The sequence below is a fragment of the Plenodomus lingam genome (assembly GCF_022343315.1).
Source record: "Plenodomus lingam strain CAN1 chromosome Unknown contig_1, whole genome shotgun sequence".
NCBI lineage: Eukaryota > Fungi > Ascomycota > Dothideomycetes > Pleosporales > Leptosphaeriaceae > Plenodomus > Plenodomus lingam.
The window spans coordinates 1,413,978-1,483,029 of record NW_027093927.1 but is presented as its reverse complement, the minus strand read 5'-3'; the positions used below and the strand labels follow the sequence as shown (position 1 = coordinate 1,483,029).

General features: G+C 42.1%; 16 protein-coding genes across 16 annotated transcripts; 9 read left to right on the top strand and 7 right to left on the bottom strand.

Annotated features, from left to right (window-relative positions):
- Window positions 1-30,107: 30,107 nt before the first annotated feature.
- Window positions 30,108-33,043, top strand: IAQ61_000441 (uncharacterized protein; the record flags this gene model as incomplete). The annotated part of the gene is made up of 4 exons (XM_066094675.1): window positions 30,108-30,510; window positions 30,571-30,664; window positions 30,735-32,138; window positions 32,204-33,043. Exons 1-4 carry the CDS (start codon window positions 30,266-30,268, stop codon window positions 33,041-33,043), a joined length of 2,583 nt encoding a protein of 860 aa, XP_065955528.1. The 5' UTR covers window positions 30,108-30,265.
- Window positions 33,044-33,587: 544 nt separating this feature from the next.
- IAQ61_000440 (uncharacterized protein) lies at window positions 33,588-36,943 on the bottom strand (the record flags this gene model as incomplete). Its single annotated transcript, XM_066094674.1, has 2 exons — window positions 33,588-34,556; window positions 34,628-36,943. 2 exons carry the CDS (start codon window positions 36,941-36,943, stop codon window positions 33,588-33,590), a joined length of 3,285 nt encoding a protein of 1,094 aa, XP_065955527.1.
- Window positions 36,944-37,668: 725 nt separating this feature from the next.
- Window positions 37,669-37,923, top strand: IAQ61_000439 (uncharacterized protein; the record flags this gene model as incomplete). The annotated part of the gene is made up of 1 exon (XM_066094673.1): window positions 37,669-37,923. One exon carries the CDS (start codon window positions 37,669-37,671, stop codon window positions 37,921-37,923), a length of 255 nt encoding a protein of 84 aa, XP_065955526.1.
- A 98-nt stretch (window positions 37,924-38,021) lies between these two features.
- On the top strand, window positions 38,022-40,491 carry IAQ61_000438 (uncharacterized protein). Its single transcript, XM_066094672.1, has 6 exons — window positions 38,022-38,479; window positions 38,924-39,062; window positions 39,231-39,258; window positions 39,426-39,623; window positions 39,682-39,816; window positions 39,872-40,491. Exons 2-6 carry the CDS (start codon window positions 38,995-38,997, stop codon window positions 40,022-40,024), a joined length of 582 nt encoding a protein of 193 aa, XP_065955525.1. The 5' UTR covers window positions 38,022-38,479; window positions 38,924-38,994; the 3' UTR covers window positions 40,025-40,491.
- A 313-nt stretch (window positions 40,492-40,804) lies between these two features.
- IAQ61_000437 (uncharacterized protein) lies at window positions 40,805-43,181 on the bottom strand (the record flags this gene model as incomplete). Its single annotated transcript, XM_003835573.2, has 4 exons — window positions 40,805-40,994; window positions 41,166-42,088; window positions 42,139-42,980; window positions 43,037-43,181. The coding sequence occupies 4 exons, from the start codon at window positions 43,179-43,181 to the stop codon at window positions 40,805-40,807; spliced, it is 2,100 nt and encodes a 699-aa protein (XP_003835621.2).
- Window positions 43,182-43,280: 99 nt separating this feature from the next.
- IAQ61_000436 (uncharacterized protein) lies at window positions 43,281-43,612 on the top strand (the record flags this gene model as incomplete). The annotated part of the gene is made up of 2 exons (XM_066094671.1): window positions 43,281-43,311; window positions 43,386-43,612. The coding sequence occupies 2 exons, from the start codon at window positions 43,281-43,283 to the stop codon at window positions 43,610-43,612; spliced, it is 258 nt and encodes an 85-aa protein (XP_065955524.1).
- Window positions 43,613-43,746: 134 nt separating this feature from the next.
- IAQ61_000435 (uncharacterized protein) lies at window positions 43,747-44,653 on the top strand (the record flags this gene model as incomplete). Its single annotated transcript, XM_003835572.1, has 2 exons — window positions 43,747-44,043; window positions 44,132-44,653. The coding sequence occupies 2 exons, from the start codon at window positions 43,747-43,749 to the stop codon at window positions 44,651-44,653; spliced, it is 819 nt and encodes a 272-aa protein (XP_003835620.1).
- Window positions 44,654-44,985: 332 nt separating this feature from the next.
- Window positions 44,986-48,258, bottom strand: IAQ61_000434 (uncharacterized protein; the record flags this gene model as incomplete). The annotated part of the gene is made up of 5 exons (XM_003835571.1): window positions 44,986-45,069; window positions 45,124-46,744; window positions 46,802-47,512; window positions 47,563-47,883; window positions 47,933-48,258. 5 exons carry the CDS (start codon window positions 48,256-48,258, stop codon window positions 44,986-44,988), a joined length of 3,063 nt encoding a protein of 1,020 aa, XP_003835619.1.
- Window positions 48,259-48,272: 14 nt separating this feature from the next.
- Window positions 48,273-48,872, bottom strand: IAQ61_000433 (uncharacterized protein; the record flags this gene model as incomplete). Its single annotated transcript, XM_066094670.1, has 2 exons — window positions 48,273-48,290; window positions 48,606-48,872. 2 exons carry the CDS (start codon window positions 48,870-48,872, stop codon window positions 48,273-48,275), a joined length of 285 nt encoding a protein of 94 aa, XP_065955523.1.
- A 219-nt stretch (window positions 48,873-49,091) lies between these two features.
- On the top strand, window positions 49,092-51,675 carry IAQ61_000432 (uncharacterized protein; the record flags this gene model as incomplete). The annotated part of the gene is made up of 5 exons (XM_003835570.1): window positions 49,092-49,214; window positions 49,270-50,039; window positions 50,092-50,386; window positions 50,434-50,637; window positions 50,689-51,675. 5 exons carry the CDS (start codon window positions 49,092-49,094, stop codon window positions 51,673-51,675), a joined length of 2,379 nt encoding a protein of 792 aa, XP_003835618.1.
- A 201-nt stretch (window positions 51,676-51,876) lies between these two features.
- Window positions 51,877-52,549, bottom strand: IAQ61_000431 (uncharacterized protein; the record flags this gene model as incomplete). Its single annotated transcript, XM_003835569.1, has 3 exons — window positions 51,877-52,008; window positions 52,124-52,323; window positions 52,495-52,549. The coding sequence occupies 3 exons, from the start codon at window positions 52,547-52,549 to the stop codon at window positions 51,877-51,879; spliced, it is 387 nt and encodes a 128-aa protein (XP_003835617.1).
- A 531-nt stretch (window positions 52,550-53,080) lies between these two features.
- On the top strand, window positions 53,081-54,201 carry IAQ61_000430 (uncharacterized protein; the record flags this gene model as incomplete). Its single annotated transcript, XM_003835568.2, has 2 exons — window positions 53,081-53,588; window positions 53,651-54,201. 2 exons carry the CDS (start codon window positions 53,081-53,083, stop codon window positions 54,199-54,201), a joined length of 1,059 nt encoding a protein of 352 aa, XP_003835616.2.
- A 440-nt stretch (window positions 54,202-54,641) lies between these two features.
- IAQ61_000429 (uncharacterized protein) lies at window positions 54,642-55,502 on the bottom strand (the record flags this gene model as incomplete). The annotated part of the gene is made up of 1 exon (XM_003835567.2): window positions 54,642-55,502. The coding sequence occupies one exon, from the start codon at window positions 55,500-55,502 to the stop codon at window positions 54,642-54,644; it is 861 nt and encodes a 286-aa protein (XP_003835615.2).
- Window positions 55,503-55,938: 436 nt separating this feature from the next.
- Window positions 55,939-57,135, top strand: IAQ61_000428 (uncharacterized protein; the record flags this gene model as incomplete). The annotated part of the gene is made up of 1 exon (XM_066094669.1): window positions 55,939-57,135. One exon carries the CDS (start codon window positions 55,939-55,941, stop codon window positions 57,133-57,135), a length of 1,197 nt encoding a protein of 398 aa, XP_065955522.1.
- A 1,266-nt stretch (window positions 57,136-58,401) lies between these two features.
- IAQ61_000427 (uncharacterized protein) lies at window positions 58,402-59,559 on the top strand (the record flags this gene model as incomplete). Its single annotated transcript, XM_066094668.1, has 3 exons — window positions 58,402-58,542; window positions 58,590-58,880; window positions 58,939-59,559. 3 exons carry the CDS (start codon window positions 58,402-58,404, stop codon window positions 59,557-59,559), a joined length of 1,053 nt encoding a protein of 350 aa, XP_065955521.1.
- Window positions 59,560-59,677: 118 nt separating this feature from the next.
- IAQ61_000426 (uncharacterized protein) lies at window positions 59,678-60,860 on the bottom strand. The gene is made up of 2 exons (XM_003835565.2): window positions 60,576-60,860; window positions 59,678-60,476 (listed from the first exon to the last, which is right to left on the bottom strand). The coding sequence occupies exons 1-2, from the start codon at window positions 60,809-60,811 to the stop codon at window positions 60,047-60,049; spliced, it is 666 nt and encodes a 221-aa protein (XP_003835613.1). The 5' UTR covers window positions 60,812-60,860; the 3' UTR covers window positions 59,678-60,046.
- Between the last annotated feature and the right edge of the window lie 8,192 nt (window positions 60,861-69,052).

The following is a 69,052-nucleotide window of genomic DNA, read 5'->3' as shown; positions in this document are numbered from 1 at the left end:
AGAGAGGTAGGCTATAGTTAGTGTTGCAGGAGGGATATCAACTAGATCACGGAGCATCTTGATCCTAATCAATCCCGATCAATCCTGGTTAATACCCCTGTATGACCTACTATCTAATTAACTGCTAGCTCACTGCTAAGTGCCTAACAAAAAGCAGGAGCTCTAGTAAGGAAGGTTTACTAATTATTTACCTTCTAGTAAGGGTAGCTAAAGCTCTATATATATAAGTCTAATTATAGTAGATATAATCTAATAATCTATCTCCTAAATTATTCCTAACCTTAGTGATCTAAATTTCCACAGTTATAAGCCTGGTTCGCGCTTTACCTTATTAAAGATCGTCCTATCTATTTAAGCGTATTGTTTGACTTAGACACTAAGCTAGCAAAGCTTTACTCTTTCTTTATACTATTTCTTAAGCAAAAGCTTACTTATTACTCTTCTACTATAAGCGACTAAATCCTAAAGGGGGATATCCTACTTACTAGATTAACTAACTAGCCTACCTAGTACATTTAATTCAGATACTATGCCCTAACTAAAGGGATCTAGGTAGAGGTAGACCCTAAGGCTCTAGATGCTGAAAACCACTTTAAGAATAAACCTATTAAGCCTAATATGCTAACAGATATCGCGCTATCTAATATAACAAGCAAGTAGTACAAACTCTAAATAGTATAGTACTAAGCTTGCTTATTAGATTAGGTATTAAAGTTATTAGTAATCTAGAACCTCTTTATATAGGTTAACAACATAGTAGATTAAGGGATCCTTACCCTAGCCTATATAGAGCTTGTTAATTAAGGAAGAGTAACCCTCTAAGCACTAATCCAAGTGCTCCGTAATAACCTAGCGCTAACTAACTTAAGCGCTGCAACACTAGCAAGATTGCAATATAAAGCTTATCTTGCTAAGGCAAAGATAAGTAGCTAAGACGCTAATCGCTAGCAGAAGGAGTGGATAATCCTGTATGCGCAAGCTAAGGTATACAACGTTCCTAATATTAAAGGATAGCTTATAGTACAGGATTATCTTAAAGCTCTATCTGCTAGGATCTTACTAGATTAGGGTTAAACTATGTTTTAAAGGATTATTAAAAAGTTAGTGATAGGAGAGCTAACTTATAACCTCCTATAGGTTGCTAAGATCTATTTATTACTGCTCTAAGAGAACAATATAAGATTAAGCTCTAAGGGTCCTAGAGTGTTTGCAACAATAGGAGCTCTACCTTCTAATTAACCTAAGAAGGAGTCTTTATGCCTATATAGTAGATCTTACCTATAGAAACCTCCTAAATACAAAAATATTATTAAAGCTTAGACTAATACAGGTAACAAGCTTACTACTACTTAATAATTAGAGATTAAGAAAAAGATTAATAGGAATCTAAAATTTAAAGAGTTAAGAAAAGCTCTAATTAAGTCCTATCCTATTAATTAAGATTATGGTAGTAAGGAAAAAGAAAACGCGATCACCTATCTAGGCAGTATCTAGGCGGCACTAATTAACCCTATATTAATAGCGGAGAAAACGAACAGGATCTATTTAACTATAGACTTTAAAGCTTATGCTCTATTAAAGAGCACTATCTTTAACAATAGGGGTGTAGTGCACCTAGTTAATAATATAAGCTACCTAGAAGAAAGCTTGTTTAGATTAGTTAAATATAAGACGGTTAAAGCAGGAACTTAAGCTTTTCTAATCTTAGGCAGAGGGACTAGAGTAATCCCTAATGCTCTTAATGGACCAAGAGGTCCAAAAACAGAAGATTTGGTGCTTACTAACGTGGTGTTAGTAGAAGGATTTTATGTGAATATTATATTAGAAGCTTAATTGCTTAAAGCAGGAGTTTGGTTCCTTAGGCTAGATGCCACCTTGCGGTTTAGATTATTAGAAAAGAGCGTTGTATTAGCTAAGTTACTGCGCAAGTTTAACTTAACTTTTCTAGAATATAAGCCCTCTACTCCTTATCTAATAATCTAAAGCATGGTGCCTAAACAACCCTAATAATCCTAGACGACTTACCTAAGATATAATAGTGAGGAGCTTTAGCACTAATAATTAGGCTATTTAGGACCTAAGGCGCTTAAAGCTCTAGTTAAGTTATTAATAAACGTTAGGATTAAAGGAACTCCTAGGAGCAAATGCAAGTACTACGCTATTACACATGCCTAATAGGTTATATTAAGATAACTAAGGAAAAGATTACTATATCTATACTACTAGGTATTATAGGATCTATTTAATATACTAACAGGTATAGCTTATAAGCAATAGATCTTAGTATTAAAGTACGACTACTTAGGAAAGCTTTATACCTATCTACTACAAGCTAAAAACCTTAATAAGATTATACAGGTGTTTAAAAATTTTAAGAGCTTAATACTTAACTAATATAAGCTTAGTATAGTTAAGATTATGCAAGATAACAACGTTATAACACTCCCTTAGCGTGGCAAATCTTGCTTTTAGATCTAGGTAGCTAATAATAGTATTAAGATTAAGAGCTTACCTGTATATACCTATAAACCTAATAGAGGAGCAGAAAGAGTAGGGCAGGAGATTATAACAAAATTAATTAAAATAAGGATTAGTGCTAACCTACTAACAAAGCTCTAGCCTAAAATTATTAAAGTAGCGACTTAGCTCTATAATATAAGCCTGTCCTATGCTTATAATATAATATTACCTAATAAAGTGCTAGATTGTTAGTTTACTAGATACTTTAGGTGGTGGCAACTAGAGCAGATAAGGGAGGTAACTACTAATCTCCGCCCTAATTAGAGCGGAATATACGCCTATAGCTATTAAGCTTACCCCCTTAATAGAGATTGTGTAGCTAGGCGTTACAAGAGGGTTTTTAAGGTGAACCCTTAGGGTTATATTAGATATCTAGTAGGATATAGAGCATCTAACATATATAGGATATAGATCCCCTTGCTTAATTAGATTATTATAACGTGGAATATTACCTTTAATAAGGATCTTTTCTATAAAAAGAAAGATCTAAAGCAGCTTTAATAGTTAGAGGCTTAAAAAATAGTTAATATTATTAGCAAAGATAAGATCTATAATATAGGAGAAGCATATAAAGAGCTTAATATCTTTAATTAGCTTTGTATTGCAGCAGAGCAATATAAGGAGTCTAGTAAGCAGGAAGGACTAAACCTAGCGTAGGAGCTAGGGGGTAGGGTAGAGCTAGAGGAGGTAGATAATTAGGCTAGTTAGCCTAGTAATTCACAACCCCCTAAGCAGACACCTCTAGCGTAGGTACTAAGCATAGCTAGCTTAGCACAAAGGATCTATATAAAGTCCCCTAAGCTAATAGGGCTCTAAACTCCTAAACTAACACTAGAACTAAACTTTAGTATAGGAGATAAAGGATCTATATAGGATATAGATTAGGGTCTTACTACCTAAGATAGTAGTAATCTAACTTACTTTAACGCTATAATAAGTAGCTCCTAGGAAAGACCTAGAGGAGAGAGTGCTATTAGTAGGTTACTCTATAAGAGCACGGAGATAGGTAAGGGCACCCTATCTAGCTCTTATAGGGGTAGTAAGTAGAGCTCCTACCTACCTGCTTTAGGACTAGATTCTATATCTCCTGCAGATCCCTTATAAGCGGTACCTAGAGCTTCTAGAAGAAGTAGAAAACTACAAGTTAAAGGACTACCACTAACGTGTGTTAGTAAGCAAGCTTAGGGACAGGACCCTAATAAACCACTAGGAGGCTCTATAAGTACGGGGATATATATAGTAATAGATCTATTAGATATAGATCTAATTAGAAATCCCTTATACAATCTTTTAGTATATCCTAAACTTAACGCTATAATCTACGCTATAATCGCAGTAGTAATAGGGAGTAAATCTCCTAAAAACCCTAAAAGAAATACGCACTAGGACGCTCTATAAAAAGAGCTAAAATAATAGAAGGATCTCTATAACTACTAAATAGGATAGTAATTTAGAGATATAGTATATAAAGAAATTAATACTCTACTAAAAGCTAGTACCTAGGAGGAGATTAATAGGCTAAATATAGAAGAGTGTCTACTCCTACTTAAATAGGTGTTTATATACAAGCTTAATTAGGATAGTTACCTAATTAAGTGCAAAGTAAGGATAGTAGTAAGAGGAGATCTATAGCTTACTAACTTAATTTATTTAACCTACGTAGCTACCCTAGTAGCTTAAACCTTTAGGACTATAATAGCTATTAGAGCTAAGTTTAACCTTAAGATATATTAATATAACGTTATTAGAGCTTTCCTTAATGCCTTAAGGGATTAACACCCTATAGTTATCTACAAGCTACCTAAAGGATATTAAATACCTAGGAAGTGCGTTAAGCTTAAACGTGCTTTATATAGATTAAAAGACTTACTATTATTATAGTATAATAAGCTCTTAACTATACTTTAAGAAAATAAGCTTATTACTTCTAAAGAAGAGCTATGCCTATTCTTTAATAGAGATCGCAGTATCTTGTTAATATTCTATGTAGATAATATCCTATCGCTCTATCACTAAAACTACGCAAGCTAAGCTTACAAAGTAATCTAAGCTCTAAAGCAAAGATATACTATAGAAGAAAAGGGACTAGTAAGCTAGTTCCTAGGGGTAAGAGTAATCTAGGATAGAAAGAGAAGGATAATAACGCTTATTTATAATAAATACATTAATAAGATTATAAAGAAATTTAATCTAGCAGAGATAGGAAAATTCCTTACTATACTACTATTAAGTAAAGATATTAAAAAGAGCACTAGAGAAGCCACTAAAAAGGAGATTAAGGACTATTAGGAGCGCGTTGGATTAATCCTTTACACCTTAATTATAGTGCGCCCTAATATTGCCTATGCAGCCTCCTAGCTCTCCTAGTGCCTTACTAACCTATCTAAATAATACTTTAATGCAGTTAATTAAGTGATCGTCTATCTATACTGCACTTAATACTAATTAATCTAATATAAGAATAGGGATCCTAATAATCTTATAATATATAGTAATACGTTATTTGCTAATAATATTAATACTTGGCGATTATTATATAGATACCTAATCAGGCTCTTTAGAGGACCTATTATTTAGAAGGTAGCTTAATAAGTAACTGTTACTACTTTAACTACTAAGGTAGAGCTCCTTGCGCTTAAGTAAGTAAGTAAAGAAGCAATAGCGTTAAAACGCTTTTTAACTAAAATACACCTTACTTTAGATACCCCCTAGACAATTAATTGTGATAATTAATAAACTATTAGGTTAGTAGTAGGTAATAACAAAAGGATCACTACTAAACTACGCTATATAGATATTTAAAACATGTGGCTTAGGCAAGAGTATATAAAGGGATCTTTCTATATTACCTACCTACCTACTAGTAATATACTAGCTAATAGGCTTACTAAAAACCTAACTATATAATAATTTATAAGGTTTAGGGAGCACCTAAAGTTATATAATAGTAGACTATATATTATATAATATTAATTAAAGTAAGGTAGTATATAAGATCTATTAATATATAATATAAGAATAACTAACTATAGCCTACCTCTCTATTATTAACTAGGTAGCTTCCCTAAGGAGCTCTATTACGCGCGCAAAGCGTGCCTTAGAGTCTATAGGGAGCTACCTAGGTTGCCCTAGCCTAGAATCTATAGGGGGAACCTTAGAGGAGCTAGAGTCCTTATCTTCTAATAAGGAGCTCTAGGCGCCCTTAGCTATAGTATTAGGCTTGCGCGCAAGCTTAGCAGTAGTAGTAGTAGCTTTTACTAGCTCCTACTACTTAGCCTTACTCTCCTTAAGGAGCACTAAGACCCTCTACTTCTTATCCTTAAGAAGGTCTTAGCTCTTACTTACCTACTTCCTTACTAGGAAGGATAGTATAGAACGTTAGGCAAGCTTAGGGCTATTAGTTTATTAGTATAGATCTTACTAAGTATTATAAAGGAAAAATTCTTATATAGATTATATATATTAGGATATAGCTATACCTAGAGGAGTACTACTAGTACTAAGTCCCCCTACTAGAAGAGTTATAGCACTTACTATTAGACTTATTAAAGAGCGCAGAGCGTAGATAATTTAGATAAGTTTTAGTATAATAAATACTAGACTCTTCTTAATAGGAGGATCTTAGGGTCTCCTTAGGAGCTAGAGAGGGAGCGGGAGAAGGGGTCTAGGGAGGAGCGGGAACTAGAGTTAGAGCTAGAGGGGTAAGAGCTAAGGCGGGAGCACCCTTCCTTAGCTTCTTAATCTTAGCTATAGTAGTAGTAGCTGTGTGCTTAGCTACTACACGCTCTATAACAGCCTTACGCTTAGTAGTAGCACGCTCTTCTTTAGTAGTAGTAGCTTTAGTAATAGTAGATTTAGCAGCGTAGGAGGTAATAAGGGTAGCATAGGTAGAGTAAGCGTAAGTAGTAGTTTTTAACTTTAACTAAAATACAGGTTAATAGGGATATAAGTATAGTTTAGATCTTTAGAGTTATATAATCTTATAATTTAAGCTATAGTAAAGATTATAATTAGGTAGATAGAGTTATAGAGCCTAGTCTAGATAATATCTAAGTGCGTAAGTGCAGGCTAAATAAGGAAGGCGCGCTAATTAGTATCTAAAGGGTAAGCTAATTTAACCCTTTAGATATACAACGCTCTAATTAGCTACTCTACCTACTAACTATAAGCGTAACTACAATAATAAAAGATCTACCTATACCTAGGGGGTATATTATAGGAGGGATATTAACTAGATTACAGAGCATCTTAAGCTAATTAATCCTAGTTAATACCTATGTATAACCTACTATCTAATTAACTGCTAGCTTACTGCCAAGTGCCTAATAAAAAGTAGGAGCTCTAGTAAGGAAGGTTTACTAATTATTTACCTTCTAGTAAGGGTAGCTAAAGCTCTATATATATAAGTCCAATCGTAGTAGATATAATCTAATAATCCATCTCCTAAATTATTCCTAACCTTAGTAATCCAAATTCCTACACTAATAGATTGTCTAAATATGTTTAGCTTAAAGTAACAGTCTCTATAGTAGCTAATTATTGTGCAAGGATCTTCTAGGACAACTAGTAGTAGTTCTAGGGCTTCCTATCCTCTATTATTACTAACTAAGGCTTAGACTAGTTAGGATCCTTCTAGATAACGTTATACTAGATAATAAAGATAAACTAGTTACTGTCTACTACATACCACCCCTAGACAGACAGCAGGATAGAGTAGGCAAACTAAGAAGTGCAGGCAGTGCTGCGCATAATAGTATGCTTTAAGCAGACTAACTAGCCTAACTACCTACTAGCCTGCTAACTTGCACTTAATAACAGGGACTCTAGTATAACTAGTATTAGCCTAAATCTACTTTTAAATAGGTATACTATAGACACGCTACAAAAGATAATATTACTACTAGTAAAGCCTAAGAATCCTTATAGAGAGGCGGTAGCGTTCTTGTCACACCTATAGAAGGGTGTAGAGCTAGCGCAAGCTGCTATTACGTTCTAATAGCAATAACAACAGGAAGCAACAAACTAGTCCTAACGCCTAGCTAAAAAGTTCCTAAAAGGCGATATGGTTTGGTTTGTAATTGTAACAATAAGGCAGAATTGCCTGCCTATTGTTCTATGCCAAGTTAGGCCTAATAAAGGCCTGACTTACTAATATATATAGAGAACAGCTTACCTATAGTTAGGATAGGTATATTCTTCTTATCCTTTTGTATAAGACCTATAGGTATAGGAATCTTATCCTTTTCTATACTAACGCGCACTCCTATATGCCTTTAAGTTATATAGGATACCTTTTGGATGCTCTACCTACCTAAGTTATTATATTATAAGAAGAATATTATTCTAGCTAGCAACAGTATTTAAGAATATCGCACTTATTATTATTTTAAGCTACTAATTTAGTTCTAGTAGCTATCTAACCCTGTAACTCTATAGTTAGAATAGCTATTAGAACTTCTAACAACTAAAGCCTATAGGCTTAGACTTCTAGACCTATAGGTAGTGCTAGATTACCTTTAGAAAAATCGCGTTAGATTACGTTAAGGTAGAGACCTAGAGACTACTAAAAGCCTAGAGGAATTAGAGGCAAAGCTAATATCCTCCTACAACTAAACCCCCTAAAAAGAAAAGATTTATTATTCTTATTAACTACAAAATATTAGATAAAGGTAAAGGAAGGGTATCTAGTTTCGCCACTTTTAAAAGCCTATTTACTAATAAAAAGAAATTAGATAAGGAAGACTTAATTAATAACGCCCTCCTAGAAGGACCTACTTCCTATCTATCTCTTAAGGTACCTTGTGGTCCTAGGAAATCTTAAAGCAACACCTCCCTTAAAGATAAATATATATTAACCCTATCTAAAAAGGAGAGGTTAGAGGAATAAGTTAAGTAACTTACTAATTAGTTGTACAACACCTCCCTCTATAAGGAGATATAGGGTACTACCTAACTAGGCTAGTCTTTAGCTTCTATATTAAACCCTATAGTGTATACTATAAAAGCTAAGAGATAATCTAAAAAGACGCTAAATATCTCTATACTTAGTAATAGTGCTAATCCTACTTTTAGATAATAGCAAGCATCTATTTAGGATAGGCTAGAGATTAACGCTAATTACTACCCCTCTTCTAGAGCTTAGATAGCGTTAGTCTAGGGACACTACTTAGGACTAGTAAGAGAATACTTAGAGCTATATTACCTATCTAATTCCCTAAGTCTTTAATTCTAAAAAGCTAAGGAAATAATTACCCTCCTTTAAACTTACTTTATTACTAGAAATAAGATAGCTAAGAGTTAGACTATATTTAACTACCTATATATAACTAATATAGAGACGTTCCCTGCTTTTAAGTTATAATTCTAGAGTCTTGCTATTAGAGGAGAAGTACCCTAATTAGAGTAGTATTACTACCTCTAGATAAAGATTACACCTTCCCTAAGGATGCTAAACCTTGCTTTCTAATAGAATTAGCATAATAATTTTAAGACTATAGTAGATTATCTTACTACTTTTAATATAGAACGCTACCTATACCCTACCTTATCTACTCCTACGCAGACTACTCTATTATTTAGAAAAGGACTAACCCCCTTCTAATACTCTAGAAACTAGTCCTATTTAGACGCTAATTAGAAACCCTATAATAGACCTTTAATAGCTAAACCTTATATGCCCTACTTATAATAATAAGGCACTACCCCTTAAAATAATTAACCCCTATCTACTACGCTAGCCACTCCTAGCGCTACTATAATAGGAACCCTAGTAACTTGCTATAATTATAGAAAGCCTAGGCACTTCTCTAGTAACTACCCTAAACCCCCTAGGATTTAGGCTATAGATATAGAATAGGTTATTAAGAATTCTAAGGAAGAAGATACTGCTAAATTAACTAATTTAGATAGCTATTAGACGGGAAATAATAACGCCTAGGAGGATCCTCCTTCTTAGGCCTAACTTAATATAACCTATTAAACCTTTCCTTAACTAAATTATTTATTAGTTCCTATTTACTTGCACGTATAACCCTGTGCCTTAACAGATCTAGTATTTGCCTAAACGCTTTAGTAGATACTAGGGCCTAAGGTTATTTATTTCTTAATTTAAAAATTGCTTATAATATCTCTTCTACGCTTAGGGTACCTGTCTAAAAGGTACTATACAAGCTTACTATTAAAGGGTTCTAGGATTAGATTTCCTTACTAGTTGCCTACTATATTTAGCTTTACATAATAGTTAGTAGCTAAAAGGTTTATAACTGCCCCTTTATAATAGTAGACTTAGGTTCTTAGGATTGTATTATTAGACAACACTAGCTAAAATAGTTCTAAATCCTAATTAATACAGATAAATCTTAACTAATCTAGCTAGAGAAATATCCTCTAACCTACGACCCTACACCTCCTATTCTAGTATAACTCTACTAGCAAGTACTATCTACTCTAGTTACCTATAATATCTTGCAAAGAGACGCCCTTTAGGATTAAGAGGAGAACTAGAACTAAAACAGTCCTAGTTTAATTAATAGGATACGTAGTATACTTAAAATTCTAGCTACTTATAGGGCTGCTACTAAAGCTATTATACTACCTACCCTAGTCTAATTGCTAACTATTACCCTACCTGTAAAATTTTAAATTACTACTATTTCTGCTAATACTTTCTATTTTAATATAAAAAAATCTTGTAATAAATTCTTTACTACTAGCCTATATAAGATTAAGCGTAGGATATAAACCCTATCTAAATAGGATACTCTTAACTATAGCTTGTTAGATTAGAAGCTCCTATCTAACTATAACTCCTATTAGGACGTCTTTAATAAGGCTAAGGCTAACAAACTTCTAATCTACTAGCGTTATAACTATAAGATAGTCCTAGAGGAACCCCTTCTAAACTACTAGAGTCCCCTCTATTATTAAAATGCTATAGAACTCTAGGCTACTAAGGAATATGTACAAGAGCACCTATAGAAAGGTTTTATTAAGACTAGTTAGAGCCTATTTACCTCTCTTATCCTATGTGTTAAGAAGCTAAATAGAGGCCTTAGGATCTGTGTGGATTACTGCAAGCTTAATAGCTTAACGCGAAAGGACGCGTATCTAATACCCTATATAGATAATCTATTATCCTAGCTAGCTAAAGTAAAAATCTTTACTAAGCTAGATATTTATACTACCTTTAATAAGATCTAAATAGACCCTAACTTAGAGGAGTACACTACTTTCTACACTAGGTATAGTGCCTATAAATGCAAAGTCCTACTATTTAGGCTATATAACAGACCTATAACCTATTAGCGCTATATAAATAATATACTAATAGATTATTTAGACAACGTCTATATTGCCTATCTAGATAATATCCTAATCTACTCTAAAAACCTTACTATTTATAAGGACTATATTTAAAAAGTCCTTAAGCGTCTTTATTCTGCTAGATTACAGGCTAATATTAAGAAAAGTGAATTCTATATAACCTATACCTATTACCTTAGATATATCCTTACTAACAAAGGCTTAGAGGTAGATCCTAACAAAGTTAAAGTACTCTAAAACTGGTCTACTCCTAAGACAATAACTAGAGTAAAGTCCTTCCTAGGATTTACTAGATTCTACTAGCAATTTATAGAAAACTTCTCTAGGATAGCTAAGCCCTTAACTACTCTCTAGAGCCCTACTACCCTATTTATATAGACTTTAGAATGTTAATAGGCCTTTAACTAGCTTAGGAATACCCTACTAGTAATCCTAAGCTTAGCTTACTTCTACCCTAAATACCCTCTAAAACTAGAGATAGACGCCTCTAATAGAGTTATTATAGCTGTCCTCTTATAGGAGTATCCTAATAGGAAATAGTACCCTATATCCTTCTTTAGTTAGACCCTTACTAGTTCTAAACTTAACTAGGAAATCTATAGCAAAGAATTATTTGCAATAATCTGCGCCTTTAAGAAATGGCGTGCTAACCTAACTAGTACTTAGCACCTTATTAGAGTATACACAGACTACAGAGCACTAGAGTACTTTATATCTACTAAAGTCCTTAGTGCTAGGTAAGCTAGATAGCTAGAGGTTATAAGTCCCTTTAACTTCTAAATTAAGTATACTTCTAGATCTTACAACGCCTAAGCTAATATCCTAAGTAGAAGGGAACAGGATATATTTAACCTTAAGACTACCTAAAGGGATAATTGCTTATAAGTAATAATTGCCCTAGATAGGTTACACCCCTAAATTAACTCTAACTTAGCGCAAGACTACCTAGCTAAGCGTTCCTTACTAATCCTTGCTTTAATTATAGTAGTTTAGAACCCTATAACTCTTAGATCCCTAGAACTTATTAAAACTCTTCTCTAAGAAAATAGGTCCTTATTCCTAATAGAAAAATTAGAGTTGCCTAAGCACTATTAGATAGAAAATAGACTCCTTCTCTACTAGGATTAACTTTGCGTGCCTGCTAGGTCAGTCCTATATACTAGACTAATTTGTAAGGCTTATAATTAAGTGTCTACTACCTACCTATTAGCTACTAAAACCTATTAGATTCTAGCCTAATATTACTACTAGAAAGGTATAGAGACTACCTATAAACGCTATATTTAAAACTGTATCCTATATAGGAGAGGGCACCTAAGATAGCACTAACTCCTAGGCATACTCTACCCCCTTCCTATCCCTAGTCTACCAATACAACACCTGTGTATTGATTTTAAGGATTTTCCCTAGGATTAACGTAGTTACAATTAGATTATAGTTATTATTAATTACCTATTAAAGCAAGCTATTACTATCCCTTGCTACAAAACTATAGACGCCTAAGGTATAACTACCTTATTTGTTTAGTAGGTGTACTAATTTAGACACACTCTAGATACTATTATTTCTAATTAAGGCCCTTAGTTTATATCTAGTTTCTAGTCTAAGTTCTATTAGATTATAGGCACTAAAGTTAAGCTCTCTACTACCTACTATAAATATACTAATAGACAAACTAAGATTATAAATAAGTATATTAATTAGAGACTAAGGCCTTTTATATCCTATTACTAAGATAACTAGAGCGACCTACTACCTATAATAGACTGTGCCTAAAGTACTCTTCTATATTTATCTATTAGCATAGCTCTATATTAGCTCCTCTTTAGTTCCTTACTAAAGCAAAGTTAGTATTAGAAACTATAAAAGAACCTATCTACTATACTAGAGAAACTAAACTATAAGGACGCCTTATCCCTTACTACTTAGATGTATAACGCCTAGAAGATTGCTAAAGAAAATATAGAAAAAGCTTAAGACTAAATACGCTCTGCTACTAATTGCTATTGCTATCTAGTTAACTAGAAGGTTAGTAACTATATTTATCTATCTACTACTATTCTTGCTATTTTATAACCTAGCTAAAAACTATCTAAATAATAGGAAGGTCCCTTTAAGGTATTAGAATAAGTAGGAAACACGTATCGCCTGTAATTACTACCTAGTTCTAAGATCTATAATGTTTTCTCTCCTAATATACTATATAAAGATCCCTAAGACCTATTACCTAGATAAGAGGCTCTAAAACCCCTTAGTACCCCTATATAGGGTGTAGAGGAATAGGAGGTAGAAGAAATCCTAGCTAGCAAATTATATTAATCTAAGCTAAAATATAAGGTTAAGTAGGTTAGACACAATCCTAATCCTATTTAGTATCCTGCCTCTAACTTTATAGGTGCCCCCTATAAACTATAGGTATTCTACTAATAGTATCTAAATTAGCTAGGTTCCCTATATAGCTTACTAAAATAGAATTAAGCCTAGGAAAAAGGCAAAGAGGATCTAATATTACTTTATAATAATTATGCCTAATATTAGAACTAATTTATATCCTATTTAGCTACGCATTATCTATTAACTACTATCTATTACTGTTATTCTTATTGCTATTTATTATTATATCCTATTTAGAACTATCCTAGAACCTTTAAGGTTCCTAGGATACTACCCCTAGGAAACCTCTTTATTCTATATCTATCTCTTTATTAGAACCTAGTTTAGACTCTATATTAGCTAAGATAGCGCCTAGACCACCTTTCTTAGCTAGCTTCTAGATAACTAGTGCAGCAGGTGCAGGAGTATGTGCAGGAGTAGGTGTAGGAGCTAGAACTAATTTAGACGCCTTCTTGTTAAGCGCCTTTATATTAGCCTACACTATAAAGGTTACCTCCTAATTTAGTGCTATTTCCTCTTTAAGTTTATTAATAGCCCTTATTAAGCCCCTAACTACTAAGACTATCTTATAAATACTATTCTAAAGCTAATATGAATTAGATATAGTAGTATACTATATAGCTATAAGGATCTTAGTAGCTTCTATGCCCTTAGTCTAAGTATTAGTAATCGTAACGCAGTTAGTAAGGTTTTAGGCAGCTTCTTAAATAGTGGCCTTAAACTATTTAACATCCTTCTAATAAGCAACTATAGTATCCTTATCCTTATCCCCTTTAGCAGGGTTTGCTACTAGGCTATAGTACTTATCTAGAGCACCCCTAAGGGTAGAGTACTCTAAGCTAATAAAAGAAGCAATCTACTAGAATTAGTAAAGGAACCCTATTAGACTTAGATACTTACTAGATTGCAATACTTATTCTAGGAGATACAGTACTAGCACTTTTTAGAATTCTTTAACTTAAAATTAAAATTATTAAACTTGCCCCTAGCTAGAGCCCTAACTGCCCTTATATAGAGAGCGCGATAAGTAATAGGGAGAACTCCTAGAAGTACTAGTACTAGCATAGCTAAAGGTTCTAATTTAGATTAGTAACTGCTTAATTATATAGATTAAATACTTACTAGATTTTAGATAGATTAGGTTAAATAATTAAAAATTAGGGATATAGGAATAAGAAAGTTAGTAGGTAGAGGGCTAGTTATAGGCAGGCTAGGGATAGGGGTCCGTGCCCTAGGAACAAGAAGTAAAGGTAAAGGCAGAGGTGAAGGTAGATTTATTTTGCAAGAGCTTTTCTTTAATAAGGGATCTAAACCTAATCCTAAGGATAGGGAGTATCCTTTCTCTATAGGAGGGGGTAGTGTAATAATAAGGTAGAATTACCTGCCTATTATTCTATACTAAGTTAGGCCTAATAAATGCGTGACTTACTAATATATATAGAGAACAGCTCGCCTATAGATAGGATAGGCATATTCTTCTTGTCCTTTTATAGAAGACCTATAGGTGTAGGAATCTTATCCTTTTCTATATAGACGCGCACTCCCATATGCCTTTGAGTTGTATAGGATACCTTTTAGATGCCCTACCTACCTAAGTCGTTACACTTACTATTAAAGGGTTCTAGGATTAGATTACCTCCCTAGTTGCCTACTATATTTGGCTTTACATAATAGTTAGTGGCTAAAAGGTTCACAACTGCCCCTTTATAATAGTAGACTTAGGTTCTTAAGATTGTATTATTAGACAATACTAGCTAAAATAGTTCTAAATCCTAATTAATATAGATAAATCTTAACTAATCTAGCTAGAGAAATATCCTCTAACCTACAACCTGTTATGGACTGGCCCTAAGGGAGAATGCAATAAGCGTTGATAATAGTATTTAGTATCTTAAAGGAGAGATAAGCCCTCTACGCCTTTTTATAGGTGTCTAGTGTGTTCGCTTAGTAGTAGTGTTAGACTTGGTCTGTCTTGTGTTAGACCTAGGCTTAGGTATAAGCCTAAGTCCTTTACATACCCCTAACCTTCCCCCACAAACTATCGTGAAATTATCTTTCTAGGGGTCTAGGGTTATATCTTTGTCCTCTATAATCTGTATTAGGCTTTATTACTATATTTTTTAGTTTTATTATTATATCTTTATATTCCTTCCTAATTTATAACAGGCCTATATATTAAGTAGTACGCGCGTGTAGCGTCTATACGCTTATTTTAGCACCCTACTATAAAAGTTCTAATATAGCTGTCCTACCCTACTATAAATTTCCTAAACTTACTTGGTTACATAGCAGACTTTCCTAACTAATTAGTTTTATCTCTACTCTTTTTCTATTAATCTAGCCTATATAGCCTCTATTATATCTCTATCTACTACTACTAGTGCTAGTAGTAGGGATCTACTATAAGGCGGTTAGACCCCGCGCTAGGCCTACTAAGATAAGGTGCGTACTTCTAATATTCTCCCTATATCTCCTACACTAACTTTTGCTTAGCACACGTCTCCCTAAACACGGCTACTTAGTAGCTTTATTATTTCTAGTAACTTAGATAATAAGGAGTATAATAGTAGCTTTATAAAGCCGCTTCCCTATAATTAGTATATTAACTAGCTTTATCTTTTTAGCGAGTGTAACTATTTTAAGGGTAGTAGTAAGTTCCCCTTAATTTTTGTTTTCTTTGTAGTAAGTTCTAACTATGTCTAGGGCGCTTGTGCAAGTTCTATTGTTATAGCTATAAGACTTGCACTTAGTTAGAAGCTATCCTTGCTAATAACCCTAACGTTCGCTAAGCCCTCTATAACTAGCTTTAGTTTTATTATAGTTACTAGGAGGATTACCTTTATATTATAAAGAAGGGGACCCTTAGCACTTTTATAGGGAAACCTACTAAAGGCACCTATTACTAGTTTATACTATAGTTCTACTAGCTCTACTATTATTTTAAGGATCTTATATTAAGGGCTTAAACTAATAACGCTATTACTTTACTTGCCCCTACTACACACTTACGCGCCTATAATTAGTATTAGCTTAGTGCTATTATTCTATCTACTACTAGTACTCTAGCGTTTCTACTTTAGTCTGCTGTTACGCCCTTATATAGTAGTTATAGCAACAATAATATTATATAGCTTACTACTACTACTAGTATTACCTTCTAGCGTATTAACTAGCGTATAAATAAGACCTAGGCCTAAACTAACTTTTATATTAACAGGCTTAAGAGCGCTACTAAGCGCACTACCTAAGGTATTAAGACTCTTATTATTAGTATTAAATTTCCCTTATTTCCTTTATATCTATTCTAATATTTATTTTCTTTAGGCCTAGGGTGCTACGTATTAGCAAGCTATTAAAGCACTACCCTCCTCCTACTACTACTACTACTATTATTTATACTTATTAACTAAGTTGTCCCCTACCCACGCTGCGCGCAAGCGTTACTACTATTACTAAGAGATATAAAGGCGTTAGGATAACATAAATAATAGTTTAGGGGGGGCTAAGGGGGGGTTAGTTATAGATAGTAATAGTATAGATACTACTACCTAATTATTAGCTATATTATAAAACTTTAGTAGTAGGGCACTTACTTAGAGTGTTATTAGGATAAATAAAAGATATCTCTAATACCTTTCTACTTCTTAATTGTAACAAAGGTCTAAGTTATTATTCTAGTCTCCTTTTGCCCTTACTTCCTAGCTTTTATACGTATTAGGCTATTATTATACGTGGCATCCCTATACTATTCCTTAAACCTATCTAGAGCCTTAGTATCCTGCACTACCTCTAGCGGGTGCTATGTTAGATTAATATACCCCCTCTATTTTACTAGGACTTAATACTTTCCTTTTCCTCTTGTATTCTTTATATAAAGGATCTCTTCTACTTCCTATTTATTTAGCGTTGCATCTTTATTTTCTAGAGTAACTATTAGACCTAGTTATAAGTCCTGAAGCTTCTAGCTTAGCAGCGGGTTATTAGTAGCTCTCTCTAGTAGATCTACATGCACAGTCTTATACAAGCTCCCTAGTAAGTCTAATACTACTATAAGTAGAGTAAGAACTTATATTACTTTATACTTTACCTATAGCTAGTTAAACTTTTTACTTAGTTAGTTTATCTTTATATTATATATTATAAACTAAACTATATTACCTTTTAGGAACTTTTTAGCTAGGCGTTAGGACTAGTTTATTACTTCCTATTATTATTACTATTAGAACGTAATAGCAGCTTACGCTAGCTCTACACCCCTCTACAGGTGTAATAAGAACGCTATAGCCTCTCTATAAGGATTCTTAGGCTTTACTAGTAGTAATATTATCTTTTATAGCGTGTCTATAGTATACCTATTTAAAAGTAGATTTAGGCTAATACTAGTTATACTAGAGTCCCTGTTATTAAGTGCAAGTTAGTAGGCTAGAAGGTAGTTAGGCTAGTTAGTCTGCTTAAAGCATACTATTATGCGCAGTACTACCTGCACTTCTTAGTTTACATACTCTATCCTGCTATCTATCTAGGGGTAGTATATAGTAGATAGTAACTAGTTTATCTTTATTATCTAGTATAATATTGTCTAGAAGGATCCTAACTAGTCTAAGCTTTAGTTAGTAATAATAGAGGATAGGAAGCCCTAGAACTGCTACTAGTTATCCTAGAAGATCCTTGTATAATAATTAGCTATTATAGAGACTATTGCTTTAAGCTAAATATATTTAGATAATCTATTAGTAATAACTAATAGGTACTAGGGTTTGCTATTATCTTTTATAGGTAGGTTAACTATAAAATCTATAGATATTTAGGACTAGTATTGTAACACGACTAGTATAGGTTGCAATAGACCTTATTAGCGCTTCTAGGAGATATAAGCACTATAATAATAGTAGTTTTAAATATACTACGTAATATCTCCTAATATTCTATCCTAATAATAGTCGCGGCGTAGTATTTAAAATATTATATTCTTTCCTAGGTATCCTACTAAACCTAATTTATATGCTTACTATATAATAGTAGTTATAAGGGGTTCCTATATTAGCAACTAAATAATACCCCTCTAGAGCAAAGTGCTGTGTGTGCTAATTGTATAGTCCCTAATCTGTTACTTTGTATTAGCTAAAACTAGGAAAGACCTAGCGCCTTTCTAAACTATATTAAGACGTACTTAGTATATCTTATCTTCTAGTACTGCTTTGTCCTATAGTGTCTATATATACAGGTTAGTAAAGAGGCTAGCGCCCTTTAGTAACTTAGACGCCTTCTCTGCTTCTAACACTGTAACCTAAATTAATTTAGGGCGCATTACTAACTATAGTATTACTTTAGAGGAGTTTAAATCTTATAGTTATCTACTTAAGGTATTAGGTTATCCTATAAGATAGCTAGGTCTGTACTGTAGGATATACTAATATTTTAAAAGTTCCTCTGCCTAGTAGCAGTATTATTTGCTTAAGCTTTAAAGGCTAGTAAAGTACTCTAAGTTTTTATAGTCTATAAATATTATAAATAGCTTGTAAACGCTCTATAACTCTACTAACTAACTTTTAAGACACTTAATAATAGCAAGTAATTCCTTATTATATATAGTGTAGTTTTGTCTCTCTAGCGTTAGTGCTATAGAGTAGTAAGCAACTAGGCGCTAGACGCCCCTAACTTTTTATAACAAGCAACCCCTAAGAGCGTATCCTAAATAGTCTACTTCTAATAATATTTCTTTAGCTAGGTCCTATTATATTAATACTAGTCCTAATATAAACGCCTTTTTTAGCGTATTAAATATACTTTATTCTTCCTCTCCCTATTAGAATAGGGTGTCCTTCCTAGTTAGTTAGTTTAAAGGCGCTACTACTTTAGAAAACTTTGCAATAAAATTATAGTAGAAGTTAGTAAAACCTAGAAAACTCCTTACCTCTCTTACATTCCTAGGGGATTCCTATTCCTATACTGCCCTAAGCTTTTTAGGGTTAGGTCTAAGTAATTTGCCTACCTTAATAATATAGCCTAGGTAGCGTACCTCCTTAATACTAAAAGCACATTTCTCTAAGTCTAGGTGTAGTCCTGCTTTTTTTAATAGCGTAAGTACACACTTTACTTTTTCTATATAGTTAAACTAGTTTCCTCCTAAATAAATTAAAATATTATTAAGGTAGGCTATTGTATACAATCTAAGTAACTCTGCAAGCGCAGTATTAATATATTATTAGAAAGTAGATAGCGCCCTACTAAGACTAAATAGATATACTAACTATTTATATAACCTAAACTAGGTGCAGAAAGTAGTTAAGGACTTATAACCTTCTACTATTCTAACTTTATAAAAGGTAGCGTAAATATCTACTTTTATAAACTAATTTACACTAGATAGTGTGCGTAAAGTTTCCTTAATAAGTAGTAGTAGGTATTAGTCTAAGGTTATTATACTATTAAGTATCTAGTAGTCTACACACAGACGCTAACTACCTAATAGCTTCTTTACTAGCAACACTAAAGCTCTAGCTGCAGAAGAGCTTGCTTAGATCTAGCCCTTGTCTATTAATCTAGTAAGTTATATTCTTAGTTCTAGTAATTAATCACGCAATATAGGGTACAGGGGACCCTATAGGGGGTTAGGCTAGGTTCTATCTAGGAGAGTTATTAACTAAATATAGTAATCTATACTACCTTAATAAGGTAGCAAACTGCTTACTAACTCTTTGTTAAACAGGTCCTTAAACTCTTAAAGTTCTAGTAGCAACTTTATCTTTCTAGTTTTATACTTAGGTTTATAGGAAACTGTGTTACTAGCAATATAGATAGTGTGTATATTAATAGGACTTCCCTTATTAATACTTCCTAGATATTTTATTAGGCGCAAGTTATATATTACCTATAATATATCTAGTATATTTATTATAAAAATTTGTACCTGTATATCTTCCTATTAGGGTTCTTAATTTAGTAACCCTACTATAACTAAACCTAAGATAATAGAGATATAGGTAGGATACAGGCGTCTCCTGCTCTCTTATACTACTATATTTCCTGCCTTCCTAATTATTAATTCGCCTTATAGAATATCTATAACAACGCCCTCTCTGCAAAGCTATAGTCTGCCTAGTATTAGTTAATAGGAAAGACAAGGTACTACATAAGCTAAAAGCTAAGACTACTAACTATCTAAATTATAGTCTAATACTACTAACTATATAATTCTTGTACCTTTAGTAATTCCCTAGGTATGTTATAAGGGTTGCGGGGGAATATTAATAAAGGTCCTACTAATCTATCTTGCTAACTTTTCCTTAACTACACTAAAATACTAGTACCCTAAATTAACTATTACTTGCACGTTCTCTACTCTACCTAGGAGGAGGGGAATAAAGAAGGGAGGATTATTTAACCCTACCTTAATATCTAGGGGACACTTAATAGCCTCTACTATTAATAATTCCTCTATTATAGTGTCCTCCTTATACCCCTAACTTAGCCTAGGGTTAGAGGTAGCTAGTTTCCTAAATTAGGGCTGCTTACTAATACTGTAACTATCTTAACACCTACTAGTTGTAGTAATAGGGTATTAGGACATGCACGCATAAAATAACTACCCTATCTACACTAGGTATAGACCTTTGCTAGTTTCTGTGTATTAAATAGGTCCTGTAGGATCTAGTTAGGACGTGATATTAGTAGTTTAGTAGGTGCACTTAATAAGGCTACTACTTCTACTATATTTGTATTACTATCCTAATCTAAGGCAGACCTCTACTAGGGTTCCTTAGACTTACTAGCCTAAAGAAAACCTAGTTCTAGAGAGGCTATTTTAATATCTACTATAATTGTCTTATATTCCTCTATAGCTATATTATAGTTTGTCCTAGAGACTACCCTATTAAGGGAAACTAAGCGTATATAGCTATTAAGAGATTGCTAAAGTTATAAAAGCTTCTATTTATTATCTTAGTATAAACCTCCTAACTATATAAGAAGCTGCACAAAATTTATAAAGAACTCTATAAAAGGCTAATTTTAGCCCTAATATAAGTGTTCTAATATAACTTAGGCGCGCTCCTGCCTATAATAGTTACTATAATAGAATACTAGGTAGTTAAGAAACCTACTTATATCCTAACGCTTACGTATACTATCCTTAAAGTATAGTGCTATAGCGCGCTAGACTATAGGTAATAACTAGGACTAAATATATATAAACCTTGCCTCCTTATCCCTAATAAAGACCTTATCTGCACGCAGTTTAAACTCTATAGTTATTTACTAGGAGGAGAAGTTTGCCTTAGTGCTATTATATAGCAAGCTAACTAGGAAAGGTTTGCAACGTAAGGTAGGAGAGGGTAGAGGTAGTATATTATTAAACCTAGCGGGCTTAGAGGAGGGTTAGGATAGAATCTAATTGCGTATTTCCTTGTTCTATTAATATAGTATAGCTATTATAGCAGAGTCTTAAGCCTATTATTCTATTAAACTATAGACCTATTATATTAGCCTTTCTACTATATTAGGTTGCACCTAGTTATTCTAAATATCTAGCGCGTCTATCTCTTATTACTATTATAGTATGTTTAGAAGAAGATACTAAAATATTATAGACTAGCCTTAAGGGAGAATACAATAAGCGTTAATAATAGTATTTAGTATCTTAAAGGAGAGATAAGCCCTCCACGCCTTTTTATAAGTGTCTAGTGTGTTCACTTAGTAGTAGTGTTAGACTTGGTCCGTCTTGTGTTAGACCTAGGCTTAGGTATAAGCCCAAGTCCTTTATAATAGAGAAGGAGTCTGTTTTCTATCTAATAATGCTTAGGTAACTCTAATCTTTCTATTAGGAATAAGGACCTATTTTCTTAGAGAAGAGTTTTAATAAGTTCTAGGGATCTAAGAGTTATAGGGTTCTAAACTACTATAATTAAAGCAAGGATTAGTAAGGAACGCTTAGCTAGGTAGTCTTGCGCTAAGTTAGAGTTAATTTAGGGGTATAACCTATCTAGTGCGATTATTACTTATAAGCAATTATCCCTTTAGGTAGTCTTAAGGTTAATTATATCCTATTCCCTTTTACTTAGGATATTAGCTTAGGCGTTATAAGATCTAGGAGTATATTTAATTTAGAAGTAAAAGGGACTTATAACCTCTAGCTATCTAGCTTGCCTAGCACTAAGGACTTTAGTAGATATAAAGTACTCTAGTACCTAGTAGTCTGTGTAGACTCTAATAAGGTGCTAAGTACTAGTTAGGTTAGCACGCTATTTCTTAAAGGCGTAGATTATTATAAACAATTCTTTATTATAGATTTCCTAGTTAAGTTTAGAACTAGTAAGGGTCTAACTAAAGAAGGATATAGGGTACTATTTCCTATTAGGATGCTCCTGTAAGAGGATAGCTGCAATAACTCTATTAGAGGCGTCTATCTCTAGTTTTAGAGGGTATTTAGGGTAGAAGTAAGCTAAACTTAGGATTGCTAGTAGGGCATTCCTAAGCTAGTTAAAGGCTTGTTAGCATTCTAAAGTCTATACAAATAGGGTAGCAGGGCTCTAGAGAGTAGTTAAGGGCTTAGCTATCTTAGAGAGGTTTTCTACAAATTGCTAGTAGAATCTAGTAAATCCTAGGAAGGACTTTACTCTAGTTATTGTCTTAGGAGCGGACCAGTTTTAGAGTACTTTAACTTTGTTAGGATCTACCTCTAAGCCTTTGTTAGTAAGGATATATCTAAGGTAACAGGTACAGGTTATATAGAATTCGCTTTTCTTAATATTAGCCTGTAATCTAGTAGAATAAAGACGCTTAAGGACTTTTTAAATATAGTCCTTATAAGTAGCAAGGTTTTTAGAGTAGATAAGGATATTATCTAGATAGGTAATATAGAAGTTATCTAAATAATCTATTAGTATATTATTTATATAGCGCTAATAGGTTATAGGTCTGTTATATAGCCTAAATAGTAGGACTTTGCATTTATAGGCACTATACCTAGTGTAGAAAGTAGTATACTCCTCTAAGTTAGTGTCTATTTAGATCTTATTAAAGGTAGCATAAATATCTAGCTTAGTAAAGATTTTTGCTTTAGCTAGCTAGAATAATAGATTATCTATATAGGGTATTAGATACGCGTCCTTTTGCGTTAAGCTATTAAGCTTATAGTAATCCACATAGATCCTAAGGCCTCTATTTAGCTTCTTAACACATAGGATAGGAGAGGCAAATAGGCTCTAACTAGTCTTAATAAAACCTTTCTATAGGTGCTCTTGTACATATTCCTTAGTAGCCTAGAGTTCCTTAGTATTTTAATAATAGAGGGGACTCTAGTAGTTTAGAAGGGGTTCCTCTAGGATTATCTTGTGGTTATAAGGCTAGTAGATTAGAAGTTTGTTAGCCTTAGCCTTATTAAAGACATCCTAATAGGAGTTATAGTTAGATAGGAGCTTCTAATCTAACAAGCTATAGTTAAGAGTATCCTATTTAGATAGGGTTTGGATCCTACGCTTAATCTTATATAGGCTAGTAGTAAAGAATTTATTAGAAGATTTTTTTATATTAAAATAGAAAGTATTAGCAGAAATAGTAGTAATTAAAAATTTTACAGGTAGGGTAATAGTTAGCAATTAGACTAGGGTAGGTAGTGTAATAGGTTTAGTAGCAGCCCTATAAGTAGCTAGAATTTTAAGTATACTATATATCCTATTAATTAAACTAGGACTGTTTTAGTTCTAGTTCTCCTCTTAATCCTAAAGGGCGTCTCTTTGCAAGATATCGTGGGTAACTAGAGTAGACAGCACTTGCTAGTAGAGTCGTACTAGAATAGGAGGTGTAGGGTTATAGGTTAGAGGATATTTCTCTAGCTAGATTAGTTAAGATTTATCTATATTAATTAGGATTTAGAACTATTTTAGCTAGTGTTATCTAATAATACAATCCTAAGAACCTAAGTCTACTATTATAAAGGGGTAGTTATAAATCTTTTAGCTACTAACTATTATATAAAGCTAAATATAGTAGGCAACTAGTAAGGAAATCTAATTCTAGAACCCTTTAATAGTAAGCTTATAGGGTAGCTTTTAGATAGGTACCCTAAGCGTAGAAGAGATATTGTAAGCAATTTTTAAATTAAGAAATAAATAACCTTAGGCCCTAGTATCTACTAAAGCGTTTAGGCAAATACTAGATCTATTAAGGCATAGGGTTATACGTGCAAGCAAATAGGAACTAATAAATAATTTAGTTAAGGAAAGGTTTAATAGGTTATATTAAGTTAGGTCTAGGAAGGAGGATCCTCCTAGGCGTTATTATTTCCCGTCTAATAGCTATCTAAATTAGTTAATTTAGCGGTATATTCTTCCTTAGAATTCTTAATAACCTATTCTATATCTATAGCCTAAATCCTAGGGGGTTTAGGGTAGTTACTAGAGAAGTGCCTAGGCTTTCTACAATTATAGCAAGTTACTAGGGTTCCTATTATAGTAGCGCTAGGAGTGGCTAGCGTAGTAGATAGGGGTTAATTATTTTAAGGGGTAGTGCCTTATTATTATAAGTAGGGCATATAAGGTTTAGCTATAAAAGGTCTATTATAAGGTTTCTAATTAGCGTCTAAATAGGACTAGTTTCTAGAGTATTAGAAGGGGGTTAGTCCTTTTCTAAATAATAGAGTAGTCTGCGTAGGAGTAGATAAGGTAGGGTATAGGTAGCGTTCTATATTAAAAGTAGTAAGATAATCTACTATAGTCTTAAAATTATTATGCTAATTCTATTAGAAAGCAAGGTTTAGCATCCTTAGGGAAGGTGTAATCTTTATCTAGAGGTAGTAATACTACTCTAATTAGGGTACTTCTCCTCTAATAGCAAGACTCTAGAATTATAACTTAAAAGCAGGGAACGTCTCTATATTAGTTATATATAGGTAGTTAAATATAGTCTAACTCTTAGCTATCTTATTTCTAGTAATAAAGTAAGTTTAAAAGAGGGTAATTATTTCCTTAGCTTTTTAGAACTAAAGACTAAGGGAATTAGATAGGTAATATAGCTCTAAGTATTCTCTTGCTAATCCTAAGTAGTATCCCTAGACTAACGCCATCTAAGCTCTAGAAGAGGGGTAGTAATTAGTGTTAATCTCTAGCTTATCCTAAATAGATGCTTAATATTATCTAAAAGTAGGATTAGCACTATTACTAAGTATAGAGATATTTAGTATCTTTTTAGATTATCTCTTAGCTTTTATAGTATATACTATAGGGTTTAATATAGAAGCTAAAGACTAGCTAGGTTAGGTAGTACCCTATATCTCCTTATAGAGGGAGGTATTGTACAACTAATTAGTAAGTTACTTAACTTATTCCTTTAACCTCTTCTTTTTAGATAGGGTTAATATATATTTATCTTTAAGGGAGGTGTTGCTTTAAGATTTCCTAGGAGCACAAGGTACCTTAAGGGACAGATAGGAAGCAGGTCCTTCTAGGAGGGCGTTGTTAATTAAGTCTTCCTTATCTAATTTCTTTCTATTAGTAAATAGGCTTTTAAAAGTAGCTAAACTAGATACCCTTCCTTTACCTTTATCTAATATTTTGTAGTTAATAAGAATAATAAATCTTTTCTTTTTAGGGGGTTTAGTTGTAGGAGGATATTAGCTTTGCCTCTAATTCCTCTAGGCTTTTAGTAGTCTCTAGGTCTCTACCTTAACGCAATCTAACGCGATTTTTCTAAAGGTAATCTAGCACTACTTATAGGTCTAGAAGTCTAAGCCTATAGGCTTTAGTTATTAGAAGTTCTAATAGCTATTCTAACTATAGAGTTGTAGGGTTAGATAGCTACTAGAACTAAATTAGTAGCTGTGGAAGTTTGGATCACTGAGGTCAGGAATGATTTGGGAGATGGATCATTGGATTGTATCTACTACGATCGGACTCATATATATAGAGCTTCAGCTACCCTTACCAGAAGGTGAATAATCGGTAAACCTTCCTTACCAGAGCTCCTGCTTTTTGTTGGGCACTTGGCAGTGAGCTGGCAGTCAATCAGATAGTGGGTCATACAGGGGTATTGACCAGGATTGATCGGGATTGATCGGGATCAAGATGCTCCGTGATCCAGTTGATATCCCTCCTGCAACAGTAGCTTAAAATAATAACAAATGCAATATTCTTAAATACTATTACTAGCTAGAAAGATGTTCTTCTTATAATATAATAACTTAGGTAAGTAGGGCATCTAAAAGGTATCCTATATAACTTAAAGGTATATAGGAGTGCGCGTCTATATAGAAAAGGATAAGATTCCTACACCTATAGGTCTTATATAAAAGGATAAGAAGAACATGCCTATTCTAACTATAGGCGAGCTATTCTCTATATACATAAGTAAGTCAGGCCTTTATTAGGCCTGACTTGGCATAGAATAATAGGCAGGCAATTCTGCCCTATTGTTACACTAGGTTATTCCTAGTTTTAGCTAATATAAAGTAATAGATTAGGGACTGTATAATTAGCGCATATAGCACTTTGCTTTAGAGGGGTGTTATTTAGTTAATAGTATAGGAACCCCTTATAACTACTATTATATAGTACGTATATAAATTAGGTCTAGTAGGATATCTAGGAAAGAATATAATATTTTAGATACTACGCTATAACTATTATTAGGATAGAATATTAGGAGATATTGCGTAGTATATTTAGAACTACTACTATTATAATACTTATATCTCCTAGAAGCGCTAATAGGGTCTATTATAACCTATACTAGTAGCGTTATAATACTAGTCCTAAATATCTATAGATTTTATAGTTAACCTACTTGCAAAAGATTATAGCAAACCTTAGTTTCTATTAGTTATTACTAATAGATTATCTAAATATATTTAGCTTAAAGTATTAGTCTCTATAGCAGCTAATTATTATATAAGGATCTTCTAGGATAACTAGTAGTAGTTCTAGGGCTTCCTATCCTCTATTATTACTAACTAAGGCTTAGACTAGTTAGGATATTTCTAGATAATACTATACTAGATAATAAAGATAAACTAGTTACTATCTACTATATACCACCCCTAGATAGATAGCAGGATAGAGTAGGTAAACTAAGAGGTATAGGTAGTGCTGCGTATAATAGTATGCTTTAAGTAGACTAAGTAGCCTAACTACCTACTAGCCTGCTAACTTACACTTAATAATAGGGACTCTACTATAACTACTATTAGCCTAAATCTACTTTTAAATAGGTATACTATAGACACGCTATAAAAGATAATTATACTACTAGTAAAGCCTAAGAATCCTTATAGGGAGGCTATAGCGTTCTTGTTACACCTATAAAGGGGTATAGAACTAGTGTAAGCTACTATTATATTCTAGTAGTAATAATAATAGGAGGTAATAAACTAGTCCTAACACCTAGCTAAAAAGTTCCTAAAAAGTAATATAGTTTATTTTAGAATATATAATATAAAGATAAACTAACTAAGTAAAAGGTTTAACTAGCTATAGGTAAAGTATAAAGTAATAGAAGTCCCTACTCTACTTATAGTAGTGTTAGACTTACTAGGGAACTTATATAAGACTATATATATAAATCTACTAGAGAGAGCTACTAATAATCTACTACTAAGCTAGAAGCTTTAGCACTTATAACTAGGCCTAATAGATACTCTAGAAAATAAAGATATAATACTAGATAAATAGGAAGTAGAAAAGATCCTATATATAAAGAATATAAGAGGAAAAAGAAAGTAATAAGTCTTAGTAAAATAGAAGGGGTATTTTAATCTAATATAGCACCTACTAGAGGTAGTATAGGCTATTAAGGCTCTAGATAGGTTTAAGGAATAGTATAGGGATATTACGTATAAGAATAGCCTAATATGTATAAAAGCTAGGAAGCAAGGGTAGAATAAAACTAGAATAATAACTTAGAACTTTATTATAATTAAGAAGTAAAGGGTACTAAAGTTAGCTTTTATTTACTCCTAATAACACTCTAGGTAAGTGCCCTACTAATAAAACTTTATAATATAGCTAACTACTAAGCGGCAGTGTCTATACTATTATTATCTACGCCTAACCCCCTACTAGCTTCTCCTTAACTATTATCTATATTATTATAACGCTTTTATATTTCTTAGTAGTAGTAGTAGCGCTCTTATATAGTATAGGTAGGGGAAGAGTTAGTTAATAAGTATAAATAGTAGTAGTAGTAGTAGGATAAGGGTAGTGCTTTAATAGTCTACTAATATATAGCACCCTAGGCCTAGAGAAAAATAAGTGTTAGAATAAATATAAGGGAATAAGGGAAAATTAATACTAATAATAAGAGTCTTAATACTATAGGTAGTGCGCTTAGTAGCGCTCTTAAGCTTATTAATATAAAGGTTAGTTTAGGCCTAAGTCTTATTTATACACTAGTTAATACGCTAGAAGGAAATACTAGTAGTAGTAGTAAGCTATATAATATTATTATTACTATAACTATTATATAAGGGTATAATAGTAGACTAAAGTAGAAATACTAGAGTACTAGTAGTAGATAGGATAATAGCACTAAGCTAATACTAATTATAGACGCGTAAGTAGGTAGAGGGAGCAAGTAGAGTAATAGTATTATTAGTTTAGGTCCTTAATATAAGATCCTTAAACTAATTGTAGAGCTAGTAGAATTATAGTATAAACTAGTAGTAAGTGCCTTTAGTAGGTTTTCTTATAAAAGTCCTAAGGGTCCCTTTCTTTATAATATAGAGGTAATCCTCCTAGTAACTATAATAAAACTAAAGCTAGTTATAGAGAGCTTAGTAGATATTAGGATTATTAGTAAAAATAGCCTCTAACCTAGTATAGGTCTTATAACTATAATAGTAAGACTTATATAAATACCCTAGATATAGTTAGAAATTACTATAAAGAATATAAAAATTAAGAAGAACTTACTACTACCTTCTTAATAGTTATACTTACTAAAGAGATAGAGTTAGTTAATATACTAATTATAAGGAAGTAGCTTTATAAAACTACTATTATAATCCTTATTATCTAAGTTACTAGAAATAGTAAAGCTACTAAGTAACTAGGTCTAGAGAGATATATACTAGGTAAAAAGTTAGTATAGAAAGTATTAGGAGAATATTAGGAGTATATACCTTATCTTAGTAGGCCTAGTGTAGGGTCTAACTACCCTATAGTAGATCCCTACTACTAGTACTAGTAGTATTAGATAGGGATATAGTAAAGGTAATAGGGGCTAGATTAATAGAGAAAGAGTAGAAAGAAGGCTAATTAGTAGGGAAAATTAGTTATATAATAAAGTAAGTTTAGGAAATTTATAGTAGGGTAGGATAGCTATATTAGAACTTTTATAGTAGGGTGCTAAAATAAGTATATAGATACTATATATATATACTACTTAATATATAGACCTATTATAAATTAGAAAGGAATATAAAGATATAATAATAAAACTTAAAATATATAGTAATAAAGCCTAATATAGATTATAGAGAATAAAGATATAACCCTAGACCCCTAAAAAGATAATTTTATAATAGCTTATAGGGAAGGTTAGGGGTATATAAAGGGCTTAGGCTTATACCTAAGCCTAGGCCTAATAAGATAGACTAAGTCTAATACTACTACTACTAAGCAAACACGCTACACACCTATAAAAAGGCGTAGAGGGCTTACCTCTCCTTTAAGATACTAAATACTATTATTAACGCTTATTGTATTCTCCCTTAAGGCCAGTCTATAATACTTACACTATCTCCTAAATAATTCCTAAGCTTAGTAATCTAAATTTCTATAATAATATTATGTATATAAAATATGTTTACTAGGCTATAGACCCCTGTATAGTAGGGTCTGGTTAATCTATGGATTACGACTTTGCGTTAGTCTATGGACGGACCCATTTTTCCTATGGTTAGTTGACATGCTGCCTCGTACCGGTACCTACGCGTCTCACCTCCGCGGCCAACCAAGCAAGTGTGACGCCATCACCAACAGCCCAAAAGCTTCCTCGACTCGCGCCGCGACCGACTGCGAAACGCCAAAACTAGGCACGAATGTCCTCGACGGCCATACCAAGAGTCATCCCCGCCCAGCTTTCCTTCCTCGCCATCTACAATCCGTCTCTGGGCCGGTCAGACGAAACATTTGACAAGCAGATTGTCTTCTACTACTCCAAGGCTGCCAAGACGCGCTCCAAACTCCACCATGGCGACACACAGCGAAAGGAAGCGCTGCGCGAACAGGAAAACGAAAAGCTGCGTCAGGTTGGGCTGGCTCAAGGCATGGTCGGCTTTGCAAAGTATAGGGCGCACATATATGACAACCGATTGAAGCGACGGCGTGGTTGACACAGGCACAGGAGCTTCTCCAACGGCGCAGCAGTCGACTCGGTAGAGACGCAAAAGTCGCGCATAGTCCTTCATGAGCTTGAAGATGGCTGGTGGATTCTTGCCGTAGGTTGGCATTCTTAAATTCATTCACGCATTCATGCAAATACGCGGCTAACTCAAGGTGCTCATCCAGTCCATTGACCTCACTCAGCTGCCAGCCATGGATGGCGCATCTCGAACAGACCCGAATACAGGTGGAGAGCCTGCGGTCGAATACTCGCCACGCGAAGTCAGTCCGCCTGCCCTCCTCATCCAGCAACTCGTTCGCGCCCAAACCACCTTTCTCCTCCATCATGGTACAACCCTCGAGGCCATGTTCGCCAAGCACGGCCGTCCCAAGTTCTGCAGTATACTTGAAAAGTACTGGAGTCGGTTTGCGGCCACGTGGGATGTGCTGCTGCATGGAAACCCTGCCGTGGACATCTATGGCGGTATGAAGCTGGCCGCAGGTGGAGAATTGGGCATGGGCGTGGGCGAGGAAGAATGGGGCAGCAGTGAGCGCGATGTCCTCGAAGACTTTGCGCGCAGGACAGACGGCCTGATTGATGTCATGGTCTCTCGCTTTGGCGAAGCGTCGCCCTTACAGCAAGCCAAGTCATCGACAGACCCAAAGCTACTCGAGGCTATCGAGGAAGAGCCCTGGATTGGAAGTGGGAGACACGTTCAGGCTGCCGAAGGGGTCGTCTTCTCAGGTATCGGTGCCATCAGCCGTAAATCGCTACGAGACCTGTCACACTGGGTCGAAACATTATACCACTACGGCGAGTATGCGTACGGTGTACACGACACGGTTACATCGGATCGGAAGAAGCGACAGCGACGAAAGCTGAAGCCAGATGCAGGGGCACGATCATCGAACTCACCGGCATCCAGTCGACAGGAGAGAAGCACTCTCAACAGGACAGATTCCAGCTCTACATTGCCACTAGGCATTCCTCCTCCGATTGTGAAAGCTGTAGAGAACTCTCTGGACAAAGCTTCTGCGGCAGTTACGAAGACCAAAGCAGACGGGAAAAAGGCTGCCATGCCAGAATCCAAGCCAATGCTGGCGTCCCTGGGCGATACTGAGACGTGGATGAAGTACATGACCCTAGGATATGCCATAGCATGGGGTGGCGGTAGCAGTAATCAGAACCACGACAAGAAAGCTCATGAAGCCCCTCAACCCGCCGCACCCTCTCCGGTTCGAAAACGTTCCCCCTCTCCAGCCGCCATGCGGTACATCGAGCCCGAGCCAGACATGGATGTCGCCGCTGAAAAGCGCAAACGGCAGATCCGGCTTGAAAACGACGGCTACTTTCTCATCGGCTTAAAAGGGCACATGCTTGACCTAGACGTGGACGATGACAATGAAGACGGCAACTGGAACAACCGCATTCCACTCCGCACCATCCATCTCGAGCTCGAGAGCCAAAAGGATTCCACTTCGACGCCTACCCCCAACGACTCTGACGAAATACCGCAATATGAGAGGGAGATGAATTTCGAGCCCTCCCCCGAGCGCAAGCTAACACGGTTGAGACCCGTAGTATACATTGTACGCCCCCCCCCCCCTTGCCCAACCATCCACCCAGAAGCACAAAGCTAACGACCTGATGCCAGCACCGCCCCTTCATCTACACCTTCCTCTTCTCACACCAAACCTACACCCTCTCCCTCTCCTCCTTCTACCGCGACATCCACACCTTCTTCTCCCCGCTGCACCGCTCCCTCGAAAAATCAACATCCCCGCACCACATCGCCGCACGCATCGCCGCCGCCGCAAACCCACACACCACAATCCCATCTTCCCCTTCTACCCCCCAAAACACAAATCCCATCTACGACCTCGTCTACGATCCCCGCACATACAACCTCCACACCAGTCTACCCAACATTCCGGACCCAGCGCCGTTGGTCCCGCCGAGCAAGACCCAGGCTGCGTGGAGTAGACCCGATGCCCTCGCTATCCATACGCATATTCTGAATACGATTTCCTCGACCCGTCGCGATCCGTCGGAGATTGAGCGCTCGGGGAAGACGGGACGGGGATGGTGGATCGTGTGGATGAGACTTCCGCCTTCGGTGGATGAACGTCAACGTCAACATGAACATCTATCTCCACCCCCGACTTCCCAACCCTCGTCCGAAACCGCCAGCCAAACCACACAAACACAATCACACCCCCCTTCCCTCTTCAACCCCACCTCCCTCCGCGAAGCCCTCCTCATCCGCAAAGCCCCCTCCTCACCCTCATACCCGCCCCTTTCTTCCGCATCCCCCGCGCCCCGGTCTAGCGTGTGGAGTGCATGGGGTATGGGGACCAGGGGCTTGGGCTTGGGTGGGGATGGGGGAGGGGGCGCGGGACATGGGGCGAAAGAGGCGAGGGCGAGGGGGTTGGTGGAGGGTGTGGGGGTTGATGCGAGGAGGTATGTTGAGGGCTTGTTGAGTTTGAATCGGTAGGGGGTGGAGGGGATAGATGGGATGGGCATGGTCATGTTGAATTCCAGTTCAAAGATGTGGGTTTTTACACTGCTGACATATAAATGTATACACACATATATACCATCCCTCTCCCCTCCCTTCCCCTCTCCTTCCCACCCCCCCTTTGTTGTTTTCCCCATACCTCTCCCCCATCCCACCATCCCGTCCTATCCCATTTCCCCCAAATCCATCCCATACCTCCATCCATCACCATATCGCAGCTCAAACATTTGAATATCCATATAAACTCCCATCAAGGCGCATCACCAAAAAAAACCCCAGCATGACTAGACATGACATCGTTGATATATTCATTTCAGCTTTCACTCTGCTTACTTCAACTCGACTCGACTCGACTCTACATATTTCAGTTCAGCTTCACTCATCCAGCTCACCTCCACCTTAAATGCCATCATCTCCCATGACCCCACAACAAGACCGACGTCTCCGCCGCGCCTCCACGGCGTCAAACGCAGCAGACCCAGCCCTGCGCTCACCCAACAACGCGTACGTCTCCCCCCGTCTAAGAGGTATCCATGTGCTCTGGCTGCGCAGAAGCAGCAGCCCCGGCACCGGCCCCCGCATCCGCACCTGCATCCACACCTGCGTCCACATTACCACCACCCCTCGCAGCCTCAGCCGCCCTATTCCTCTCCGCCATCTTCTCCGCCAGCACATTGGCCTTCCAATTCTGAATCTCAGCCTGGAGTTCCGTATTCGGAATGACGTCCTCAATCTTCAGCGGCGTGCGGTTAAACGGATCATGCGGGTCACTCAGCAAATGGCTCTGAATCGTGCTGCGGTCGACCACCTGCTTGCTAATGGGCAGGATGACGGGGTCCTCCATGAGCGTGGCGAGAATCGGGTCCGTGTATTCGTCTGGGTATTCGCCGAGGTCGGCTTCGACCATGTCGGCCTGTTGCTTGGCCGCGGCGATGCGCTGGCCCATGTCCTGCCATTGCGCCAACTCTTCGGGCGTCTTGAGCGAGAGCTTTTGTAGGATCCGGTAGGCTTCGTCCCAGTACGAGGAGCGGTAGGAACGGCCATCTGTGGCGACGGCGTCGATGAAGGATTGCTTGTCGCGCAGATTGAGGTACACGTCCGACACTTCCTGCAGCATCGTACGTGGGTTCCAGCCGTAGTCTTCGGGATTGTCAACCTGCAGGTCTTTGCGCTTGTCTGGGCTGACGAGGGCTTCAAGGTTGTAGTCGAGCATGTGTGCGAGGCGGACGACGACCTCCTTCTTGGTGAAGGAATCGGCCAGGGCTTCGGTGAAGAGCTTGAGCATGGCCACGGTTTCGTTGGTAAGCTGCATGTAGCTCTTGGCTTTGCTTTGCGCACCGGCAAGCTTCTCTTCCTGTGCTTGTCTAGCGGCATCGTCCATGTCTGGTGGGGGATTCTTGAGGAGCTTGGAGACTTCGTGGATCTCCTTGAACGCTGTGAAAGATTCATCTAGGACGAACGTGACATCGTTGAGGAGCAGATTGACAAACTGCACGAAGAAGTCGAGGTTGACACTGTGTCTGGTTAGCAAAGTGCTTTGTGCAAGTCGATGCAAACTACGTACCGAGCTTCGGTCGCGAGATTCTCCCGGTAGATGGTGTTCGGCCAGATACACTTGATCACCTGGAAGATCTCGTACCGGATATTAAACTTGTCGTAAAACTGCGTGTGGGTACCAGTGCTCTCGCATTCAATGTAGAATTTCATAAGCGAGTGCAATAGATGCTTCATCGAAAAATCATTTCCATACAACGTGTCTCCCAAGACACCCTTGGACCGTCCTGGGATAGGCCATATACCATAGAAAAGGATGGTGACGAAGCCGGCTTTGATACCTGGGTTCTTGATATACTCGGAGCTTCTCAGCAAGGCAATGCAGATCTTGACGATTTCCTCGCACTGCGTGGTGGTGATGATGTGCGGCATCCATCGGGTGATGAACTTGAAGTTGCTGACAATGTCTTCGACGAAATACTCGGGCAGACATTGGAACTCTGGAGGCTGTTCTTCGGGAAGTGGCAGTTGCAGCTCATGCTCAGGAAACGATGCACCTGGTGTCACTAGCCGCAAGAGCCAGACGATGACATAGCGCATGAACTGCATGGACCGCGCTTGGGTAGTTTCATCGAGCAGCACGCCTTGAATAGAAAGCATGCTACATCTGCCCCTCTGGATCTCCGCCTTGACCTTGATGATGTGTTGGTCGAATAGCTGCAGTCGCACTGGATTCGACATGTACTTGACTCGCTCAGGCTCCATCTTGGCGAGCTCCTTCTCTAGCCACTTGATGTCCTTTTGCAAGGTAGACAACGTTGCATTGGCAGCTTCAGTACCATAGTGATGAGCAGCTACCGTCAGGAAGAAGACTTCACTGATGAAGTTGTTGGTGCCGGGCACTGTGGTCTGGTAGAATTCGTCCGACGTCTTCTGATCAGCGTTGATCTTGGTTTCATCCGAAACGTCAACGCGTGGAGACCGGCGTAGATAGTCAATGTCGATGCGATCAATCTTAGAGAAGGTAGCATCCATAAAGGGCTCGCACAAGCGGTCCAGGATGACGGTGACATTGACCATGAAACCGTCGGACGAGACGGAGGTTCGGTCCACTTGCATAGCCCTCCGCTTGTGGTTCCTGTTGACTGTCAAGGCAAACCAGTTGAGCATCTTCTCACGGGACTCTTTGTTCTTGATGAAAGCGTTGACAATGTCAAGCAACTCCTCCTGGTGGGTCTGCAAGGTCATGCGAACCGCTCGCTGTGCGTTTGCAATCAGACCCTTGTCCGTGCCCGAGGAGCCGGAAAAGTAATTGAGTGCGACATCGGCCTGCATTGGCGACAGGCGAAAGAAGGGGCCGAGGAAGGTATGGGTTTCGATTTCTTGCGCCTCAATCTCGGTGCGGAGAAAGGTGGGCGACTGTGCCAAGGCAGCGACGAGCGGAGGAAAGCGAATGAAGACGCGCAGCACCAGCATGTACGGCTTGTAGTCCCCATTCATCGAGACCTGGGCCAACCGGCTACTTATGTCCTCCATGGCTTCCACCAGAGCCTCCTTGATACTGTCCTCTTCGCTGATGCGTAGGCTGGCCTCGGTGAGGAAGTCGTAGCAGATGCCTCGCTCGTCGTCGGGTCCAAGGAGCAAGCGATCTGCCAGGGCATTCTGTGCGGGGGCTTCTTCGCCGAACATGTCTGGCATGGTCGCAGCAAACATGCAGTAACTGAAGCACAGCCGGCGAGCTTCCTTGAGAATCTCGTACTTGGGGTCGCTCTTATTGGCTATGCTCTTGAGCTGCCTCGACACACGCTTCCAGCAACCCAGCAGGTAGTCCAAGGCGGTGCCCTGCGAATGGCTTGAGGCTGCCTCTACTATGGCCGAGTCCAACATGTCGGTGGTGAAGCGCAGCGACTTGCCCTCGTCTTCGAGATCGCTCCTCGCGCCTGCAACATGATGAAGCTGGTGCCCATGCGCATCCTGTCTTCGGCTAGGATCCAGCGTTATCCTGAAGATGGCTCCTATGGTATAGTCCTCCCATGATTCCAAGCTAAACTGGGCGGGCTTTGCTGCGGCCTGGGGCGTTGTGGGATCACTACTCGACGATTGGGCGGGCTTTTGCTTGATGGTGATGCGAGGTTTGGGGGCGTCGTCGGTCTTGATGCCCAGCTGAGCGAAGGGGTTCGGTGTCTGTGAGGCTTGGGGTTGGGGTTGGGGTTGTGATGCTGGTGTTGTTGGTGTTGATGCTGGCGCTGGTGCTGTAGATGGGCCTCCTAGTTTGGCCAGTCGCTTTGCGCGAATCTGGGAGACATTTGCGTCAGCGGGTCTCTTGTTGGGTGGACGAGGAGAGCTCACTTTGTCTGCGTCTGAGGTTGCGTCTGGCATCATTGCTGTGCCCTGTTGTTCTGGTGGCTGCTGCTGCTGTTGCTGCTGCTCCATGGGCGGCGGCTGATGCTCCGGCTGGTTGTCGTCCATGGTGGGGGAAATGCAAGTGAGTGTAAAGGACAGAACTGGCGGTGTTGTGTTGTGTTCTTAGCAATGCAGGGCCATAGACGGGACCCGCCGTGGTGGTGGTGGATGGTGAAATGTCCAAGTTGGTAATGCCCAGGTAAGAGTAGGGACGGTGAAAGTCTACCATTAGCACGACGTCAGCCCCGCGGATCGCTTAGGAGAGCTTGGGCCCATGGAACTCGACGCAGCGAGCGCAGCGGGTGCCTCTCGCCAACTCACGTGCTGCCCACTGCCGATGAGATGTAGAGTACTCTTAGGAGTAGAAGACGAGAGAAGGGCGGCGATCTCTTTTCTGTCTTGCAGTGGGTAACAGGGGCTCGATTGGGGGACCTGCCGACTTGTCTCTTGTACATGGCAAAGTCGGAGCGTTAGTAGGTAGAACTGCCGTCTGCATGGATGGCCAAGCAGTCATGGCCGTGGCAACGAATGGATGGATAGACAGTGTTGGCAACATGCATCAGACAAACAAGATGGCAGGCAGAGCGACAAGAGCAACTGCTAGAGCACAACCATAGGTAGAGTACCACACCGACAGGCGGTATGTAGGTAGCCTGTAGGTACCTACCTACAATAAATACCTAGCTACCTACCTAGAGTACAGTATGATCTGTTGGACTCTCCGTCGTAAATGCTGTGGGGGGGGATGCGTGGGGGGTGGAGCCGCGTGTGTATGTACGCCCATGTATGGTTGGCTGGGGGCCCATGGTTGGATGTGCTGGGGTCGACGATCAACAAACGGAGGAACTGTACCATTTATTCATGATGATGATGGTGATGATGATGATGATGATGATGGTGGTGGTGGTGGTGGTGGTGGTAGCCTAGTGATAGTACTCTCGGTAGGTGGTGGAGAGTAGGAGGCAGTCTCTTGTCCCACCAAAAGACAATGATGCTATCGAGTAGAGTAGAGCAGCGTAGCATAGCATAGCATAGCATAGCATAGCTAGACATTCAGGGTGCAACAGAGAGTGAACAGCGCGTGCATGTGACGAGTGGGACGGCGGGCGCATGAGTGAATTGAATGAGTGAATGTACAGTACAGTACAGCCGGTATCTGGCTACCTAGCCGACACCACTCTTGTCGCCCGTTCGACTATACCTTGTGCGCACTCTAGGTACCCGTTCCTAGAGTAGACCGACCAAGGCTATTAGTGATTCCTGCACCCCCGTCTGCCTGTCTTGCTCTTTCGTCTTTGCTCCTCTCTCTCTCTCTCTCTCTCTCCATCATCCGTCATCAACATCAACATCATCATCATCATCATCATCATCATCCACGTCCACACCCATTCAGCGCCCCATCCCACCCACATCTCCCTCTTACTTACATACACACCTCCCTCTTACTTACATACACACCTCCCCCTCCCACGGCCAGCGCTTGATTCCGCGACAGGCTCCTTGGCCCCCAAGTAGGTATGTAGGTGCCGTAGATGGCTGGCGGGATGCTACCCATACTGCCTCGATGTCGCAAACACCCCCAACCCCAACCCCCCCCTCGCCTTCCTGCCCGGCCTCCTCCACCTTGCGCTCTCTCCATCCGTCCAGCCGTCTCCCATCCTCCCTTTTCTGCCGGGAACCCATCCCTTCTCTCTGTTCACTGCCACAGCACCAGAAGAGCCGTGTGTTGTGGGCGCCTCAGCCACGCACTGCCTCAGCCGCAGCTCGCACGACCCCCGGCGTGGCCCATGTGCCTAGCAACAACGGGCCCTGACGGCCGCTTCGCTCCTCTCCCTCACAACCACCCCAACACCCACACACCTGCACCCACCTCCCACCACCCTTCCCTCCCCATCTCACCCGCTATCCCGCCCTTTTTGCTCGCAACCGCCTTTCTGACCCGCTTCCGTTGCTCGATAGTAAACTCCCCCTTTCCTCCTCCCATCCCCGCCGCCCCCCCCCCTCCCCCCCTCCCGACACATTCCAGCACCATGGCGGAGATTCGACGAAAGCTCGTTATTGTCGGTGACGGCGCCTGTGGAAAGACCTGTCTACTCATGTACGTATCCCTCTCTCTCTCTCTCTCACACACACTCTCTCTCTCTCTCTGCTGGCTGCCCCTTTCCCGCCACCCGTGCCATTCACCCAGCTCGCACATCTCCCTCGTCCTCACGCCTCCTCGTTCCCTTGATCCTGCTCTGCAGTTCGCTGATGCTCTCCCTTGTAGTGTCTTCTCCAAGGGTACCTTCCCCGAGGTCAGTACCAAGCCAGCGCGCTCCTTTGCCTGCATCCCTGAGCTTGAGCTGCGTCAGCCTAGCAGCTCCCCCCCCCCCCCCCCCATGATACCCACGCCAGCTCCCACGCCTCTTGCCCATCACCTAGACAAACAGCCATCAACCGCATACTGACGCTCATTGCACAGGTCTACGTCCCCACTGTCTTTGAGAACTATGTCGCCGACGTCGAGGTGGATGGCAAGCACGTCGAACTCGCCCTCTGGGATACCGCTGGCCAGGAAGATTACGACCGTCTCCGCCCGCTCTCATACCCCGACTCGCACGTCATTTTGATCTGCTTCGCCATCGACTCGCCCGACTCCCTCGATAACGTCCAGGAGAAGGTATGACTGCAACCACGCACGGTCGCATGCCTCACCCCATACTGACTGCTCTACCTAGTGGATCTCAGAAGTTTTGCACTTCTGCCAGGGCCTGCCTATTATCCTCGTTGGCTGCAAGAAGGACTTGCGCTTTGACCAGAAGACGATTGAGGAGCTGCACAAGACTTCGCAGAAGCCTGTAACTCCCGAGCAGGTGAGAGGGACCACGTTCCCCATCAACAGCCCGCCCTGCTAACTCACATGACCAGGCCGAGGATGTGCGTAAGAAGATTGGCGCCCAGAAGTACCTAGAGTGCTCGGCAAAGACGAACGAGGGTGTCCGAGAGGTTTTCGAGCATGCCACACGAGCTGCTCTCCTTACCCGGAAAGAGAAGAAGTCGAAGAAGTGCCTGATCTTGTAAGAGCGGTCAGGACTGGTGATGAAATAGCGGAGCCGTCGCAGCCCATGACATGTTGAGCCTGGACAAGAACAACACTGGGCGGCTCTCGAGAATGTGCGATAGTAGTGGTCTCTGTGTCGGTATCGAGAGAGGAGGGTGTCCGGTAACGTGAACGGCCGGGAAGGTAGGGGAGAAGGGGCTCTCCAAGGACGCACCATGGTCGGGCCTCTGCTTCCTTTGCTTGCTGGCTGGATCCCCACTGGTGCCCTTTTTCCTTGTCCTTGCCTGGCTTGCCAGGGCTCCCACCTGTACGAGGCGTTTTCCTGTGCGTTCTCTGGGTCTTTTGTGTGTGTTTGGCAAAGTACATCATCTTGGGGCACAAGTTTTCATGATGGTGTTAATCTTCTCAGAGCGTTGCAGATTGAGATTGTGAGCAAATGGTAGGATCTTTCTAATAATCGTGCTTGGCTTTTTGATGGCTCCATGATGCTGTGGCCCTTTTGCTTACTGAGCTTGTCTGTGATGATGATGATGGTGATACTAATACTACTAACAATAGCTGTAATGCAAGTCCTACAAGTGACTGGCAATCGTCGTAATACAAATCACCCCAACACATTCTTTGCCCTAGCACATGTAATCCCGCATCTTGACCATGTTGACCACTTGACCCGTGTCTGACTCAACAATACCATGCCCATTGTGTGTCTAAGCTGTACATGCGAGCTTTGTACAGTGTCTTGTTGTACGTGGGTTTGTACGTGGATTATATATATACCTACCTACACTGCAACCATCTACCTATGCCCATGCACGCTCAAGTACACACATGATACACTGCATTTTCCATCTCTTGCTCTTGCTCTTGCTCTTGCTCTTGCTCTTGCTCTTGCTCTTGCTCTTGCTCTTGCTCTTGCTCTTGCTCTTGCTCTTGCTCTTGCTCTTGCTCTTGAACTGATTAGACCTGACCTCCCACACGCCGAATCTCCATCTTCAATTTCAACAGTGTAGAACTCTGGGTATATTTGTATCCTATCCATCCATCCCCCTCACCTCCCAACTCATCCCACTTCATCCCATTTCACCCCATTCTACCAAATACAAATAAAAATAGACAACGTCAACCCAAAATACACCACTCCACCAACACCCATCAACCTACCTACCCCTCTCCAACATCTCCCCGCCCCGTCCCCGCCCCATCGCCTTCCTCGCCTGTCCAATTTCCACCCCACTCATCCCCAAGCCAGGCAGATACGTCTCAAACGCCTGCAACACGGCTCGCAAGCCGTTGTCCAGACAATCGCGGACCTGGTGTACGTGTGCGAGTGCATTCGTTGCGTCGCCCTCTGCATGCGGAGAAAGCTTGTCGCTGCTCTGTCCCTGTGTCTCCACATAGTCGTCCAGCAGGACCAGGGCCTGGGTAAACGTCCTGACGATCTCGGGTATGCACTTTTGATACCGACCCAGCGCGTCCTGGGCAATGGAACAGGTGGTGAGGTTCGTCAAGGCGGTAATGGCGTTGCAGAGCATAGAGACGCGGGAGTAGGGGGCTCCGAGGATGACAATGGCCATTGTGCGCGGGAGTGGTTGTTGGAAGAGACTGCCAATCGGCGAGGAAACAAGCCATTTGTACGAAGCCGAGAGCATGGATTCGGCCTGTTGTTTCCCTTCTTTCGCCTTTTCCACGCCTTTGGCCAGGGCTTCCCGCCCATAGGCTTGTTGGGCGTTGCCGGGGCTGCTGTAAGTTTTCGCAATGCCGGAGGTGGCGGCTTCGACGTGGTCCCATTTGGAGGTCGGCTTCGGTGGGAGCGCGGTGACGGTCTTGTCAGTGCGGAGGGGTTGGGAGATTTGCGGTACGAGGTTGATGGGGGCAATGGGATTGGAGGTGGTGCTGGGGGCGGGTGTGTAGTCTGGGTTCGTGGCTATGCTCAGGCGTTCGATGAGCAGTTTGAGTTCGGAATGGCAGATGGAGGTTACTTGTTGGAAGGTTTCGCCCTTTTTACGGTCGGTCTCCGAGTAGATTGTTGCGCGGCGGCCGGGGAAAGAGGAGGTGATCAAGGCGAGTTCCCAAAAGGCAATGGCCTGGGCTTGTTAGCTGGTTCTACCTGTGTGACCGTCTAGTCTGTGCTTACCTTGACTGCATCCTTCTTCGACTTGAGACCGTTGAGAAGCGTGCCATTGGGGTCCTTGGAGTCGTCTGTAATGGGCTTGTCGTTCTTCAGCGGCTCCTGCGCAATGTATACATCAAAGGCCTTGTTGACAAACTCCCACAACAATACGAGCAAAGAACCCTCAAGGACAAATGACATGACGAGAGGCGCAAACGGCGCAAGTCCAGTTGGCTTGGATGTCTTGGACAGACTCCACAAGTTTCGTGCGATCGAGTACCAGATGCCCCAAATAAAGTGACGGGTCACCAAATAGTAAGAAGCCGCGCTGGCAAACCACACGATTGCAGATAGAGTGACTGATTTAATCATCAGGCTGGGGAGGCTCCTTAATAGCACGTTTGAGGGTTTCTGTGACTGGCTCGTTGGCACTGCTGCTGCCGCCTCTTCGCCCTCTGTCTTGGGCTTCAGAGCCGGAACATCAATCTTGTCATAGTCCTTCCACAGATGTACACCAGCTTGTGCAAGAGCCAACACAAAGAAGGACCAATGGAGGTATATCGGCCGCTCGTTCAGCTTGATGCGCTCATATTCGCGCCCAAGCTCTGTAGCCCCAAGCTTGTCTGCAGGTGTACGTGACCATATGTAGGCCTCGAGATAGATCCAAGCTGAGAAGGCATAGAAGGCGGGGGTCAGCAGCGTCGCCGAGCGGAACAGGTATTTGCTAAGGGTCGCGGCTGGATGAGAGGTATGGCGCGCACCGACGTGCCATTGCGCAACGCGGAGTACGTAGATTGTGAGGGCGGGGATGAAGAGAATAAGGGTGCGCAGGCCGGTGAAGCCAAAGGGAGTCAATGTCCAGTAGACTGTAAGTTATAATGTTAGTATGTATACTATGTTACATGACAGAACAAACACTCACCACCTCTCAACTCGCCCATCCACACAGCAACGATGTAACATAACAACAGCGTATATCCGCTCGCATGGATGAATCTCCGATGTAAAGCTGGCGTCAAGTAATCTTTGTAGGGGCGCACCTGGGCTCCCAGTGGTGCAAGCGCCATGATGTTATGGCAGTGGAAGTGGTGTGAAGTGAGTTGGGGTGTGACAGTCGCGCGGCCCAAGGAAGGAGCGTGTATGCGGTAGAATCAGATCATAGCAGCATGGAAGAAGCGACGGCGATGGGCCTCTTGCGTATGTGTGAGAGAGAACGAATGAACGAACGGAATACGAGAGGCAGTCGGGAAATCTCTCTCCTCTCTCAGTAGGACGGTCAGCCAAAAGACTCCAAGGCGCCGCTCAACTTTCTCAAACAAACACTGGCGAGGCGTCGGTGGAGCTTGAGCCAGGAACGCCGAAGGGGCTGACTAAGGTGGATCCGCTGTTGTGTGCCATGTTCGTCATCGCCGCCTTGCCAGGAACCAGCCCAGACGACCATCACGACGAGAACGACGACGACGAACGACGAGGATCTGGCCGTCAAAACCACCCATAAACCCCGTCGCATAGCCTCGAGAAAGAGAAGGAAACAGGAAAATAAAAGAATTTCCGACTCACCACCACCAAACAACTTTCCACACATCTCACCACCCCGTTTGGCACACGCCCCATCCCCAACCACCACCCACCATGTCCTTCCAGCGCTCCAGCGCCCTCGAATCCCAGCCCACAACCTGGCGCAGAGAAGACGACCCCTCGTACGCCGACGACCCCGAGTTCCGCGACTTTGCCAGCAAACTCTCCGACGACCTTTTCGCCCTCACCCGCAATGTCGCCCGCCTCTCAACCGAAGTCGCCAAGGTCGGCACCAAGCACGAGACCGCCCGTGTCCGCGAGCGCGTCAAGACCACCGTCGAGGAGACGTCGGAGAAATTCAAGGAGATTGGCCAAGGTGTCAAGAAGATCACTACATGGCCTGACGTCGGGGTATGATCAATCTCCCTCACCCTTCCCTTGCACACTGGAAAACAACAAGCCGAAGAGCCCCATACTAACACATGCCCTCCCTTTCCAGCCCTCGCAGAAATTCACCCAGTCCAAACTCCAACGCGAATTCAAAGCCTCCCTGACCGAATTCCAACAACTCCAAAAGACCGCGCTCGACAAGGAAAAAGCATCTGCACAAGCCGCCCGCGCCGCCCTCGACTCCCCCTCCTCCCCCTCCGCCCACCAACCCCACCTCCAACAGCAACAGCAGCAAGACCAGCTCCAACTCCGACTCGCCAACCAAGACGAAGTCGACTTCCAAGAATCCCTCATCATCGAACGCGAATCCGAAATCCGCAATATCGAACAGAGCGTCGGCGAACTCAATGAGCTGTTTAGAGATGTCGCTCACATGGTGCATGAGCAGGGCGCTCAGCTCGATATCATAGAGGAGAATGTAGAGGTCACGCATGATGCGAGTCGTGGCGCCCATGTCAATCTGAAACAGGCGAGTAATTATCAGAAGAGCGCGAGGAGTAAGGCGTGTATTCTGCTGCTGATTATGAGTATCGTCCTGGTTATTATCATTTTGGCTGTCGTGCTGGATTGAGATTGTGCTGTATGGGCAGTAGGTATGGGGCCGTTTTGCATGGGCGTTTTCTTTTCATGTTTTCAACTTGGGGATGCGTTTCGGTTTGGGCTGAACAATTGGGTATACCATGGTGTGTATGTCACTGCATAGTTGTTTATAAGTCGGTCGGTGGTTGCCTCATCTTTACATAGGCGGTTAATGGTGCAGCGTTCCTCATACCTTCCATCCGTGCATCCTCTCCTCACATCCATTGATTTTCAATGGCTTTGATCGTGAAGCGTCCGATTCCTCTCATTCCATATACATACACACACATCAAAACGACCCCTAGAACTGCCAATCCCAACATCCTAGGACGCCCTAACAGTAAGTTCCCCGCCAAACATCTTGCCAACCTTGTAAATCTGCCTAGACCGCGGTAGTCTCCCATTAATCTATCCCAGAGTTAGTCAATCCAAAACCTTGCTCCCAAAATAGCACAAACATACCTTGGTACTATCCCGAAACGCCAGCTCCGTCTGTCCATCATTCATAGGAATCGCATGTTCAGGTAGGTCAAAAACCTCGCGCAGTGTCGGACCTTCGAACGTCCTCGTTGTCTTCCCATTGCCCTTGACATCACCGGTGTGCATGTTCCGTAATGGCGGAATCCACGCTCCATCGCTCTCGTCGTGAATGTCCTGTCGTCCATAGCGTCGCACGTGTCCGAGTCGGTAGTCGGACCCAAAGAACTGCTTTCTCGAAGGTCGAGCCTTGATTTGCGCAATCTTCTTAGCTTTTTCTTCCTCGGTCATGAACTCGATAGACGAGGGTTGCGCTTGGAGAAAGGCCTTGTAACTTGTCTCGCGTTTGGAGTCACGGAGAATGGACAAGTCTACTTGCGGTTTACGTTTGACGGCACGTTCGAATGGCATGAAGGGCGCGATCAGGTCTTCGGATGGCATTACTGGCGTGGCTTTTGTCGCGGAGAGAGTTTCACATGATAGTGACGGCTTGACGGGCGGATCATCGTCTCTTGATGAGGCGGTCTTTCTCACTCGAATAGATTGGGCCTGTCCTTTGCGATTCAAGGCTGAAGGCGACTTAACGTACGTTCTAGAGGATTCGCCTGCTTCGCTGACAGGCGTGGTGATGACATTCCAATACTTTGCATACAAAGCTCTGTACCGCTTCCGCATCGATGCGTCAACGAAGGAGTATCTCTTCGTATTGTCTCTAGTGCCTGATATCTCACTACGAAAGAGCTCTGGCAAAGCCGAAAGCTTGGTTTCGACTCGAGTCTCCCAAGATGCTCGACCTTTTCGCAGAAGGGGGAATGCTTTCGCTATCCAGTTGATCACTTCTACTGCTGTAAGGCCTGAGTCATCTGCGGCTGAAAGTGCTATAATTGCCAGTTCGCGCGCAGTGTGCCGCAATTTAACATACTTTAAACGCGGATGTTTTACAACCTGTTCAGAGCATGCCCAGGTGTCCGATGAGACGGATCCAGCATGCAAAGCCATAGTAGACTCTGTCCCGGTCAACTTTAACTGCAAATCTTCATCACCGGCGTCATGCACTTCCTCGTCTGTAGCATTGGTAGACTCAAGGCTTAGGTCGTTGTCATTTGTTCGACAGCTTCTGACCATGACGATCGGAGGCGGTGAGTTGCTGTCGTTCTTCGGTTGTTTCAAGTGCGCTTCCGTTGGAACAGGATCTTCCATTTTCTCCATTACGTGGGCTTTGGAAACTCGCACACATGTGTCGAGCATGGGTACCGGCCCTTCCACAGATGGTTGTTTGCGAACAAGTATCTCTCCTGAGATATTAGCCTGGAAATTGTCATTGCTTTCGTATCTTCCCAACGACGGCTCCCATCGTGCATTTTCCATGCTCAAGATCACATCATGATCAATTTTCTTTCGCTTGATCTTCAGCTTTGTATTGATCAAGTTCGAATGGAACCATGGCTTTACTGGGTTTGATGTAAACACAGCGGGGGACGTGCTGCTCAATCCATCTTTAGGGCTTTGCGTTGCACACGCTTCATTGTGTGAAGCAGCATGATAAGTGTCTGGTGTCTCAAGTTTGCCAGACTCCGCAATAAGTGATCTGTTTCGACAAGTATGGCTGAAGAGGCGAGTAAGTCATCGAGGCCCCCAAGTATGCTGAGCGAAGAGCACTTACCAATGAATGTTTTCATCCTCGCATGTTGCGAATACTCGTTTTGTTCGACAGGAAACACATAGTACTATCCGCATTGCAGTGATACCGGCCGCTGGCTGATGAGGCCGATCCCTAGCTGTTAATTTGTCGTCATTGCTCTGTGCCTCGCGTTCATTGCCGAGCCGTGCATCAAAAGGTTGGTCAGGAACCTCGGATGCGCGCGAATGTTGCGTGGGTGTATTGAGAATTTGCTCAAAGTCATAGTCGCTTGCGTGAAGCGATGTAAAAGGAATTGTTCTGTAATCCGAGTTGTCCCTGCGATTGATAGAGTTTGACGACCTGGCTTCGTTGGGGCCACGCAGAATGTTCCATATGCTCATGTTGTCGTGATTACTTGCGTTGCCATGCTCGGCGGTGTTGCAGGCGAAGCGACTGTCTCCAACTGATGACGTTGCCTCAGTTTGCTGACCAGGCTGCACTAAAAGAGGCTGGGAGCTGCGATCAGGTAATGCAAAGCTGTTGACCCATTTGGGAGACGGCTCTGCGTCTGAGCTCAGCGACACTAAAGTCTGATCGTCATCAAGGTTCGAACATGTACTCAGTTTTGAGTATGTATTTGATGTTGCTGCCGAAGGGTCTCCATGACGGATATTGGAGTCCCTCTGCGCACTAGGAGCGGTCGATATTCGCGCGCGATTTGAAGATAAGCAGTTGGAGCATCGCCAGTGCTGCCTGCTTACTTATATCAGCTATGACTGGGTCTTTGTTTCACATGCACTTACGGCTCTACTAAGTCACCTAAGGGAGGTTTTCGACAACTGTCGTGATATGGACTCGCGCATCCTTGACAAATGAAGATTTGGTTGTAGTTGGTGGCGGAGCTTCCTTTGCAGACAGGACACGCACGTTTGACGGTCACTCGCGGAACAGCCGAATGACGTGGAACCACTGCGTCGCTATTCCTCGCTTTGCCTATGACGCTGTCTTTTCCACTGCCATGCGTGGTCGGTGGATTTGGTAAAGAATGTGGATACTTCCATAGACCTTTTCTGTCCTGCTGCCTGTTCAGCTCGTGCTGCTGGAAAGTAGGCAAGCCATCGAGGCTACGTTCGTGAGCACGGTTAAATATCAATCATAACATCAACATCATACCTACGTCTGACCACGTCCTGGGTTAAACATGGCCTTGCTGGCAATTCTGTTGGGCGCGGAGCAACGACGTTTGCCGTGGGAACATCGTTGTCCGTGCGCTGTCGTTTGAGGGGTGGTGGTGATATCCTTTGAGCAGCGCGATGTCGTCGGGTAGGGTATGCATCGGGGAGTGGGAAGCTAATGTTGCCGTCTTGTCCTGATCCGTTGCGTTTATCCGATTCTTGTATGGTAGTATTGTCGTCTCTGATGCGTGGCTGGCCAATCTGCTGCATGTGGCTTTGCGTTGCCAGAGGAAAATTCATCCATCTGTTTCTTGATATTCCCATTTGGAAATAGGAACTTAGCCAGGACCTTCAGCCTAGAATATCAAGACAAGTCAGCCAAGTGCGTACCATTGCCAGCTTGTTATGAGGCGAAAGTGGACATGTTTCAGCTCTTTTCAGTTTTGTTTGAATCAAACCAGCATTTCGCTACGTCTGAGGCTTGCTCTTTGATACTGCTGGGCCCACTGCATGCGAGTGATGGTTCCCGCGCTGCTCATGGTCATCAGACAGTATCCAAGGCAGACCATCAGCCACGCTTTGCGATCTGACCTTTTACCAGTAGTCATCATCTCATGGGGTTGCTCAAATGGGAGCATTGTGGGAGAGGACCCAGGGAAACATGAGCTTACTTTTCGTCTCGCTATGACATTAGAGCACTGGGACCGAATGTCTATGGCATGTATAAACAATCGGCCGTGCCAGAGCGTATAGGTAGGGTACAATTCAAGGGCAGCGTTTCTCGGAGACATGTAGGGGCTGAGGCGTAGATGGTATGCGAGCAGCCATGGGAGCGGAGTGAAGAGGTACTTGCGCGGCTGTACAGTCAAGCCGTGGCGTGAGAGAGAGTGAAAGATTTTCTCTGTTGTTGCCGCACTCGCAGTCTGTTTCTTGCGCATGGGCCGTCGCGGTGATGACGCGCCGCCGGGGAAGTTGCGGAGATGACAAAAGGCTGGATTGACGCGCGATCACGTGGAAGGGATGTTCCTGGACAGTACCTAGAGTGGGGCAAGGCGCATCTGTCCTCTCTGGCAAGTCGCGCAACAGACGTCTGGTCAGAACGCGAGATTCTTTGCGCAGTGGCTATAACTGCCGGTCCGGCGCTCACATAAACCCTCATGGACTTTCTCAAGTCCGCAGTAGCATCAGCCATCTCCAAAGGGCCGGCTTTTGGATATACGTTTGGCGATCGTGTAGACCTCAACGACTCCATCTGGACGTTGCACAACGGCACAAAGCGAGTACGGCCCGGACATCTGCACTGGCTGATATTTGGGCTAATACGCAAATCGCTAGGAAGATGGCTCCAAGTGCAGTATATTCTCCTTCGACATTACTGCGAACAAATCTCGGCTGCCACTCGCCCGCAATGCACTCCGCAAACTACGAACCCTGCGACACCCAGGCGTAGTCAAGGTTCTCGATACTGTAGAGACGGAGACATACATCTACATTGCCACAGAAAGACTGAGTCCTCTGAGCTGGCATGTGAAAAGGAAGAGCCTGACAGAGGAAACCACAAAATGGGGGTTACACAACGTAGCGCAGACAGTCAAGTTCATCAATGCGGACGCCGCCTCGATTCATGGCTGCCTTCGCCCGGCATCAATCTTCTTCAGTGAAAGCGGCGAGTGGAAGCTCGGTGGATTCGATGCTCTTAGTTCTGTCAAGGAGGATGACTCTATACTACCTACCTATGGCGGACTCATACCTGATGCTGGCCGCTATATGCCCCCCGAGATTGCAAAAGCGGGATGGGAGGTGGTCAAACAGAACCCAACCCCAGCGGTCGATGCGTACAATTTTGGCATTCTCATCTTTGAGGTCTTCAATGGCGGCTACCACAGTAGTGACCAGCTGGGACAGATGAAGAGCATCCCCGCCAGCATGCATCAGTCCTACAAGCGTCTTCTTAACCCAAACCCGAAGTCACGAATGAGCGTTGGGCAATTCCTGGACCAAGGGAAACGGCTAGGGGGGTTCTTCCAAACGCCACTGATCCAGGTAACAGACGACATCGAAAACCTTGGTCTGAAGGCAGAGGATGAGCGCAATGAGTTGCTCGGGTGAGTAATGTCACAGACGGCTCATCACCCAAAACCACTGACTGTGCTCTAGTAAGCTTGACGAAGTTTCTGATGACTTTCCTACAGACTTCTTCAAGATGAAGGTACTTCCCGAATTGCTTAAATCTGTCGAATTTGGTGGAGGTGGTCCCAAAGTATTCAGCACTGTCATGCAAATCGGACAGAAACTTTCGGATGAAGAGTATGAAACTCAAATCACTCCAGTGGTGGTGCGACTTTTTGCCAATCCAGATCGAGGGATACGCGTCTGCCTGCTGGACAATTTGCCGCTCATGATTGATCACCTCCCACAAAAGCTGGTCAATGATAAAATCTTTCCTCAAATGGTCAGTCCATCTTCCAATGTGAAAACCTATGCTAACAATCGAATAAGGTCACAGGATTCTCAGACATTGCACCAGTCGTGCGAGAACAGACCGTTAAGGCCGTCTTGACTGTCGTTCCCAAACTCTCCGACCGGACCATTAATGGCGAGCTCCTCCGCCACCTAGCAAAGACATCAAATGACGAGCAACCCGGTATCCGTACCAACACCACAATTTGTCTTGGCAAAATTGCGAGGAACTTGAGTTCAAGTGTAAGTTTTGTCTGTATTGTCCGGCGTGTTGGCCATACTAATACTCAATAGAGTCGAGCAAAGGTACTTGCTGCTGCCTTCTCTCGGTCGCTGCGTGATCCTTTCGTACATGCACGCAATGCTGCTCTTTTGGCTCTTGCTGCAACGGCCGATCTGTTTAGCGAGGATGACTGTGCGAGTAAACTGCTTCCCATCATGTGTCCGTCATTAGTCGACAAGGAGAAGATCATTCGGGATCAAGCTCAAAAGAGTGTGGATATTTACCTAGCCCGCATACGGAAGTTCGCCGCCACCATGCCGGATACCGTGCTCCCATCACCTGGTCTAATCTCCGGCATTGCTGCTGGCCCTACACCTCGCATGGGTACTCCAGCGAACGACACCTCCTGGGCTGGATGGGCAATTTCGAGTTTCACCAATAAGTTGGCTGCCACAGCCGGAGAGATGCAAGCCCGTTCTTCAACGAATGGAGCGGCAGATCAGAGACCAGCTTCAGTTCCGCCATCCACAACACCCAATAAGCCACCAGTTCCTCTAGCATCGAAGCCAGGCATGACACTTCACAGCTCAAAGAGTTCAACAATCATTCCAACTGTCACCTCTCCGGACGCTGTTACCAGTTTTGATGACGAAGTCGAGGACTTTGACAATGAGTGGGGAGGTTTTGGCGATGATGATAGAATGGGCGCCAAGACCACCGAGCCAGATGATCAGGACGACGAAGATCCATGGGGTGCACCATCTGTGTCAAAGCCGACAAGTAAGATATCGTATGACGACAAAGGTGAACCAGACTTTGCTGGCTGGCTCGCGGCTCAGTCTACTGCAAAGAAGATAGTGAAGAATCCACTACCCAAAGCGCTTTCCAAGCCTTCAGCGCCAGCCACAAAGTCTACGCGCCCTGTTGTAGGAGGCAGATCAAGTACAACCGGCTCTGCAACAACGCGAAAGGTTGTGGTACCGCCAAAGAAGGAAGTCAAGAAAGAAACGGAAAAATCCAAGGAAGAGGAGGAGGAAGGGTGGGGTGATGCATGGTGAAGCAGGAATCACAATCAATGTCATGGGACTGATTCAAATACTGATTTCGTTTGCTCCTTTCCAGAACATAGCATGGCGATGGCGTTAGATGGATATAGAAGTACGTTTAGATTCGTCAAGGTGATGCTTTTCCCAGTCCTCATTATTTTGCTGTACACAATATGATACATTTCGAACGAACATTGACTTCTGAAAGCCTGCTCACACAGTTTTCTCCTCCTTTTCCCGCTTACCAAACGTATAGGCCAAGCCACATCCGGCAACGTTGACAGCACAAAGGGCTAACGACGCTCCTCTTACTACACCCCGCGCAGTGAATTTGTTCTTGATACCCTGATAGTGTGTCAGTCATTCTGCTTCTGCTACTATTGCGAGCATAATAATTCCACAGATCTGTATCCCACGTTCACCGAACTGGTTCAGACAAAGGCAGGGAGGGTGGTAGTACCTGACTTCTACGCATGGCCAGCAAAGCATAAAGGGCGCTCCATGCCGCCGTTATTCCCGCCGCATCCGTCTTGTAGTTACTCAAATTGAGGTAACTAGCAAAGAGCAGGACGGGCGGGAACATCATGGGGAATACTTGAAAGGGACGGGCATGTTGGGCGGTGATGAGTGTTGCAAGAAGGGTTGGGGGCACGGAGTTTTCTGTCCACTTGTTAGTTGATGCTTTTCTCGTATGTGTTTTGATGAGCTTCGATGGTGATAACTGGCAATGTGCTCTAGTGACAATGACCGAGATGTGAAAGAGGGAAACACGTGAGTATTTGCAGACAGGTGGTTTTGGTTGGAAGGTTGGGAGTGAGGTAGTTAACGTACCGCCCCAGTTGCGCAGTGATTGGAGTGTTGATTTCTGCACTGGTTTGTCCGCCATGATGGTTGTCGTATTGGCGTGGTTGTTGGGTTGTATGCTGTTCGATTGAGTAAGCCCAGCAAGATATACCTAGTTGACCTGGGTTGAGAATAGTTGGTATCGTATCTAGAGGATCAAACATGGATGACGTTTGGGCCAACCACCGGTAGTTTGTCGGCCTGACGTTCTGACGTTCCTGCTCTTGGTCACTTAACTTACCGTACCCTCTCTCTGCCACAATTTCGTCCGTGCGTCCCGTGCGGCTTCTGGAAACTGGCCTCGACTCGACGAACTTCAACGGACGTGGAGGACAGTCGCCGGCTGCCGGTCACCCTTCACAGCCCTATCGCCTTGCACCATTCCAGCGGGATTTCATTTTCCAGTCTCCAGACAGCGTGAATCGATTCCGAGAAGAAATCTCTACCGTGGCTTGTCACTATCAACGCGCCGCTTACACAACATCGCTGCCCGCTCAGGGCTCCGCCATCCACAACACCCGAGACGCCCCCTCAAACCATACCACACCCTATCTCAAGGCCAGCACTACTTACAATGTCCGGCAAAGCCTCGGGCTCACAACCTGCCAACGGAGAAGCAAAGCAACGATCGCACCACGATGGCAGCGCAGGCCGCGCATACACCACCGAGCAAAAAGCGGCAGTAATACGTATAAAGCGGTGCGCACCAACAGCCTATTACGAGATCCTCGGTCTCGAATCCGTCAAAGCGACGTGCTCGGACAGCGACATCAAGAAGGCCTACCGCAAACTATCGCTACTCACGCACCCGGATAAGAATGGATACGAGGGCGCCGACGAGGCGTTCAAGTTGATATCCAAGGCTTTCCAGGTGCTCAGTGATCCGGAGAAGAAGAAGAAGTTTGATCAGTTTGGTGGGGATCCGGATGCGAGGTTTAACCCGGCCTCTGCGGGGGGTGGTGGTAGTCCATTTGGAAATGGATTTGGAGGGAGACAAGGAGGGCCGATGTTCCAAGAAGAAATGACACCGGAAGAGTTATTCAGGCAATTCTTTGGCGGTGGGTTTGGAGGAGGTCCATTCGGTAAGACTCTCCTTAATCCTTGTGCATATACATACACATACCCACGACTAACCCCCCTCCAGGCGGCTTCGAAACAGGCCCAGGCTTCGTCTTCAACCTCGGCGGCGGCCCCGGCGTCCGCGTCCACCAATTCGGCGGCGGGCGCCCACGCAGACGACCGGCCACGGCCCACCACCCAGACTCAGAAGGCCAATCCGCATCCTCCGCCTTTGCCAACCTCCTCCCCCTCCTCTTCCTCTTCATCCTGCCCCTCCTCTCCTCCCTCTTCTCCGGCTCCCCCACCACCGCCACCGGCCCCTCGCTCGCCTTTGAAACCCCCCGGCCCCCACAAACTCTCCAGCGCGTGTCCTCGCGGTTAGGCATACACTACTTTGTCAACCCAAGTGACGTGCAGGAATTCAGCACCAAGAAGTGGCGCAAGCTGGATGACACGGCCGAGACGCAGTATCTGCAGACGCTGAATGCGCGGTGTAGGAATGAGCAGTATGCGCAGCGCAAGGCCATGGAGGATGCTCAGGGCTGGTTTGGCGTCGATGCTGTGGCTATGGATGCGGCGAGGAAGATGGAGTTGCGGAATTGTCAGAAGTTGCAGAAGCTAAATATTCGGGTTTGATTTGGAGGGGGAGATGTGAGCTCGAGAAGATTGTGAGAGGGTTTTGTTGATAGAAGGATTGATGGGGAGGTTGTATATGCTTGCATGGTGTATGGGCGTTTTTTCCTCTACTCTTCTTTCTTCTCTCTTCTCTCTCATCCTCTTCTTCCGGTCCTTTTGTGCGGCACATATGAGCACTTGCAGGACAGAGGGAAAATTCGGAGCGGTGAAACGAGCAAAAGGAAGCACGTACTCTTATCCACATGTAGAGAGTTTTTGTTGATGATATATCCCAATCCCAAGTCTAATTTTTACGCCTGAGCTGTATGCCAAAGAATATCGTCCAAGTACAAGCGTCCATGAAATCATAACCGCACACCATCCTGTCAGTCCGACTCGCTATCATACAACCCGACCCATGCATATAGTTGCTGTATACACAAAAACAACACCAGCACACCTCAGGCGCCCCCAAAGCCCCAGAACCTCTGGACGCGCATCTTGAAGCCCTCGAAACTGTTGAGTTTAGGCCGAACATCGAGATGGAAATTCAGCGCCTTTCCCTTTTTGCCCTCGTCCCTGCCCGCATAAAAATCAATCACGTACTCAATCTTCTCGCCACAGCGATCCACGACCCAATCGTGCCTGTCAAAGGGGGCCTGGTAGCCCATCCACGTCCTCCACCTGGCGCGCGGGGTCAGGCTGGTGCTCAGGCCACTGAAACTGGCGAGTTTAGGGCCGCCGCAGGATTCGCTGCCGCGGCCTGCTTCCCAGGCTTTGATTTCGTGCCAGGCGCGCTCGTTGACGGCGTTGTGGATGGGGACAATGGCCTTCATGTCCGAGGTTTGCGGGTCGTAGGCTTTGCGGCGCATGGCTTCGAAGAACATTTGTTCAGACGGGTAGATCCAGTTTCCGGTTGCCTTGTCGGGGGCGGTGTCATGCTCGCTGTTTGCGGGGCGGGAGGAGGAGGAGGAGGGCAGGGTGGGGAGAGCCCGTGGGATGGTGCTGACTTCGCGGTCGGTGCCGAGGCGGGTGTGGGAGAGGAGGGAGATGGCTGTTGGGGCGGGGGATGCGGTGGATTGGTCGAGGGCGGATGAGTCGCAGGATTGTTGGACGGGGGAGGAGGTTTGCGATTGTGGTTTTGATTGTGGTTGTGATTGTAATGGTGCTGGCGCAGCGGCGGCTTCATGGGGATCTGGATTCTGAGTGCCGTTGGCGCGGGCTTGGGCAAGCCATAGTTCGCGGGTCTTGTGGTCGACTGGACAAGCGGCGGCTGGGTCTTCCTGCGAGGGCATTGTTGTGGTCGGATTTGGTGTGGGCATGTCAAAGGTGGTGGAGGGGGAGGGGGAACATGGGATGGGTGACGACAACGGGTCGAGGCATTGTTGAGCTTGGACCAATCGGTCTCGGAAAACCGCTGCATGCTGATTGGCTCACTGCGGACACTAGCCTCGCCTTCACCGCCCTGGGCCCTGCCGGGGGTTATGCTCGCTTTCACAAGATGACGTGTAGTGTTATACTTTGTTGTGCTTTGGAGGTAACTCGTATGTATCAACGTCTTTACTGCTTCTCGAGTGAACTGTGAGCCAGCTACATTGTGATAGTATCGCCTCCACTGCTGGTAATACCATTTCAAGCGTGCTGCATATCAGTCAACTACCGGTAACGACATTTAGAAGTCTCCCCCACCAAGAACCCTTGTTTCTGCCTCTTCATCTCACCTTGACCCCTCCAAATAACAACACCAACAACAACGACATGGCAGACATTCACCGTGCCAGCACCACCGCTCCGGTAAACATTGCTGTCATCAAATACTGGGGGAAACGTGACCCCAAGCTGAACCTCCCCACCAATTCCTCCCTCAGCGTCACCCTTGCCCAGTCCGATCTCCGCACGCACACCACTGCTTCCTGCTCGCCCTCCTACCCCGCCGAGGACACTCTGCTCCTCAACGGTCAACCTCAAGATGTGTCTGGTGCTAGAACACAGGCCTGCTTCCGCGAGCTCAGGACTCTGCGCAGGAAACTAGAAGAGCAGGATTCGTCTCTGCCCAAGCTCGCAGACCAACCTCTCCGGATCGTCTCCGAGAACAACTTCCCCACCGCAGCTGGCCTCGCCAGTTCAGCCGCCGGTTTCGCTGCTCTCGTCAGAGCCATTGCAAATCTCTACGAACTCCCCTCATCGCCCACGGACCTCTCCCGCATCGCTCGACAGGGCTCGGGCTCAGCATGTCGATCTCTCTTCGGTGGCTACGTAGGCTGGGAACAAGGCTCTGCTGCTGACGGCAGTGACAGTGTGGCCTTTCAAGTTGCACCTGCAAGCCACTGGCCCAACATGCGTGCTGTCATTCTCGTGGTCAGTGCCGCAAAGAAGGGTGTATCAAGTACCACTGGCATGCAAACCACCGTCGCAACATCCTCGCTGTTCCAGTCAAGGGCCAAAGAGACGGTGCCACGCCGCATGAAGGAAATGCAGGAGGCTATCAAGAACAAGGACTTTGAGACCTTTGGCAAAGTGACCATGATGGACAGCAATTCTTTCCACGCAACCTGTCTGGATACCTTCCCACCAATCTTCTATTTGAATGATATTTCGAGGGCGGCCATTATGGTCGTCAATGCGATCAATGCGGCAGCTGGAAAGATCATTGCGGCGTACACTTTCGATGCCGGTCCAAATGCGGTGGTCTATTACCTTGAAGAGAATGAAAAGGACGTTGCTGGTCTGTTCAAGCTGATCTTGGGCGACAAGGACGGCTGGCAGGGTGAGAGGGGAGCCAAGGTACAGGCTAACCCATCGGAGTTGGAGAAGGTCAAGGGTGACTGCGGTCCCGCTATTGCTGCTTTGGAGGAAGGTGTCAGCAGGGTCATCTTGACTGGTGTTGGTGAGGGTCCCGAGAGGACGGATGTGATGTTGATTGATGGGAAAGGTGAGCCGGTTGTCACTGCTTAGTCTGGAGCGTGTAATGGTTGTAGATACCCATGCGAATGAGAGTAGTTATGCCAGATTACAGAGAAGTCTCAGAGATTGAATGTTGATGTGGACGAAAGGCAATGGGGCATGTTATATCAGGGCCTATGAACAACAATGATCAATCATTTCCGGTGTTCAATGCATCAGGACCTCGGTAACGAATACCGGTAGACTAGAAAATGACGTTGGAAGGAAAGCAAGGACAAGCTAATCTGGTGCAAAATACTCTACATTACGGCTGAAACGCACACATTTTGTCTGTCACAAAATAACATGCTACTAGGCTCTACAACTGCTCCTTTACATGGTCTACAGACGGCTCAGAACTATAATGATGAACTTCACTTCACACTGGAAATCACTGTTTCCCAGGCGCCGTCTTTCCATCTTAGCGCCATGCAGTAGGTAGCACAACACAACCGCTTCATCTTTCGCGCTGCACATTTCAATGTACCACAACACCATCTCCGCAGACAAAAAAAAAGACAGCTCCCGCGTCGCGAGCAGTCTCCGTACCAAAGACATGACTTGACCAACGACTCTCAGCGCGCGATCCACTTCTTGCCGCCCGCAGAATGCGATCTGAAACACAACCCCATGTATCTACCCGAGCGCGTTTCAATCACTCCCGCCCAATCACTACGCGACTCCTAGACGAGCACCAAACCGTGCTTCAACTTCTGGATGCCCAAGGCCTGGTGTCTTGCCGGGATGTTGGCCGTGTCGCTGCGGTCCTGCGTTGTCTGTGTCGGCATGTCTGCGAGCGCTAGACTGGTCTGAGGGATGAAACTGGGTTGTACGAGCGTCAGGTATAGAGTTTCGAGTGATTTCGGCCACTCGATGGAAGATGGGGGCGCGAGTGAGGAGGAAAGGTATCGGGAGTGTGTTGCTCAGGTTCGCAATGGTGACAGGTGGGTCTAGAGGTGACTTTTGATCCTCAGGTTCCCGCCTTCACTTGGACTCTTTTGCCATTGTTTCTATTCTTCGCTCTTCTTTTTTCCATCACAAGTTGGTTGCTGCTATTGTAGAGCAGTGTCGCTGCCTCGCTGGCGTGGGCCAATCTATCATTCTCTCTCTCTCGACCTTCTTTTCTTTACCTGTACTCTCCCAACAACCAAGCTTCTTGACTTCCTTCAACCAACCCTTTGCTCGACACACACTCAAACTTTCAACTGCTGGGCAGATCAACTACTCCACATTTTCAGTACCAGCTTCTTCAACAAATAAAACCATTTGTACATTGCAATGGCGCTTCTCTCAGCCGAACACCTGGCTGGCCCAGGCTACATTATTCTCAATATCCTGCGTGGCTTGAATATCATTGCTCTTGCTTCGGTCGTTGCAAGCAGCATTGTCATGCTTGTCAAAACCTTCATTATCTCCAAGGTGTGTCCAGTTTTTCCAACCACGCCAACAAAGCTCATCATATGCAGTTCTTCTTCTTCGATGCTACGAGTCACGTCATCACTGCCATTGCAGGCCTTTTCCTCATCGTCTCCGAATGCTCACTTTTCCGCAACTTCTTTGCCCGAAACTGGCCACTTCTCAGCTCTGCCCATGGCTTCGTCACCTTGGGCTGCGCCATGATGGTCATCGGACTCAACATGCTAGGCAACATGAACAAACAAGCCACCAGCCAGGAGTCTCTAGGCATGCCATTCTGGCGTCTGCTCGTAGCCTCAGGCATCCTCGCCATTGTCATTGGCTTCTTCAACATTGTTGCAGTAAGTCATAGCCCTCCCTCCACATTCACTGCCAAACTAAACCCTCTCCCTCCACCAGAGCTTCATCTTCCGCGACAAAGCCCGCAACATCACCGCCCGCCGCGTCCGCTCCCGAGGCGCCATGACGCTCCAAGAAGACATTGAAACAGCGTCGGCCTACGACCCAAAGCACAAAGACTTCACCATCAGCACCCACCACACCGGCAGCAGCTCCAGCCGCACACACATGCACCACAGCCCTCCCCTCCGCAACCCAACTCCCCCCATCGACTTGCACTCCCCACCCCTCCCCAACAACAAAGAACAAGACGCCCAAAACCCCCTCCACGACTTCTCCTTCAGCCCCCTACGCGCCTTCCGCTCAGCCCGCCAATCCTTCCTCCCCTCCTACCACAGCACCTCGCCCACCTCCGCCACCTCCGCCCCCAAACCCAAACCCTCCTTCCTAGCCTCCCACCGCCCATGCAGCTCCATCTACAGCCGCACCACCTCTGGCGAGCCCCAGAAAAAGCGCTTCTGGCAGCGCCAGCGCGAGGAGCAAGAGGAAGAGGTTGCGCGCATGCCGCAGATTAGTTATCCGCTTAATGTGAATCCTCAGTTTGCCCATCTGGTTAGGCCGGATTTGGCGCATCATCCTAGTGTGAGGAGGCCGGAGGTTACGGAGTGGGATAAGATTTGAGGGGGGTGGGGGGTTGTTATCATGATACCACTTTCTTTATTACTTTTTTTTTTGGGTTCACTATTTTTTGTTGGGTCGACATGGTATATTGAGTCATGGCATTGGCGTTGCGGATGGCTTGGGTATATGGGTATTGGTGTTCCGGTTGAAAAGAAGACGGGGTATGTGGCAGTGGTTTGTATGACACTGTCTGTTGTTACTGCATCCAAAGTATATGCCACAATGGCACTTGGTGATATTTCTTACATTTTGGCCACTTTTATGACTCGCGATGTTTATGATACAATGGTTAGTCAGTGGTGCACAGCTACACGTACATAATCCTACACAACGAGTCACGGACGTGATTGTCGAAAAACCCAGCTTAATCTTTCGCCCATGTAGACCCAAATAACGAGACAACGAGTATGATGTCCATGTCCACGTTATCCCGTATATCCCCATCCTTCCATTTCATATTCCACGCGTTCCACTTTCCACCCCATCTTCACTCCTCATCAACCGGCACCTGAAATGGATCAATAGCATTCCCATTCGGATCATAAAGCTCCAACTTCTCCCCATCCTCGAGCGTCAAACTCCACTCTTGGGTATAATACAGCCCACCCCTGCCCTTCCTTCTACACCTCAACCTCGCCAGCCCCGCCCTCTTGGTCCCCTTGACCCAAAAGCTAATATCAATGCGCCCATGCACCTGGTTAATCTCGCCCCGGATCCAAGGATACTTGCTCGCAAAGTAGATTTCGTCGCCGAGGACCTCGCGTACGGCCGGATTGGTGCGCAGTGCGTAGAGGGAGGAGCTGACGACCGAGGACTCTTGCTTTTGGTAATTGAAGAAGACGAGGACAGAGACGGTAAGGGCGACTACGAAGACGGGGAGGGTTTTAAGGACTTGGCGTGAGATCAGGGGAGGGACGCTGTGGATGTGGGGTCAGCATGTATGATGAATGGTGGTGGGCTTGTTCAGGCAAATGTGCAGGGAAGGACGGGTATGGGATGTGGGGGAGAAGGCATACGGTGGTAATGCGCGGTTTGGACGGCGCTCGTAGAGGATTTCCCCGTCTTTGGGTGGGGGGATGAGGTTTTCGGGGGACCAGACGCTCGTCGGTGTTTTCCATGGTACGACGGGTTTGACGTCGCTTTGAGAAGTTGTGGAGGCATGGCGGAGAGGGGCTATCCGGTGGTAGAGGCATTGGTAGGATACTTGGGGTCTTACCCGTAAGAGCGCGGGTGAGAGCCGTGGAGGAGGCATTGTGTGTGGTTTGGCGCAATGTGGTGGTGCGTGTGAAGTCGCATGTATGAGATCAGTTGATGCTTGGCGGCGGCTTCGGCTAACGTGATCCACCACTGAGCGCCCACCCCCACCAAGCGCCCACCAACACTAAAATTATAAATTTTCAACACAAAATTTCTTAATAACTATAGCACCTATTAATAATACACTTATAAAAATAAAATCCTTGACTCTTAGGGAAGATTTTATATATTTAAAAATAGTAGGAAAATATAGTTATTTATAATTAATTTTATCTAGATACTATTAGAAAATTTAGTAGGTATACTACTACTTTAATAAATAGTTAATTACTTAATACTATATAAGAGAGAATAAGGTAGCTATTAGGTACCCCCCTACTCTAAGTATATTAGGGTATACTATATAGTTAGGGTTTAGGGTAGTAAATAGGTATAGGTTAGGTATAGGTTAGGTTAGCTTATATTAGACCCTAAACCTAATATAAACCTAACTATAAATTCCTATATAGGCTATAGGCTTAGGTTAGGTTTAGGTTATATAGGCTATAGGCTTAGGGTGTTATAGACTAGCCTTAGGGGAGAATATAATAAGTGTTAATAATAGTATTTATAATAACTTAGGTAGGTAAGGCATCTAAAAGGTATCCTATATAACTTAAAGGCATGTAGGAGTGCATATCTATATAGAAAAGTATAGAAATCTAGATTACTAAGGTTAGGAATAATTTAGGAGATAGATTATTAGATTATATCTACTACGATTAGACTTATATATATAGAGCTTTAGCTACCCTTACTAGAAGGTAAATAATTAGTAAACCTTCCTTACTAGAGCTCCTGCTTTTTATTAGGCACTTAGTAGTAAGCTAGTAGTTAATTAGATAGTAGGTTATATAGGGGTATTAATTAGGGTTAATTAGATTTGTAACGACTTAGGTAGGTAGGGCATCCAAAAGGTATCCTATACGACTTAAAGGCATATAGGAGTGCGCGTCTATACAGAAAAGGATAAGATTCCTACACCTATAGGTCTTATACAAAAGGACAAGAAGAATATACCTATCCTAACTATAGGCGAGCTATTCTCTATATATATAAGTAAGTTAGGCCTTTATTAGGCCTAACTTAGTATAGAATAATAGGCAGGCAATTCTACCTTATTATTATACTACCCCCTCCTATAGAAAAAGGATAGTCCCTATCCTTAGGATTAGGTTTAGATCCCTTATTAAAGAAGAGCTTTTTGCAAATAATTCTACCTTTACCTCTGCCTTTACCTTTACTTCTTCTTCCTAGGGCATAGACCCCTATCCTTAGCCTACCTATAACTAGCCCTCTACCTACTAACTTTCTTATTCCTATATCCCTAATTTTTTAATTATTTAACCTAATCTATCTAAAATCTAGTAAGTATTTAATCTATATAATTAAATAGTTACTAATCTAAATTAGAACCTTTAGCTATACTAGTACTAGTACTACTAGGAGTCCTCCCTATTACTTATCGCGCTCTCTATATAAGAGTAGTTAGGGCTCTAGCTAGGGGCAGGTTTAATAATTTTAATTTTAAGTTAAAGAATTCTAAGAAGTGCTAGTACTATATCTCCTAGAATAAGTATTACAATCTAGTAAGTATCTAAGTCTAATAGGGTTCCTTTACTAATCCTAGTAGATTCCTTCTTTTATTAGCTAAGAGTACTCTACCCTTAAGGGTGCTCTAGAAGAATACTATAGCCTAATTAGAAACCCTACTAAAGGGGATAAGGATAAGAAAGCTATAGTTACCTATTAGAAGGATGTTAAGCAGTTTAAGGCCACTATTTAAGAAACTACCTAAAACCTAGCTAAGTGCATTACTATTACTAATACTTAGACTAAGGGTATAAAGGCTACTAAAATCCTTATAGCTACCTATTATACTACTATATCTAATTTATATTAGCTTTAGAATAGTATCTATAAGATAGTCTTAGTAGTTAGGGGCTTAATAAAGGCTATAAATAAACTTAAGGAGGAATTAGCACTAAATTAGGAGGCGACTTTCTTAGTATAGGCTAAGATAAAAGTATTCTATAAGAAGGAGTCTAAATTAGTCCTAGCTCCTGTCCCTACTCCTGCACCTGCTCTAATCCCTGCTGCACTAGTTGTCTAGAAGCTAGTAAAGAAGGATAGTCTAGGCGCTATCTTAGCTAATACAGAGTCTAAACTAGGTTCTAATAGAGAGATAGATATAGAATAAAGAGGTTTCCTAGGGGTAGTATCCTAGGAACCTTAAAGGTTCTAAATAGGATATAATAATAAATAGTAATAAGAATAATAGTAATAGATAGTAGTTAATAGATAATATGTAGCTAAATAGGATATAAATTAGTTCTAATATTAGGTATAATTATTATAAAGTAATATTAGATCCTCTTTGCCTTTTTCCTATACTTAAATCTATTTTAGTAAGCTACGTAAGGGACCTAGCTAATTTAGATACTATTAGTAGAATACCTATAATTTATAGGGAGCACCTATAAAGTTAGAGGTAGGATACTAAATAGGATTAGGATTATATCTAACCTACTTAACCTTATATTTTAGCTTAGATTAATATAATTTGCTAGCTAGGATTTCTTCCACCTCCTATTCCTCTACACCTTGTATAGGGGTACTAGGGGGTTTTAGAGCCTCTTGTCTAGGCAACAGGTCTTAGGGATCTTTGTATAGTATATTAGGAGAGAAAACGTTATAGATCTTAGAACTAGGTAGTAATTAGAGGTAATACGCGTTTCCTACTTATTCTAATACCTTAAAGGGACCTTCCTATTATTTAGATAGTTTTTAGCTAGGTTATAAAATAGTAAGATTAGTAGTAGATAGATAAATATAGTTACTAACCTTCTAGTTAACTAGATAGCAATAGTAATTAGTAGTAGAGCGTATTTAGTCTTAAGCTCTTTCTATATTTTCTTTAGTAATCTTTTAGGCGTCGTGTATCTAAGTAGCAAGGGATAAGGCGTCCTTATAGTTTAGTTTCTCTAGTATAGTAGATAGGGTCTTTTCTAGTTTCTAATACTAACTTTACTTTAGTAAGGAACTAAAGAGGAGATAATATAGAGCTATGCTAATAGATAAATATAGAAGAGTACTTTAGGCATAGTCTATTATAGGTAGTAGGTTGCTCTAGTTATCTTAGTAATAGGATACAAAAGGCCTTAGTCTCTAATTAATATACTTGTTTATAATCTTAGTTTATCTATTAGTTTATTTGTAGTAGGTAGTAGAGAGCTTAACTTTAGTGCCTATAATCTAATAGAACTTAGACTAGAAACTAGATACAAACTAAGGGCCTTAATTAGAAATAATAGTATCTAGAGTATATCTAAATTAGTACACCTACTAAACAAATAAGGTAGCTATACCTTAGGCGTCTATAGTTTTGTAGCAAGGGATAGTAATAGCTTACTTTAATAGGCATTTAATAATAACTATAATCTAATTGTAACTACGTTAATCCTAGGGAAAATCCTTAAAATTAATGCACAGGTGCTGCATTAGTAGACTAGGGATAGGAAGGGGGTAGAGTATGCTAGGGAGTTAGTGCTATCTTAGGTGCCCTCTCCTGTATAGGATACAGTTCCAAACGTAGCGTTTATAGGTAGTCTCTATACCTTTCTAGTAGTAATGTTAGGCTAGAATCTAATAGGTTTTAGTAGCAGATAGGTAGGTAGTAGACACTTAATTATAAGCCTTACAAATTAGTCTAGTATATAGGACTAATCTAGTAGGCACGCAAAGCTAATCCTAGTAGAGAAGGAGTCTATTTTCTATCTAATAGTGCTTAGGTAACTCTAATCTTTCTATTAGGAATAAGGACCTATTTTCTTAGAGAAGAGTTTTAATAAGTTCTAAGGATCTAAGAGTTATAGGGTTCTAAACTACTATAATTAAAGTAAGGATTAGTAAGGAACGCTTAGCTAGGTAGTCTTGCGCTAAGTTAGAGTTAATTTAGGGGTATAACCTATCTAGGGCGATTATTACTTATAAACAATTATCCCTCTAAGTAGTCTTAAGGTTAATTATATCCTGTTCCCTTCTACTTAGGATATTAGCTTAGGTGTTATAAGATCTAGGAGTATACTTAATTTAGAAGTTAAAAGGACTTATAACCTCTAGCTATCTAGCTTGCCTAGCACTAAGGACTTTAGTAGATATAAAGTACTCTAGTGCTCTATAGTCTATATATACTCTAATAAGGTGCTAAGTACTTATTAGGTTAGCACGCTATTTCTTAAAGGCGCAGATTATTATAAATAATTCTTTATTATAGATTTCCTAGTTAAGTTTAGAACTAGTAAGGGTCTAACTAAAGAAGGATATAGGGTACTATTTCCTATTAGGATGCTCTTATAAGAGGACAGCTACAATAACTCTATTAGAGGCGTCTATCTCTAGTTTTAGAGGGTACTTAGGATAGAAGTAAGCTAAGCTTAGGATTGCTAGCAGGGCATTCCTAAGCTAGTTAAAGGCTTATTAGCATTCTAAAGTCCATACAAATAGGGTAGCAGGACTCTAGAGAGTAGTTAAGGGCTTAGCTATCTTAGAGAAGTTTTCCACAAATTGCTAGTAGAATCTAGTAAATCCTAGGAAGGACTTTACTCTAGTTATTATCTTAGGAGCGGACTAGTTTTAGAGTACTTTAACTTTGTTAGGGTCCACCTCTAAGCCTTTATTATTAAGGATATATCTAAGGTAACAGGTACAAGTTGTATAGAATTCGCTTTTCTTAATATTAGCCTGTAATCTAGTAGAATAAAGACGCTTAAGGACTTTTTAAACATAGTCCTTATAAGTAGCAAGGTTCTTAGAGTAGATAAGGATATTATCTAGATAGGTAATGTAGAAGTTATCTAAATAGTCTATTAGTATATTATTTATATAGCGCTAATAGGTTGCAGGTCTATTATATAGCCTAAATAGTAGGACTTTATATTTATAGGCACTATACCTAGTGCAGAAAGTAGTGTACTCCTCTAATTTAGGGTCTATTTAGATCTTATTAAAGGCAGCACGAATATCTAGCTTAGTAAAGATTTTTGCTTTAGCTAGCCGTGATAATAGATTATCTATGCGGGGTATTAGATACGCGTCCTTTCGCGTTAAGCTGTTAAGCTTACAGTAATCTACACAGATCCTAAGGCCTCTATTTAGCTTCTTAACGTATAGGATAGGAGAGGTAAATAGGCTCTAACTAGTCTTAATAAAACCTTTCTATAGGTGCTCTTGTACATATTCCTTAGTAGCCTAGAGTTCCTTAGCATTTTAATAATAGAGGGGACTCTAGTAGTTTAGAAGGGGTTCCTCTAGGACTATCTTATAGTTATAAGGCTAGTAGATTAGAAGTTTGTTAGCCTTAGCCTTATTAAAGACGTCCTAATAGGAGTTATAGTTAGATAGGAGCTTCTAATCTAACAAGCGTTAGTTAAGAGTATCCTATTTAGATAGGGTTTAGATCCTAAGCTTAATCTTATATAGGCTAGTAGTAAAGAATTTATTAGAAGATTTTTTTATATTAAAATAGAAAGCATTAGCAGAAATAGTAGCAATTTAGAATTTTACGGGTGGGGTAACAGTTAGCAATTAGACTAGGGTAGGTAGCGTAATAGGTTTGGTAGCAGCCCTATAAGTGGCTGGAATTTTTAGTATACCACGTATCCTGTTAATTAAACTAGGACTATTTTAGTTCTAGTTCTCCTCTTAATCCTAAAGGGCGTCTCTCTGCAAGATGTTATAGGTAACTAGAGTAGATGGCACTTGCTAGTAGAGTCGTACTAGAATAGGAGGTGCGGGGTCGTAGGTTAGAGGATATTTCTCTAGCTAGATTAGTTAAGATTTATCTATATTAATTAGGATTTAGAACTGTTTTAGCTAGTGTTGTCTAATAATACAATCCTAAGAACCTAAGTCTACTATTACAAAGGGGCAGTTATAAACCTTTTAGCTACTAACTATTATATAAAGCTAAATATAGTAGGTAACTAGGAAGGTAATCTAGTCCTAGAACCCTTTAATAGTAAGCTTGTATAGTAACTTTTAGATAGGTACCCTAAGTGTAGAAGAGATATTATAAGTAATTTTTAAATTAAGAAATAAGTAACCTTAGGCCCTAGTATCTACTAAAGCGTTTAGGCGAATACTAGATCTATTAAGGCATAGGGTTATACGTGCAAGCAAATAGGAACTAACAAATAATTTAGTTAAGGAAAGGTTTAACAGGTTATATTAAGTTAGGCCTAGGAAGGAGGATCCTCCTAGGCGTTATTGTTTCCTGTCTAATAGCTATCTAAATTAGTTAATTTAGCGGTATCTTCTTCCTTAGAATTCTTAATAACCTGTTCCACATCTATAGCCCAAATCCTAGGGGGTTTAGGGCAGTTACTAGAGAAGTGCCTAGGCTTTCTATAATTATAGTAAGTTACTAGGGTTCCTATTATAGTAGCGCTAGGAGTAGCTAGCGTAGCAGATAGGGGTAGATTATTTTAAGGGATAGTGCCTTATTATTGCAAGTAGGGCATATAAGGTTTAGCTATTAAAGGTCTATTATAGGGTTTCTAATTAGCGTCTAAATAGGACTAATTTCTAGAGTGTTAGAAGGGGGTTAGTCCTTTTCTAGATAATAGAGTAGTCTAGGTAGGAGCAGACAAGGTAGGGTATAGGCGGCGTTCTATATTAAAAGCAGTAAGATAATCTACTATAGTCTTAAAATTATTGTGCCAATTCTGTTAGAAAGCGAGGTTTAGTATCCTTAGGGAAGGTGTAATCTTTATCTAGAGGTAGTAATACTACTCTAATTAGGGTACTTCTCCTCTAATAGCAAGACTCTAGAATTATAACTTAAAAGCAGGGAACGTCTCTATATTAGTTATATATAGGCAGTTAAATATAGTCTAACTCTTAGCTATCTTATTTCTAGTAATAAAGTAAGTTTAAAGGAGAGTAATTATTTCCTTAGCTTTTTAGAATTAAAGACTTAGGGAATTAGATAGGTAACGTAGCTCTAAGTATTCTCTTGCTAGTCCTAAGCAGTGTCCCTAGACTAACGCCATCTAAGCTCTAGAAGAGGGGTAGTAATTGGCGTTAATTTCTAGCCTATCCTAGATAGATGCTTGCTATTATCTAAAAGTAGGATTGGCACTATTACTAAGTGTGGAGATATTTAGCATCTTTTTAGATTATCTCTTAGCTTTTATAGTATATACTATAGGGTTTAATATAGAAACTAAAGACTAGCTAGGTTAGGTAGTACCCTATATCTCCTTATAGAGGGAGGTGTTGTATAACTAATTAGTAAGTTACTTAACTTATTCCTCTAACCTCTCCTTTTTAGATAGGGTTAATATATATTTATCTTTAAGGGAGGTGTTGCTTTAAGATTTCCTAGGAGCACGAGGTACCTTAAGAGACAGATAGGAAGCAGGTCCTTTAAGGAGGGCGTTGTTAATTAAGTCTTCCTTATCTAATTTCTTTCTATTAGTAAATAGGCTTTTAAACGCGGCTAAACTAGATACCCTTGCTTTGCCTTTATCTAATATCTTTTTTGTAGTTAATAAGAATAATAAATCTTTTCTTTAGGGGGGTTTGGTTGTAGGAGGATATTAGCTTTGCCTCTAATTCCTCTAGGCTTTTAGTAGTCTCTGGGTCTCTACCTTAACGCAATCTAACGCGATTTTTCTAAAGGTAATCTAGCACTACCTATAGGTCTAGAAGTCTAAGCCTATAGGCTTTGGTCGTTAGAAGTTCTAATAGCTGTTCTAACTGTGGAGTTGCAGGGTTAGATAGCTACTAGAACTAAATTAGTAGCTTAAAATAACAATAAGTGCGATATTCTTAAATACTATTACTAGCTAGGAGGATATTCTTCTTATAATATAACAACTTAGGTAGGTAGGGTATCTAAAAGGTATCCTATATAACTTAAAGGCATATAGGAGTGCGCGTCTATATAGAAAAGGATAAGATTCCTACACCTATAGGTCTTGTACAAAAGGACAAGAAGAATATGCCTATCCTAACTATAGGCGAGCTGTTCTCTATATATATTAGTGAGTTGGGCCTTTATTAGGCCTAACTTGGCATGGAACAATAGGCAGGCAATTCTGCCTTATTGTTACATAATCTAGTTAATATCCCTCCTGTAATATACCCCCTAGGTATAGGTAGATCTTGTATTATTATAGTTACGCTTATAGTT

Coding starts and splice junctions, on each gene's coding strand:
- IAQ61_000438 (XM_066094672.1), top strand. CDS start 38,995: ATGGCGGAGATTCGACGAAAGCTCGTTATTGTCGGTGACGGCGCCTGT. Junction 39,063..39,230: donor GGAAAGACCTGTCTACTCAT/GTACGTATCCCT, acceptor TCTCCCTTGTAG/TGTCTTCTCCAAGGGTACCT. Junction 39,259..39,425: donor CCAAGGGTACCTTCCCCGAG/GTCAGTACCAAG, acceptor CTCATTGCACAG/GTCTACGTCCCCACTGTCTT.
- IAQ61_000426 (XM_003835565.2), bottom strand. CDS start 60,811: ATGCCTCCTCCACGGCTCTCACCCGCGCTCTTACGGGTAAGACCCCAA. Junction 60,477..60,575: donor CCAAACCGCGCATTACCACC/GTATGCCTTCTC, acceptor CCACATCCACAG/CGTCCCTCCCCTGATCTCAC.